At 43.7% G+C, this 70,427-nt stretch overlaps 3 protein-coding genes and 7 non-coding genes across 10 annotated transcripts; 3 read left to right on the top strand and 7 right to left on the bottom strand.

Annotated features, from left to right (window-relative positions):
* Positions 1-18,527: 18,527 nt before the first annotated feature.
* RNASE11 (ribonuclease A family member 11 (inactive)) lies at positions 18,528-19,154 on the bottom strand. The gene has a single exon (XM_028119413.2). It carries the CDS (start codon positions 19,125-19,127, stop codon positions 18,528-18,530), a length of 600 nt encoding a protein of 199 aa, XP_027975214.1. The 5' UTR covers positions 19,128-19,154.
* Positions 19,155-23,673: 4,519 nt separating this feature from the next.
* Positions 23,674-28,007, bottom strand: RNASE12 (ribonuclease A family member 12 (inactive)). The gene is made up of 2 exons (XM_028119565.2): positions 27,443-28,007; positions 23,674-24,292 (listed from the first exon to the last, which is right to left on the bottom strand). Exon 2 carries the CDS (start codon positions 24,252-24,254, stop codon positions 23,817-23,819), a length of 438 nt encoding a protein of 145 aa, XP_027975366.1. The 5' UTR covers positions 24,255-24,292; positions 27,443-28,007; the 3' UTR covers positions 23,674-23,816.
* Positions 28,008-41,124: 13,117 nt separating this feature from the next.
* Positions 41,125-41,196, bottom strand: TRNAP-AGG (transfer RNA proline (anticodon AGG)). The gene has a single exon. It is a non-coding gene; the product is annotated as a tRNA-Pro (tRNA).
* Positions 41,197-42,036: 840 nt separating this feature from the next.
* TRNAL-AAG (transfer RNA leucine (anticodon AAG)) lies at positions 42,037-42,118 on the top strand. The gene has a single exon. It is a non-coding gene; the product is annotated as a tRNA-Leu (tRNA).
* A 2,124-nt stretch (positions 42,119-44,242) lies between these two features.
* On the bottom strand, positions 44,243-44,314 carry TRNAP-AGG (transfer RNA proline (anticodon AGG)). Its single transcript has one exon. It is a non-coding gene; the product is annotated as a tRNA-Pro (tRNA).
* A 332-nt stretch (positions 44,315-44,646) lies between these two features.
* TRNAT-UGU (transfer RNA threonine (anticodon UGU)) lies at positions 44,647-44,719 on the bottom strand. Its single transcript has one exon. It is a non-coding gene; the product is annotated as a tRNA-Thr (tRNA).
* Positions 44,720-52,227: 7,508 nt separating this feature from the next.
* TRNAL-UAG (transfer RNA leucine (anticodon UAG)) lies at positions 52,228-52,309 on the top strand. The gene has a single exon. It is a non-coding gene; the product is annotated as a tRNA-Leu (tRNA).
* Positions 52,310-55,743: 3,434 nt separating this feature from the next.
* Positions 55,744-55,816, bottom strand: TRNAT-UGU (transfer RNA threonine (anticodon UGU)). The gene has a single exon. It is a non-coding gene; the product is annotated as a tRNA-Thr (tRNA).
* Positions 55,817-57,374: 1,558 nt separating this feature from the next.
* Positions 57,375-57,446, top strand: TRNAP-UGG (transfer RNA proline (anticodon UGG)). Its single transcript has one exon. It is a non-coding gene; the product is annotated as a tRNA-Pro (tRNA).
* Positions 57,447-62,441: 4,995 nt separating this feature from the next.
* On the bottom strand, positions 62,442-63,440 carry OR6S1 (olfactory receptor family 6 subfamily S member 1). The gene has a single exon (XM_028119414.2). The coding sequence runs from the start codon at positions 63,435-63,437 to the stop codon at positions 62,442-62,444; it is 996 nt and encodes a 331-aa protein (XP_027975215.1). The 5' UTR covers positions 63,438-63,440.
* Between the last annotated feature and the right edge of the window lie 6,987 nt (positions 63,441-70,427).

The following is a 70,427-nucleotide window of genomic DNA, read 5'->3' as shown; positions in this document are numbered from 1 at the left end:
CTGGTTTTGCTGTGACCAGGTTTCACAAAAAAAAAAAAAAGATTCTCTCTCCCCCTCTCCCCACCCCTCGTCCCACTCTCACACTTTCTCTCTCTCAAAAAGAATGCTCCTACTTTAAAAAGAAATGAAAATATTGAATTTGGTACATACTGACGAAGCATGTTATTACTAAGCTTCACGGTCATGATGTTAAATAATTTATTTTTTAAAAATGTTTTTAAAGATTTTATTTATTTGACAGAGAGAGACAGCGAGAAAGGGAACACAAGCAGGGGGAGTGGGAGAGGGAGAAGCAGGCTTCCCGCGGAGCAGGGAGCCCTACGCGGGGCTCGATCCCAGGACCCTGGGATCATGACCTGAGCCGAAGGCAGATGCTTAATGACTGAGCCACCCAGGCACCCCAATGTTAAATAATTTAAAACTTCCCTTGCAGGAGCCTGAGCAGCAGTAACACGTGTCGCAGGAATTATGCCCCATTGCTAGACATCAGGGCATATAGTCGGCCCTTTAGTGCAAAAGTGTCAGCTTTCACAGGGAACTCCTGGGCCTAGCTATCATTTTCCATTTCTTTTTCTTTTTTCTTTTTTTACAAACCTTCTTTTTTTTTTTTTAAAGATTTTATTTATTTATTTGACAGAGAGAGACACAGCGAGAGGGAACACAAGCAGGGGGCGTGGGAGAGGGAGAAGCAGGCTTCCCGCTGAGCAGGGAGCCCGATGCCGGGCTCGATCCCAGGACCCTGGGATCATGACCTGAGCCGAAGGCAGACGCTTAACGACTGAGCCACCCAGGCACCCCTCATTTTCCATTTTTATTTCAAATCTGGCTGTTAATCATGAACTCTCCAAGGAGGCTTTCCTCCCAGAGAAAGGCATGTACCTTAGGGACGCTGGAGAGGTTGCCAGGCCTACCTCTGCCTGTGGCCTCTTTACCTCGTTCAGTCTTTGTCTTGTCTGTGCTTCAGAGAATGGATGTTTCCAGGTCTGGGCTGGAGAGATCCTAATATGGGGGGTACTCGCTTCCCCTAAGAGCACAGGGGCTTGGAGTGGAAAGGGAGAAAAACAGGTCTGAGCAGCTGAAATACATACATTCTTGGGGTCACCCCAAAATAAAATAAAAATAATAAATAATAATGGCTGACGTAATGAGCAATGATGTGCCAAGCCCTATGCTAAGCACTACATATATATATATATATATATATATATATATATATATGAGCATCTTCATCATCCAAACAACCTTTGATAAACATGTTGTCTTTTAGTATTGTTTTTGTTTGCATTGTAATTAGCATCTCTTTGTGAAAGGAGGTTGCTTAAAATTTTACGCTGGCTCCGGCAGAACCCTGGTTCAAGCCCAGGTCACAAGTCTTTCTGAATGTCCACATCTCTGTTCTTCACTGCTATTCTATGGCCCTCATCAGTCTAGTTTCCCTTCCTGAGGCTACTGGGTACTTCCTTCTCCACGCTGTCTTTGTAACTATCATTAGAGACTAACAGAAACAGAGACATCACAAAAATGGCCAGAACTACAGCTGTCTTTGAACCACGAGGGTGCTGTGAGAAATTGGCCGCCATGCCACGAAGCCTATCTGTGCTGTTGCAGGAGCAGGGTCCTGGGTTGTCTTACTCCTCTGTGCCCTTGGCAGCCTGAGGGATTCTCTAATACTCATAACCCGCAGACCTGGACTGACATGCAGATGCAGACGGAGAGCCTCTGATTCCAGGTTGGATGCAACCCGTGTGTACGTGAGTAGAAAAAAAATCAGACAATGGAGGGGTTAAAGAAAGGCAGATGTTGGGGCCACACATGAGCAAGTGGAAAGAACAGGAAGAGTGAAGGCAGGATAGCAGAGAGTCGGACTGGGAGGAAAAACTGGCCTACGGCGGTGTTGTGAGAGTAGGCAGTCTTGGTGTGACCAGATTCAGAAGCCCTTCCTCCCGTCCCTGCTTGCACACTCCCATCAGACTCCCCCAGGGAGTCTCTTCAGGAGAGTGAGCCCGTTGTGACAGTGCAGGGAGCCCAGCACACAGTGCCATAAAGGAGAGCCTGGAGCCTCTGCGACGTCATGGGCTGGAGCGAACAGGACAGCAGGTGCACGGACAGCAGAGCTCAGGCTCCTGCTGAGGACACGCATCACGCCCTGCCCGGGACACCTCCTTGGTTCTTGTATCTTAAACTTCTTAATCCTTTATTTAGGAATTCAACTTGTAGTTTCATGCTTGTCAAAATCCTTTCTCAGCTCAAAGTATATGCATTTTCGCTTCTATTCTATTTTGTGACTTTTATGGATTTTTTAAAAACTTAAGTCTTTTACCCATCTGGAATTTATTTTGAAGTATAGTGAGAGGTGGCTTTTGTTTTCACGTGATTTGTTCATAATCCCAGTACCAGTTATTTGGGGAATGAAATGTATTCTCTCACCTCTTATGTATGTATGTATGTCTGTATGTATGTATGTATTTATTTATTTTTAAAGATTTTATTTATTTATTTGAGAGAGAGAATGAGAGAGAGAGAGAGCATGAGAGGGGGGAGGGTCAGAGGGAGAAGCAGACTCCCTGCCGAGCAGGGAGCCCGATGCGGGACTCGATCCGGGGACTCCAGGATCATGACCTGAGCCGAAGGCAGTTGCTTAACCAACTGAGCCACCCAGGCGCCCTGTATGTATGTATTTAAACAATTTTTTTAAAGAGTCGATGCTTAGCCTACTGCACCACCCAGGTGCCCCTCTCACCTCTAATTTAAAAGTTACCTTATATATTAAATAATTCTGTTTCTGAACTACCTATTGTGTTTTGATGATAGTTTTATCTATTCCTGGGCCAGTAATATGCTTTTACTTATTTTCTTTTTATAAAATATTTTAATATCTAATAAAACAACCCCCATGCATTCATCTGCTTGTTCAAAAGTTAGCAGAGAGAACAGAAAGTAGATGAGTGGTTGCTTGGGGCAGAGGGTACGAATGGAGATGAGCAGTAAATGGGCAAGACAGACAGAAACAGAAACAGAAAACACAGAACAGGGACATCTGGGTGGCTCAGGCGTTAAGCGTCTGCCTTCGGCTCAGGTCATGATCCCAGGGTCCTGGGATCGAGCCCCACGTCGGGCTCCCTGCTCCGCGGGAAGCCTGCTTCTCCCTCTCCCACTCCCCCTGCTTGTGTTCCCTCTCTCCCTGTGTCTCTCTCCGTCAAATAAATAAATAAAATCTTTAAAAAAAAAAAGAAGAAAACACAGAACAGATGGCATCGAAACGTGCTCATAGGATGTTTCTTAAGTTTTTGCCTGGAAGCCTCACAGCAGAACCACCTGGCCTCCCTATGGGTTACAGATTCCTTGGTTTTTCCTCAGACCTCATTAATCCAAATCTCTGTGAATGGGCCCATACATTTGCACTGTTAACAAACACACAAGGTGAGTCTTAGCCCAGGAAAGTTTGAGAAGCACTTCTTTAGTATACATAAAAATGTAATTTATGATATAAAAAACATCCCCAAATAGTGGGGAAAGTGTTAGGCCTTTTCAGTAAATGTTTTTGGGGAAAAAATGAGATGCATTGCTTTCACCTTTTGGCTATTGTGAATAATGCTGCTTTGAACATGGGTGTACTCTGAGTCCTGCTTTTCCTCAGTGCTTTGAAACTTGCTTGGGAGGGTTAGGGCAGCTTAGATTTATAGGCAGGGAAGAGCCTGTGAGAACTTGTGGGTCCTGAGCTGCTTCTGTGATGCAGGTCCTGAGTCCCTGATCAGGACTCTGTATTTAACCACCATTTTTACCAAAGTAAAAGATTAAGATGAGTCATAGGCCCCTTAGGTAGACAAATACATATTTCAGAGAGATTATTAAGTGGTCTTTTAAAAGTAGATCACTTTTAAGGGCGCCTGGGTGGCTCAGTTGGTTAAGCAACTGCCTTCGGCTCAGGTCATGATCCTGGAGTCCCGGGATTGAGTCCCACATCGGGCTCCCTGCTCAGCAGGGAGTCTGCTTCTCCCTCTGACCCTCTTCCCTCTCGTGCTCTCTATCTCTCATTCTCTCTCTCTCAAATAAATAAATAAAATCTTTAAAATAAATAAATAAAAGTAGATCATTTTTAAAATGCAAGACTTTTAACAGATCTTACAATAAGGCATCAGTGGATTCTGATCATATAATAGTTATATAGCCTCAGTCACAAAAGGAAAAAACTAAAAGTGTATCTTTCAAATTGCCAAAATTTATGGGCAATCATGCATTTGTGATTAGAATGAAAAAGTTGGCAAATATAATACAAAGCTTTAAAAAGCTGATAATTTCCCCCTAGTTTTAATAGGTAGAATTCTATTAATTTATATGGAAACATGGACAGCAAGCTTTATTTAATAGAGACAAAAATTTGAAATTTGAAAACATAAATATCCAAAAATTATAGGAAAAGTTAAATTGAGTCTGATATGTTCATAAATATGATAAAAACAATAATAAACATTGTGATAAGAGCTAATATTTGAGATAGTATTCTATAGTCATGGAATTATATATTCTTAGAATGGATTGTTTTCCAGAATTTACATGTATATTAATCAATGAAATTTTAAAGATATGAAATATTTTTAATATTATACTAGTAGGACTGTCTGGTTACAAGTTACAGAAGTACCAAACAAATTAACTTAAACATAAGAGGAACTGTATTAACTCACAGAAAACAAATCCAAGAGGCACAGTGGGATGAAGAAATGAAGTCCTTCACTACAGTCTTGTTTTCTCTCTTGCTCCACTGTTTTCTATGCTAACTCCATTCTCATGCAGGGTCTCACGATGTAATGGCAGAGAAAATCATTGTCACCTTTATAGCCTACATTAAGGGTCACAGTAGGAAGTGTCCTGCTCTCCCACTTCCATTCAATCTAGAAAATACTTTACTGATTGGCTTTGGTCCTGTCATATGCATAAATCCAGGAATGTGGGGTCCTCCGATTGGCCAACCTGAAACTCATGTCCTCCTTTGAGAAGGAAAAGCAAAATCACAGAATTAAAACTCCAGCAGAGGAGCGCCTGGGTGGCTCAGTCAAGTAACTGCCTGTCTCTGGCTCGGGTCATGATCTTGGGGTCCTGGGTTGGAGTCCCACATCAGCCTCCCTGCTCAATGGGGGAGTCTGCTTCTCCCTCTCTCTGCCACTTCCCCTGCTTGTGCTCTCTCTCTGACAAATAAATAAATAAAATCTTAAAAAAAAAAACTCTACCAGAGGGACACCAGGGTGGCTCAGTCAGTTAAGCATCTGGGATTGAGCCCCTCGTCAGGCTCCCTGCTCAGTGGGGAGTCTGCTTCTTCCTCTCTCTCTGGCTTTCCCCCACTCATGCTCTCTGTCACTCTCTCTCAAGTAAATAAATAAAATCTTAAAAAAAAAAAAAGGAAAAACTCCAGCAGAATTCCAATTGCTGACAGAAGGGTTATTCCCTGCAACACAAGAAAGGAATGGAAACCAAATACAAGAGTAGCAAACGTCCATTACAAATGGCTGGGAGAAAAATAAAACATTAAATTATATCTACAACATGGTCCAAATTAATGGAAATATAGATTACATGGTGGGGGGCGAAGGAACTAAAAACCTCAGTAAACTATTATTTCTGAATGGTTGATTTCTTATTGTTATCTCTAAAGCTGTCTATTTTTCGAATTTAAAATAAGTAATCCTAAAGAAATGTCACTCAAGAAATAGATTTTTTTAAGAGCTGGCTTGGGCACATTCTTAAATGTTAAGTGCCAATTTCTCAGATTGCTGCATTTTGATATCAGTGAACTTCCACTTTTTTCAGCATCAGGAAAGTCAGTTCCTTAGTTTGAGTGGTTAAGCAAAGATAAAAACTCAGTCCTTAGAATTAGACTTACCTTTATGAGTAAATCCCAGAGCATCTCCTCGTTGAATTCAGTAAGAAAAATCTAGCCAGCTTCACATTTATACTTTCCATAAACATTTCGAGGCAATATTTATGCTTCTGACCTTTACTTCGACAACCAAACTGAGAATGTCAGGTTGAGAAAATCTAGAGAAAAATGTGATTTTTGTGGGTCATAAAAAGATCAATGACTTTCTTTTCTAAATCCAACATATCTGCACCAAAACCCCAGCTCTTTTTTTTAATTTTTTTATTGTTATGTTAATCACCACATATTACATCATTAGTTTTTGATGTAGTGTTCCATGATTCATTGTTTGTTCATAACACCCAGTGCTCCATGCAGAATGTGCCCTCTTTAATACCCATCACCAGGCTAACCCATCCCCCTACCCTCCTCCCCTCTAGAACCCTCAGTTTGTTTTTCAGAGTCCATCATCTCTCATGGCTCGTCTCCCCCTCTGACTTACTCCCCTTCATTCTTCCTCTCCTGTTATCTTCTTCTTTTTTCTTAAAATATGTTGCATTATTTGTTTCAGAAGTACAGATCTGTGATTCAACAGTCTTACACGATTCACAGCGCTCACTGTAGCACATACCCTCCCCAATGTCTATCACCCAGCCACCCCATCCCTCCCACCCCCAACCACTCCAGTAACACTCAGTTTGTTTCCTGAGATTAAGAATTCCTCGTATCAGTGAGGTCATATGATACATGTCTTTCTCTGATTGACTTATTTCACTAAGCATAACACCCTCCAGTTCCATCCACGTCGTTGCAAATGGCAAGATCTCATTCCTTTTGATGGCTGCATAATATTCCATTGTGTATAGATACCACATCTTCTTTATCCATTCATCTGTCGATGGACATCTTGGCTCTTTCCACAGTTTGGCTATTGTGGACATTGCTGCTATAAACATTGGGGTGCACGTACCCCTTCGAAAACCCCAGCTCTTAAGGGTGGCAGTAAAACTTACCTTTCTTAGTATTTTAAGTGTCTTCTACCTTTCTTACTTAATTAGGAAAGTCAAAGTATCAGAATTTGTCCTGGTAAAACAGAAAGTTCAGTTTTGGTATGGGGGGGTTGAGTGGAAACATCACAGTTTTTCTTGCTGTTACAAATTGTCTTAATATGGAACATAGTGTTGTTGTTGCCTCACCTTCTAGATCACATTTTAAACTTAACACAAAAGCCATTAACATCCCTTGGAGCCATCAAGACCCCAAAGTATGACAATTTCTTGTGCTATGAAGAATTTCTCTTTCATCAGAGTACTGTTTATCATGTGTGTGGGAGAAAACCACCTGAGGCTGAGGAAATAACTATCTAAAAGGATTAGAAGATGGGTGCCTGGGTGGCTCAGTTGGTTAAGCGACTGCCCTTGGCTCAGGGTATGATCCTGGAGTCCCGGGATCGAGTCCCGCGTCGGGAATCCCTGCTCAGCGGGGAGTCTACTTCTGCCTCTGACCCTCCCCCCTCTCATGCACTTTTCTTTCTCTCTCTCTCAAATAAATAAATACATAAATAATAAAAATCTTAAAACTATCAGAAGAAATAGTGGCTAACCCCACTAGCCAGGCTGGATAAAGTAAAAATTCACGGGGCATTAGATAGAATACTCAGGAAGGTCTTGCCTCAGTAGTGGGGAATAATTAGCCTTAGACTGTGACTGCTCTGCACCCACCTAACAAATCAAATGGATCAGTGTGGTTCCAAATAGCTTATGTGTATCCCAGAAAAAAGTTCAAGATTTACAGGAATACAAAAATATTCTTACAAGGTAAACCAACAAGGTAAAATTCACAACATCTGGCATCCAATCAAAAATTACTAAGCATGAGGGGCACCTGGGTGGCTCAGTCGGTTAAGTGTCTGACTTTGGCTCTGGTCATGATCTCAGGGTCCTCCTGGGTTTGAGCCCTATATAGGGGCTCCCCACTCAGCAGGGAGTCTGCTTGTCTCTCTCACTCTGCCTCTCCCCCTGCTTGTGTCCTCTCTCTCAAATAAATAAATCAAAGCTTTAAAAAAATTACTAAGCATGAAAGGAAGCAGGCAAACACAAACCATAATGAGGACAAAAATCATTTAATTGAATTTGATCCCAAACAGGCACAGAATAAAGACATTAAGACTATCATTATAACTGTACTTCTTATGTGCAAAAAATTAAGTAGATTCACGGATGATAGGGAAAAAAACAAACAAACAAATCAAGCTTTAAAGATACAAACTAAAATGTGTGAGATGAAAAATACTCCAGATGGGATTAATGGCAGATTAGATATTGCAGAAGAAAGTTTAGTGAATTTGAAGATTCCAGAAATGATCCAAGTGAAACACAGAACAAGAAAACAAAACAAAGAGTGAAAAGAGCATCAGCAAGCTGTAGACTGAATTCAAGTGACCTCAGATGGATAATTTGAGTCCCTGAAAAAGAGAAGCAGGGGGAAAGAAAAAAAAAATTAGAAGAAGTAGTGGCCAAACACTTTCAAAAGTTGATGGAAAGTATAAGTTCACAAATCCAAAAAAGCTCAACAAACTCCAAGCACAAAAACAAAGGAAACCATACCGAGGCACATCATAACCAAACTGAAAAGAAAAAAAAAAAAACCCACCTAATAATGAAAAGAAAACCTTAGAAGCAGCCTCAGAAACAAAGACATGCTATGCCAGGAGAAGCAAAGATGAGGGTGATGTTAGATTTCTTATCTGAAACAATATAAGTAAGAATTGAGTAGGAAAACATTATTAAAGCATTCACAGTAAGAAAATTAGACATAGAAATTCTATACCTGGCAAAAATATCTTTAAAACACTAAGGCAAAATAAACACATTTTCAGGTTGCAGAGCTTAAAGAATGCATCACCAGCAAACTCTCACTACAAGACATTGTAAAGGAAAGGCAAAGAGGCAGAGAGAAAATTATACCAGTTGGAGATGTGAATCTACACAAAAGAATGAAGAACACTATAAATGGTAACTCCATGGGCAAATGAATATGATTTATTTTCTATTTTTTAAATTTATTTAAAATAAAACAGACTAGGGGTGCCTGGGTGGCTCAGTCAATTGAATGTCTGACTCTTGATTTTGGCTCAGGTCATGATCTCAGCGTCATAAGATCGAGCCCCAAGTCAGGCTCTGTGCTCAGCCCAGAGTCTGCTTGTCCCTCTCCCTCCTCCTCTGCCCCCCCTGCCCCTACCCCACCGGCGTGTGCTCTTTCTCGAATAAAGAAATAAAATCTTTAAAAAATTAAATAAAATAAAACAGACTAAACAAAACTTGTAGCAATGTATAATGGGGATTTATATGGTATTTCAAAGTAAAATGCATGGAGAACAATAGCAATAGGAATGTAAGTATATTATCGTAAGGTTTTTACTGTAAGTGAAGTAGTATAATTATCAATTGAAAGTAAGCTATGATAAGTCGTAGATATATACTATAAATCCTAATGCAACCACTGAATTAAAACAAAGAGCTATAGCTAAAAAGTCAACAAAGAGAAAAAACTGGAATCATAAAATTTGATAAATCAAGTGAAGGCCCCAAAATCAGAAAAAGGGAGCAAAGGATAGAAGGGACAAATAAAACAAATAGCAAGAGTTAGACTCCAACTAACCTATATCATTAATCTCATTAAATATAAATGGTCTTAGCATACCAATTCAAAGCTAGTGATAGACTGGGTTTAAAAAAATAAGTTTCAACATACACCGTCTACAAAAAATACACTTTATTTATTATTTTTTTAAAGATTTTATTATTTGACAGAGAGAGACACAGCCAGAGAGGGAACACAAGCAGGGGAAGTGGGAGAGGGAGAAGCAGGCTTCCCGTGGAGCAGGGAGCCTGATGCGGGGCTCGATCCCAGGACCCTGGGATCATGACCTGAGCCGAAGGCAGAGGCTTAACGACTGAGCCATCCAGGCGCCCCAAAAAATACATTTTATATGAAGACTCAAATAGATTAACAGTAAAGGATGTCAAAACATTTACCGTACTACTGCTTGTTGAAAGAAAGCTGGGGGGCGCCTGGGTGGCTCAGATGGTTGGGCGTCTGCCTTCGGCTCAGGTCGTGATCCCCGAGTACTGGGATCGAGCCCCGCATCAGGCTCCCTCCTCAGTGCAGAGCCTGCCTCTCCCTCCCCCACTGCCATTCCCCCTGCCCATGCTCCTCTATCTCTCTGTCAAATAAATAAATAAAATCTTAAAAAAAAAAAGAAAGAAAGCTGGAGTGCCAGAGCAATATCAAAGTAGATTTCAAAGCAAAGAATATTACCAAGGCTAAAGGGGGCCACTTCTGAATGATGAGGGTCAATTAAATAAGACATAATGGTCCTAAAATTTTATGGCCCTAAAAATAGGGCTTCAAATTACATAAAGCAAACATAGAAAGAACCACGAGGAGGGGTTCCTGGGTGGCTCAGTCATTAAGCATCTGCCTTTGGCTCAGGTCGTGATCCCAGGGTCCTGGGATCGAGTCCCGCATCGGGCTCCCCGCTCAGCGGGAAGCCCGCCTCTCCCTCTCCCACTCCCCCCGCTTGTGTTCCTGATTGTGCTTTCTCTGTCAAATAAATAAATAAAGTGTTTTCTTTAAAAAAAAGAACTCTACGGAGAAGTGAACAAATCCATAATTATAGTTTGAGCTTTCCATTATCCACTTCTCAATAACTGATAGATCAAGTAGGCAGGAAATCAGCAAGACTATTGAAGACTTGAATGACATTAACAACCAATTTACCCCAACTGACATTTATGAATACTCTGTACAACAAAAGCAGAATACACAGTTTTCAAGTGCCTGCAGAACATTTACCAGGATACACCAAATTTTCTGTCACAAAACAAGTCTTAATAAACTCAAAAGGATTCAAGTTAAACAAGATATATTCTCTGACATTGAAATGAAATTAGAAATGAATAAGAGAAAGACCTCTCAAAAATCTCAAAACATTTGGGAACTAAATAAACCAATTCTAAATAACCCATAGAGCAAACATGAAAACAAATGGAAATTAGAAAATATTTTTATCTGAATACTGTTGAAAACAAAAACACAGCATAGCAAAATTTATGGGATCCTGTTAAAGCAGTATTGAAGAGAAAACTGATAAACACTCTACATCCATATTAAATCCAATGCATCTATCTATCTATGATACACACAACACCGATGAACCTCAAAATAACTAAACTGAGTTAAAGAAGCCAAACAAAACATCGTACATAGTGTATGATTCCATTTCTATAAAACTCTAGAAAACGGAAATTAATCTATAATGAACAGAAAACAGATCAATGGTTGCTGGGGGTTGGAGGGTGGGGACAGGTGAGAGGAAGGAATAACTAAAGGACATGACATTTGGTAAATGTTGGATATGATTTAATGGATGTAGACCTATGTCAAAACTTAGGAAATTAGACGATTTAAATACATTCCGTTTATCATATGTCAATTACATCTCAATAAAGCTGTTATAAAAAATTAAAATATGAAGTCATATAATAAGCCTTAGTGGTGATTGGCTGATCGTTTGCCACACTTTTAGAATTTTGTTAACAGGGAATACAAATCAAAGACTTGGGCAGACTTTGGGATCACCATATAAAGACAAGAATTGTGGTGAGTTTGAGGAATTTGGGGGCTGATCAAAGAAAAAGATTTGGCTTTGTGTTAGATGATTTTGCCCAACCGTAAGCTAAGGTAAATGCTCTGCAATTATCCTGTTCCAGTCACATTGTCTTCTTCTGTTGTAGTCAAATGACCACACTCCTCTTACGGGAGCACTTATAGTTGCACTCAGGACCAACCCAGATAATCATCTCAAGCTCCTGAACTTAATCATATCTGCAAAGTCTCTTTTGCCACATAAAGTAACATCTGCCAGTTTTAGGGATTAGGACCTGGACATCTTTGGGAGCTGCTAGTCAGGCAACCACAATCCTGTAGGGAAAACAGCATACAAATTATTTATTCTAATACTCAAAGGATCCAGTACTCATGTGCTACAGCGATCTTCCCACCTACTCCTTATGTGTTTGTTCCCATTCCTAGGACCGTTTTCTTCTTCTGTTCAGATCTTAGCTATTTGAATGGATCATCCGTCAAGTTCCGGATTTTATTCTTTTACAGGTACCTACACTAATCACTCCAGACAAAAGAGATCTGTATGTCTCTCTCTCTTAAGATATTCTTCTATTGTCCTGTGTCCAATACCTTTCATAGTGAGGGTACATTTATTTATGCTTTTTCCTCACAGTAGCTGGTACAATGCCTTACATATGGAAGTTTCTCAATTGCTTGCCCATAAACATCTTCTGCTCATTAACCGCTCTAATTACTCTGCCCCCTCAACAGGCCACGTCACTGATCTCATGACATTTCTCTCCACTAGGTCCAAATGCTTATTCAACCATTCTGAACCTACACAAAGATGCCTTTCAACTTTTCTTTCCTAGATTTTATTTATTTATTTATTTATATTTATTTATTTAGAGAATGTGTGCAAACAGGTGGGGGACAGAGGAAGTGGGAGAGAGAAAATCCCAAGCAGACTCCACACTGAGCATGAAGCACTACTCGGGGCTTGATCTCATGACCCTGAGATCATGACCTGAGCCAAAATCAAGAGTTGGTCGCTTAACCGACTGAGCCACCCAGGTGCCCCACCTTTCAGCTTTTATAATTTGTGGACAGGTGACTCCCTGACACGAGAAAGAAAATGACAAAATAATAAAAAAAAAGATGAACATGATTTTTGAACTGTGACAAAAACAAATTTATGTCAATAAAATTTGCTACACATTGAGCGGTGTTCATAGCCACAGTCGTATTGCCTGGTAATGAAGCACAAAATGAAGCAGTTCATTAAAATAGTTACAATGAGTATGATTTTCATAAAGACACCTGAGCAGTTCCAGAGTTTTCTAGAGGAAGACAAGGGAGAGTTCAGCAGATCAGGGAGCAGACTAGCAGAGGCAACCACTAAAAGGGCTTGATGTGTACCTAGGGTGAGTCCAGCAATTCATGCTGTTCTTGTCCTTTTCCACGTGGGCAACTCAGAGCCGTGTGTTCCAGGAGCCCTGGATTAACAGGTGCTAAAACCATGACAGGTTGAATAGTGGCCTCTAAGGGAAAGTCTTCTGGGTGGCCTGACCCCGGAAACCTGTCCGACTTGTCACTCTACACCTGAGCAGTGAGTCTGAATGCAAAACTCACAGAGAAGAACACATAAAGTCAAGTGGTGCAAAGCCTGAAAGGAAAAGAGAAAGCAGAGGCCAAGATAGGGTGCAAAAGGGAGATGTGTGTTGGGGGCACAATCTGGGCAAGAGAAGAGAAGACGGACATTGGGTGAGAAAGGGATAGAAGGGAAAGGTGTCAGAAGGGGCATCTCTCAAGAATCCATCCTTCTGGCCTTGCTCCCACATCCCTATTCCTGCCGATTCTTCCTCTGAGGGGCCCTGCCTCCTGTGGCCAGGAGGGGTGTTCAGTGGGATGGGTCTGAGGGCTTAGCTCATGGAAAGGAGAACATGGAGTTCTTAGTACAGCCTGAACTGCGGAGAGCAAGGAGAGCAAACCAAGCGGCATAGCCTGGAGCTTTCATGCCTTGGGCTCTGCCAGCCAGGCCCTGTTCTTTGACCATATGCAGGACAAGCCCCAGGGCCTACCCAGGCCCCCAGTGAGATCCTAAACTCAAAGTCAAAAGGGCCAGAATTGACCGAGTTGAGTCTCTTACCTAAAGGATGTATGAGAGGAGGGCGGAGCATCATCAGTAAAGAAATCAAATGTGAAGAGAATCTGAAAACTAGAATGGGGCTTAGTTCACATTGTTTTCCAGAGAGACAGCAAATGTACTAATTTGTTGTCCCAGGAGGAGTGCATGAGAATTTCCCCTTTCCTGTACCTATATATACCACCACTATGTTATTATTTTAAATCTTATTTCTGCTGATTGGACAGGTAAAAATTGATATCACATTGTTTTTATTTATGTTACCTTTAGTAGAAAGGGGGAAAAATCTCCAAATGTTTAATGGCTATTTATTTCTTCTTTTGTTAATTTTCTGTCTGTGTTCCTGGCTTATTTTTCTGTAGGTGTATTCATCTTTATCTTATTAAACAGACAGCTCTCTTTATATATGAAAGACAGCAGCCCTTTGTCAGCCATATATACATTGCAAATGCTTTTCTTCAATTGTGTTTAACACAGAGCCCTGATCATAATCATAATGAAGATAGTAATGATAATTCTCAAAACAATCATGTGAGGAAGCGTTTTTATTCAGGAGCATTCCACCATTATCTTTCTGTATAGTTATGGGCAAGTTTGCTTTCTCCTAGGAAATAAAGATGAGTGGCAAAAAGTGGAATCAGAATGGAAGGAATGGAATCAGACCATCCTTGTTTGTTCCTGGGGGACCACTTACTGTGTGATAATGTACAAAGTGTGTGACTTTGTACATTATCTGAAGTCTTTTTTTTTTTTTAAGATTTTTCATTCATTTATTTGACAGAGAGAGACACAGCAAGAGAGAGAGCACAAGCAGGGGGAGTGGGAGAAGGAGAAGCAGGCCTCCCGCCAAGCAGGGAGCCCGATGCTGGGCTCGATCCCAGGACCCTGGGATCATGACCTGAGCTGAAGGCAGACGCTTAACGACTGAGCTACCCAGGCGCCCCTACATTATCTAAAGTCTTTGTGCTTCAGTTTCTTCTTCACTGAAGTGGGATGATAATAACCTACCTTGTGGAGGTTGTTCTGAGAATACAAAAGCATATACATTTTAGACCAGCGCCTGGCACTTTATAAGCACTCAGTGATTGTTATTAATTATTGTTATTACCTATGAATCATCCCTGTGGTAATTATCATATGTGATCTTGAAAAAGTTTAACATATTAATAAACAGGAAGGTTTAGGGATTTAAAACAGCCATCTTATCCACAACCTGCCAGTTCTCTGGTTGCTGGAGTGAAAAAGATACGTTTCATGTGTGTGACCCTTCTTCTAACGTGTGGGCTACTCTTGTGTTTTTGGAAACATGAGCTGCTGTTAGAGTGCAAATGTGTTTGCTCTCAGGTGTATCCCATGGCTAGGAAGTTTCAGGGCAGCAAAATACTGCCTTGCAAGTTCTGGGACACTGTGTATGAGGTGGATGCTCTTTGAGTTAAACTGACTTGTTTTGCCCCTAGTGCTGTCCTCAAAAGCTCTGAATACATAGGAAGCAAGATTTTTTTCTCTCCCTGGGAGTAGAATTAGAATGTTCTATAACGAGAAAGAAAGTTCATCTAATCTAGTGGGGTTCAAACTTCGAACCACATCAGCAAACCTCACACTTGAAAAATCCCACACGCTATAGTCCAATCTCTGAGCTATCGAACCCAAATCTCTTGCACTGGGACCCAGGGATTTGTATTAAATAATAGCTCCTAAAGCGAGTAAATTTTTAGGGTAGAGCTCAGCTAACAGAACAAAATCTCAAAATACAGTGCATTTAAAAATGTACATATTTATTTCTCTCTCATATAATAGCCCCAAATTAAGCAGTCCAGATTGGCAAGATAACTGCCTTGCACAGGTAATCAGGCACAGACCTTCCTTCCCTTTCGCTGTTCAGCCCATTCCTAGAACACTATTATCATCTGAGTGATTACAGTTGAGTCACACCCATGTCCATTTTGGGATCTAGCTGTTGGGAAGAAGAAAAAAATCACAGAGGAGGCCAGTCCAATGTCACAAGAGCGGGATGCCGAAGTGGCACGCATCACGTCAGCTCAGAGAGCCTGGGAAAAGACGTCTCGCTGGGAAGCCCCGTGCCTCACTGGACCCCTTCGACTTGAGACCAAGGAGGGTGTTTGGGGGTGGGCAACCTGAAATGATTCTGATGTATACCCAAGTCTAAGAACCCAGATCGAATCCGACCTCCACATTGTGTAGATAAGGAAATTGAATCCTAGTCATGTGGAACGACTCGGGGGCTGGGGGAGCATGATGAGTCAGTAAAGCATATGAGAACTTACCTGTGATGTCACAAAGGCTCTCCTTACTTCAGCACCATCCTGGGCCCTTGGAGCCAGGGACTTGTTTCGCCTTAAAATTGTTGGTTAAAGGAAATTTAGTGCACTTTTATGTTGGAAAAGCAGAGGGGATGGTTAGAAGCAAGAAGGGCACTTCTCTTATGCTAATAACGCCCTTAGTATCCATTTCTCAAACCTCTCTCTCACTACTTTCCCAATGTCCTCTCTTTATCGACTCTCACGCCCATGGGCCTCATGATTAGATCTGTCTCCTTTATCCCCTCATTTCATCCTCTCTAATGTTTCTTTGCCACTACAGGGAGATGACACATATCTACTCTCAGGTAACTTTCTAGCAAGTGCAAGAGACACTTGTTGGGCCTTTCTTAGTCAGGGGGCTTGTGTGATCGAGCAGAGTGAGGTGATAGAATGGGAAAGGGAAGACTTCTTAGTCTGTTGGGACCAGCCCACCAACAGAGTGAAGAGAAGGATGCAAGTTCTGTGGGCTGTGAAGACAGCAGCCTCAAAGCAACAGAGCCTGGGCAGTGCTGGGGTCAGGCTAGGTAAGAGAAGAATGGGGCATGAACGGCCTTGAAAGCCAGCCTGAGAAATTTAGGTATAAAGCTACAAGAAAAAAAAAAAAGCCCTCTAGCCCCCTATGGTTTGGGAGCAGAGAAGGGACGTTATGAAGACTTAATGCGTTAAAATCTGAAATCCCTTGCCTATTGTCATCATGAAGGACCTTAGGATTCACATTATGTCAAAGAGGTGACAGGCTTCGAGGGTGGGAAATGCTAGTACTCAGGAGCCCTGACTCTCGATGGCACCCCCATATTCGACATCTTTCAGACTTCATAGTATGATGATTCAATAGATCCTGGGAGCTCCTGATTCCTTTAGAGAAGTGGAAAGGTTTGGTCTTAATTAAGACTCTTTAGAGGATGTTCCTGGCCTAGAAAGAGGTATCTATTTTGGGTTTTTGCTCTTCTGTCCTGGTGAAGGAAGAAATCTGTACTAAATTCTGAATGAGGCTGGATTTGCTTTTTCTTACATATTACCAAAAAACTCTGCCAGAGTTTGAATAGTAATTGTCTCTGGGGCCAACATGCCCATCACCCAGAGTTGGACTCTATAGTAGGACTCTACTGTAGGAAAAAAGTTACTCAAATTTGAACCAAGTTTGAATCCAGAGGAGACCCACTGGACTGCTCTGCTAATGACAGAGCCTATTCCATGTTTGGTGAGTGGGTGGTAGCTCCAGTCTTACTACATAGAACTATCCCTAATGTGGAACCCAGTGACTGTATCTCTGTTCCAGGGCCCCAGGTTCTCCCCTTACAGAGAAGAAAACTTTGGGCCCCAGGCAGTTCCCTCTATTACCTTCTCTTCTGGCTGCCAAGAGAAAATGGAGTGCTAACTACACACCTATTTGGCCAAGCCCAGAGTGACGGTTAATTTAAGCAGCCACCATACAAGGAAAACCCAGCTAAAAGATACAAAAGTATCTGCCCTTAATGCCACATAACGGTTGATTGTCAGGGTTTTGAAGTTTTAATACAATGAGGATTCTGTACCAAATGTGAACAACATTAGGAAAATTGATGTCTAAAGAGTGATGCACAGTAAGAAAAGTGTTACAGTGATGTAACATTTGTTTACATGCCTTTATTTGAAGTCAGGACATTAAAAACGAGTGGTCTCAGGATGGAGGGAGGATGTAAGATGAGGGAGCAGGAAAATGTAGGCACACTTTAATGAACGAGATCATTGCCCATACTTTGTGTAGAGTGTTGAACTATAAAAACTTATAAATAAACAATTGGTAGTGAAAAAAATCCAATACAACATCATAAACAAGATTGAAGACTAAGCCTGCTCAGCACTTGGCATAGATGTCCCATTTGCCATCTTTCTACCTGTTCCATTCTTCTGTGGCTTGCCATCCCTCAGGAAATCAAGACTAGGTTGAGTAAAAATGGCAGTAAGAGCTTTATTACTCTGTCTGTAGCAACCTGGGATATAGCAGATGGAGGAATGGAGATTGCATAGGGCCGGAGCTGCTGACTGAGGGCAGCAGCTAAGCAAAAAGCATCTTTTTCCTCTGGCATCTTCTGGAGGACAGGCAGATACCTGGTTACATGGGTGGGTGCTCACATTTTGTGTGCATCAATGCACACACTTAATTTGAAAAGAAACAGTGATAATATCCCCGATGCTCATTCACTATTTCTCTGAATAGTCTCAGTGGCAGTACAATTAACTTTCAATTATCAATATTGGTTTTGGGCCTTTCCTCCTTAATTTTGTCAAGTTGGGTGGACTCTGCCTCTTGGCTTTATAGCTGAGCTAGGATGGAATTCAGTTTAGTTCAGAGAAAGTGTGTGTGTGTGTGGGTGTGTGTATGAGAGAGAGAGAGTATCTGTACTCCAGGATTAATTATAAATTTTAATTGAATTCTCCACAATTTGGGATTTTTTTATTCCTCCAGTTAGTATAGATAATCAAGAGTTTACTATAGTGCTGAAAATGTAGATACAGATAATAGAAGGACATAAACAAGAATGAGAATAAGTATGTCCTTCTTTAGATAGACTCTGGTCTCAAAGCCCCATGGGATTTACAACTTAGAGCCACTAACTAACCAGCTCATCAGAGAATGACCTGTCAGCACTGCCAATATTTTCTTCAATGAAGTATCACTGTGGTATTGGCACCTGGGGAATTGTTTGCCCGTAGTGAGCTGGCACATAGTGGTCTCCAGGGCTGGGCTCCTAGAGCAGCTTATGCTAAGATTCTGTCCACACTTGCAGCTGGAGGCTTCGGGGGCACCATGAATCACTTCCTTGGAACCATGGATGAAGTTATAGCTTAATTTGCATGACCCATTAGCTTCTGAAACTTTTCTCCAGACCACTATGTCATCGCAATACTCTTTGTCATTACCTGAACTGTTTCCTTTGGCGAAGCTATAATGTAATCTTCTGAATGTCAGTAATGAGGAAGACAGAATATCCTTGGACATACTGAGGCTGGTATTTTTATATAACAGAGTCAAGTTCATTAGTACCTCAATAGTTTGTCTTTCTTGGTCACTGTTTGCCATGTCATATGGCATCTCTCCCCCTGAAAATTCTTCTTTAATTATCTCCATTATGCTTTCTGAAGCTCCTGCAAGAACCAAACCCAGGCTGAGTAGCAGCAGAGAGAAGGTCTCCATCTCAGATCTAGGGTAATCTCTTCTGCAGTAGAAATAAAAAAAAAGTAAAAGATGAAAATAAAGAGAATATTAATGAGATCGCTCTCTCTTCCTTATGGCAGTTAGTCCAGGATTGACTCCGACGTGTAAACTTGGGCTCCTTCAATGGAAGGATGATGGCATGAAAAGATAATCAGCTGTGGAATCTGTAGACCCAGCTTCAAATCCCTGCCTACCCTCTCATAAACAATTTACTCCTTCAACCTCAGTTTGCCCCATGTGAAAAAAGGAAAGGTGAGACTTATATAAGGGAATGTGTTTAAAGTGCCCCAAACCAAGTAGTCATCTCTCTCCCTTTTCCCCTTGTCCATAATCTCACTGGAAGGGTCTGCAATCCACATCATGGTCCTAATAATCTCACCCAACACATTCTTTGCTGCTGCCGGGTCTCCTACAGCCTCACGCAGTACTGGGCACATGGCAGCCATTTAAAAGCATCTCTCATTTCTTTTCCCACCCATTCTCAGTCATGGAATTTCCTTTACCAGTTCTTCTGACAAGTAGATCCTGCTGAGAAAGAATCCAGCTTGTTATGGGGCAAGAAGTGAAACTGTATTTGTTTCCTGGAAGTTTCTGTTATTGGTCTAGCTGAGGGAAGGAGGGGCAAGAAAGGGGTAGGTAGCATTGCATGAGACAGAAGGAGAGGACAACGTGGAGTCGAGGATGCTCGGAGAAGTTCATAAAGTGTGCTTTTGGCTGCCAGAATCTCTGTGACGTGGGCAGCATCACTGTTTCTTCTTCTGTGGAATCTTCCCTGTTTATGCTTTAACCCAAAATGATTTGTTTTTAGCTTTTTTGAAACCCTACAGCACAGATTACATCGCACTACATTTTATATGTTCTTTTTTTTGTTTTTCAAGTTGGCTAGTATACATAATTCTTTTCTCCCTTTTTTTTTAAGTGTGAAAATTCCTTGAGGCTGGAACTTAGTTTAGGCTTCTTTTTATTCTGTACAGAATCAAACACCGAAGAGCATATATGCTTGTTTCTCAACATTTGTTAACAACATAACATGGCTTGACTAGTGTAGAAAACCCTTTACTTGAGATCAATGCTGGGAAATTCATAATGAAAATCTCAGAAAGAATGGTTATTTAGGGTGATAATTCTTTCCCTTGCTTTAGAAAGAATTCCTTTCAGGGTGCTTGGGTGGCTCAGATGGTTAAGCGTCTGCCTTTGGCTCAGGTCGTGATCCCAGGGTCCTGGGTTCGAGTCCTGCATCGGGCTCCCTGCTCTGCAGGAAGCCTGCTTCTCCCTCTGCCTCCCCCTCTCTCTCTCTGACTCTCATGAATAAATAAATAAAATGTTTAAAAAAATAAAAGAATTTCTTTCGCTCCCACCTCTAAGAGCCTCTTTCCCTTATATCTCCCACATTATCACTCTTACCTCCTAACCACTGCTCCTTGCCCCTCCAATTCCTTGGGTACACTACTTTTCTAAAAACAGCACTTGTAATGACACTATTTCAAAAACCTTGACGTATCCCCATTGCCCGCTGGAGGTAATCTAATCCCCTGAGGCCACTTCGTCAAAGGCTCTTCTTGATCTAATCTCCACCTGCTTCTCAAGCCTCTCTAGCATTATTTTAGTACACAAACCTGCTCTAGTCAAATCAGCGTGACCCACCCTTCTCTGAATACACCCTGTTCTGTCTCTCCATGTTTGGTCCTTTCTTGGAAGCCTACTTTTATTTCTGCCTCTTGAAATCCTTCAAAGCCCATTTCAGATCATATTCTTTCTTTAACACATTTTTCACTACTTAAGTCCACCAAATCCATTGTTCACTTCCCTGATCTTCTTATCACTCATTTCTTTTATTATTATTATTATGTAAGTATGATTGACAGGCAATGTTATGTTAGTTTCAGATGTGTGACATAGTGATTTGATAATTCTATATATTCACTTCTTATAACACTCATTTGACATGAACACATGTGGACTTGTATTTTTTTTTATTATATTTAATTTAAAAATGTTCTGTGTGTGAAAATAGAGCAAAGACCCAGGACTAAGAATATATAAGCCCTTAATAATTGGGTTGAAGGGGAGTAAGTTGGAGGGGGAGACGAACCATGAGAGACGATGGCCTCTGAAAAACAAACCGAGGGTTCTAGAAGGGAGGGGGGTGGGGGATGGGTTAGCCTGGTGATGGGTATTAAAGAGGGGCACGTTCTGCGTGGAGCACTGGGTGTTATGCACAAACAATGAATCATGGAACACTGCATCAAGAACTAATGATGTAATGTATGGTGATTAACATAACAATAAAAATTATTAAAAAATAATTGGGTTGATTGATTATTGATAGATGGCTAGGAATTAAGTGGATGTATTCACGTGTGTGGCTTGAGCATAGACTTGCTGCAAGTTGAAGGGAGTAGGGGAAAAGGATTTAGATTTTTTCCTAAATATCCTCTACTGTCAACATCAGTAGTGAGGTGAACTAGAAAAACAGAAAGACAATGCGGAGAAGAATGAAGAGGAAGAACAGTGCAGAGATTCTGCACTGAAACTATTTTTCTGAAACATCTTTTTTCAAGTGCACAGAATTCACAACTATCTGAATTTGATTTGGACTGCTAGGTGCCCATTTAAAAAAAAAATACCCTCTCGAACTACAAATGTCTAATACACCGCAATTCATTTGCATTGGCTCTTGATCCCTATTGAATGAACCTATTCCCAGAATAGATTCCACTGGAGAGTCTCAGTTATTCACATCTTAGTGTGAATGCATTTATCTGCAAGATTTTTGTTTCTACTTAGAAAGAGGGAAGAAAAAGCAGAAGCAGTGGGAAGGAAAAAAGAGCCAGTAAAGCCTAGAGGAGGGGCAGGAAAAAGAATCAGAATTCAGAACATAGAAACAGGGACCTTAAAGACACATTTCAGCTACTTTAAAATTTTGCCCAAGAAATGATGGGGCTACAGGTGATATGCTAGGGACCACTTGATCCTGCTCAGCATCTGAGGGCTCTGCTTTCTGGGTGACATCCAAATGTCCATGAAGATAACAGTGAAGTGGGACTCCCCTGGAGAAATGGGTCATGAGCAAGCCTTGCCTACTTACAAGGCTGCAAAGTGTACTTTACTCACAATTGTTAAGTGTCCTCCCTCTGTGAATTGAATCAGTCAGTTAGAATTTGATGCTTGCAAAAGACAGAGTTAACAGCTAGCATAGGTGTACCTCCTTTTTTTATCTGACCTTGAACTAAGTCCAAATAAATAATGCAATAGTTGAAGTCTCTCAACTGAAAAGATAAGAACAGAAAGGGCCCTCTAAAGCTTGTGCGTTGCCTGTGCCCGCGCTAGCTCACTGTGTTTCTGGCCCTCACAGGATGGAAATGTCATAGCTCAGAATTAGTGACCCCATAATCTGGCGCTCAGCTGCCAATTACCTCTTATTTCTCAATACTCTCCTGTACTAACCTTCCCCTCCAACAAGGAGAAATGGAATTGTGGAGTAACAGGCCTGGAAACCTCAAAGACTAGCTAGTCCAAGCCCCTCACTTCCCAGATGTGGGGACTAGTGCTCAGAGAAGAACAGACTTAATCAAATCGGCGGAATGAGGAGCCTCTCCTTCTTTTCGTTCTCCCCCCTCGCCTTCTAACTCTAAAGACGTCCTGCCCACAGTTGGATGTGGGAGAGCTAAACAACCAGCTCAGCTGTAAGATCTAAAAGGGGAAAGGAGTTAGGAGTCTGGATGCAAGTTCTCTGTTCCTTCCAGGGATGCAAGCGCAGGGACAATGAGCTCTGAGAGTATCAATCCCGCCCTAGAAATCCTGATTCATTTCTCTCCATGGTCTTTAAGGGACATGGTTTCTGACCAGTCAGGCAATCCTTCCGATCCCCCTTTTTCTTTCTTTCAAGGCACAGAGGCAGCTGCTGAACGGGAACAGATGCAGTTGGAATTATATGTGCCATCTTTAGAGAAGACCCTAATCGACTACTCCAAGTGCCTCGACACCTAGGATCAAGTCTGGGAGTACAGCGGGATGAGAGGACACACTTATTCCCGGTACAAAATTTAAGGGGGGTGCCAAAAAGCTCAGTAATCAAGATAAATACTTTAATGCAATAGTTAAAAATCTTAATTTAATGCAAAATAATCTCTGATCAAGAAATATCAAAATGTCATAGAAGAGGATCTGACCCTGTACTGGCACAATGCACCGATACCCTAAATCCAACCCTGTCAGACTGGGTTGTTTAGGTCTTGACTTAAAACTTAGATATTTTATTCATCAGAGATTTTTGCATTAATTTTGATTTTTTAAAAATTTATGTATCTAGATTACTGGAATTTTGGGTGCCCCTTAAATTTTGAACCTGAAGTGAGTGCCTTGCTCACTTTACCCTCATCCCAGTTCTGCCTCTGATTCACTTTTGGGTCTCAACAAATGACCCAAGGAAAAGGGACAAGAAATTAAAACACATGCAGAGTTTATGATTTAATTCAGTAGAGGTTTTTTTTTTTATTAAAGCAGAATAAAAAGATTCCAGCTCAGCAATATTAGAAGGATAAACGAATTACTAGTGGCCACCCAGTTCGCTCAAGGCATTATCCTAGGTCCACAGTTCAGGTGTGCCTCAGGGAGAGCGAGTACCCCTGAGAGAGGAAAGAGAGGATCTCAGACACTGGTCTCAACTTATTCAACATATTTCTGGAGACTAACTGGCCCCATATCATCACAAGTGACAACAATGAACCCCTTCATGGAGGACACTTGGTACCTGCAGGCAGGATATCTGGTGCCTCCAATGAGCTGACACACTGTCATTTTGAACTTGGTCATACTCTGGAAACATAAAATGGAAGAATGGTTCTGACAAATCCTCTTCTTGGAAGAGGTGCAGACCCTATTGATATTTCGAGGCCTCTCGTGGATGAAAACATGCTCCTTCTTGCAGGTGTTGTCAGGTCCCCTGATGACTCTTTGTAAGACCATATGGTTGCAATACCTTACGGGAATGTCACTCTGAGGGTAGTCCACATGCAATTGCTCCATGGTTAAGACCTCTCCTTCCTCATTCAGCTCGTTCTCCCAGAACAGAAGCAGCAGGAAAATGATCACCATTAGGATCATCAGGGGTAAGATTCCCTTCACATCTTCTGCTCTAACTCCTATAGGGTAAGAAGAGACGGGACATAGCCAAAGGTATTCAGATTCCTCCAGCCCCAGCCCCTGATTTGCTCCCCCACCCTTGGGATATTTTACATCTTTCTGCTAATTAAAATCTCATGTGAGGGGGCGCCTGGGTGGCTCAGTCGGTTAAGCGTCTGCCTTCGGCTCAGGTCATGATCCCAGGGTCCTGGGATCAGGCACCGAATCGCATCGGGCTCCCTGCTCAGTGGAGAGCCTACTTCTCTCTCTCTCGCTCCCCCTGCTTGTGCTCTCTCTGTGTATCAGATAAATAAATAAAATCTTTAAAAAATAAATAAGCAAAATCTCATGTGACTCTGCAAGCTCCATCTAGAGGTACAACTCCTCAAGAAAAGCCCTTTCGGACCATTTCAGCTCTCTCAGTTTGGCTTTGAACTGTTCTCTGTTCATTCCATTGTGTTGTATTTGTTTTGCTTCTGCAAGCTCCTTGAGAGCTCCTATTTCTCCTGAATTCATCAGAGTGCTTACCACAGAGCCGGACATGTAGAAGGATGCTCAAAAGTACCCATGCCTGATTGTTTTTTTCCTATTGCTGAATGACTTCCTTTCCCATAATTGTCTCAACACTAATTCCATCCAATTCCACATGTTTTCAGCACTGTCTTCTACTCTGTTCTTCCCAGTTCTTCCTGATCTCTCCTACTAGGCTAGCTCCTCTCACCTTTTGCTGTAGGTCTCAGAGGTAACATATCCTTGTGATCATGGATCTGAGAAAGTCCTTTGTGTCTAGCTCTTCCTTGACAATAACAGGTAGGGAGTCAGTTGAGTGTGGGGAGGGCCAAAGTGTAAAGAGCATAAAGGGAGGAGCCTGTGGGGAGTGTGCTTTGGTGCCATAGGGAAGGAGGGCAAGTTACCTCCTAAGTGAGAGTTGCATAAGGCAGGTCCCTAATGTGTCCTCATTAAACAAGCGTGGACTTTCCTAAACGTTTATTAAAGTCCTGATGTGTGTCAGACACAGTATCCTGTTTTTCAGATTTGCAGTCAGTCCTTACTACAAACCCGTGAAATAGCTATTACCCCCATTTCATTAAAGAAGAGATGAGTTGCAGAAAGCTTCAGGTGGAGAGAGGAGATGGTGAGAGTAACAAGAGTCTCACCCTCTCAACACTTCACACTTGAACGCCAAGTTCTAGCAGGTGTCATTCCCACAGGGTGTCCAGGACAGGACAGAAACAATTCCCTGACATTAACATTAGTCTTGATAAAGCCCTGGGCTGCTGGGGGAGTATGGCATGGTTCCCAAACCCTGCTGAACATTGGAATCCCCTGGGCATTTCTCAATGCCACCTTGAAACATTCCGCTTTAATTGGTGTTGGGTGTGACCCGAGTCTGAGATTAGTAAAAGCTCCTCCAGTGATTCTAAATGGAGGAAATTTTGGAACCACTGGCCTATGATATTCTTGGGAAACTGACATGGGGAACCAGCTGAAGAGGGTTTGGTGAAAGACAGTGGTACAAGGCATTGAGAAAATAGAAGACTTTTTGTTGCTATCATCTCCTGGTCCTTTGATATAGAAATGGGAAAATGGACTTAATTTTACTACTTCTTGCCCCGAAATCATTTCTCTTTTGGAGAGACAGCTACATAGTCTTCTCTCTACACATCGGTGTCTTTCTAACTGGTAAGAAGAAAACGATTTTGGGGTGGAAACTACTGGAAAAGTCTTCAAAGAACAGGTCTCTTTCTATATAACAACAAAAGCGTAATTCCAGAGCATGAAAATGAACAACCAGAAGGTTATTATTTACTTTCCCCAAATGTGCATAATTGGCATTCTTTCAGAATTCAAACTGTCCTGTTTGGGATACGTGTTGCCTCGTGCCACCAAGATATAAATGCATAATTAATTGTTCCTAGTGAACAAATTTTGATTTGCACACCATCTGCGGAAACATTTCCACTGTATAAAGAGAAATATATATACATATTGTAATATGTTCAATATATCCTGCTGAGACTTCCAAGTAGCTGAATTACAGATGGTATGTTAAATTTGCAAACCCGAAGGCAATGTTTGTTACAAAATTTATCTTCAACTGTAGCAGCTGGACCTGTCTGTACATTTCAGAGAATTACCCTGCAGAAATTGAGCTGAGACTGGGTTCAAATGTTCAATAGTGCTGGCAGCCTGGGAGAACTTGTAATACCTAAAACCAATTAAAAGTTAACATCTAGATATAAGGGACTCACTCCTGTCAGCAATAAAAAGGAAATTTGGGGGCACATGGGTGGCTTAGTCGGTTAAGCATCGGCCTTCAGCTCAGGTCATGATCTCAGGGTCTTGGGATCAAGCCCACATCAGGCTGCTTGCTCAGTGGGGAGCCTGCTTCTCCCTCTCCCTCTGTCTTCCTCTCCCTCTGTTCCCCCTGCTTGTATCTTCTCTCTCTCTGTCAAATAAATAAATAAAATCTTAATAAAAAAAAAAACTTCAGAAGAGAAAAAACTGTCAAAAACGATGAAAAGCCAATTTGAGTAGAGAAGCCAAAATGGGTGATGAATAATGCCCAACTTCATTAGTAATCAAATAAATGGAAATTAAGATAACCAACAGATATCAGTTTATAACCATCAGATTATCAAAAATTAGAAAATCTTACATCAAACGCTGGCAAAAATGTTAGTGGGCATGAAAATCGGTGTGGTGATACAGGAAAATAATCTGGAAGTATGTGGTGAAATTAAGAATGGATATACCTGGGGATGCCTGGGTGGCTCAGTCGGTTAAGCATCTGCCTTCGGCTCAGGTCATGATCCCATCGAGTCCCACATCAGGCTCCTTGCTGAGCAAGGAGGCTGCTTCTCCCTCTGCCTGCCTCTGTCTCTCTCTCTCTCTGATAAATAAATGAATAAAATCTTAAAAAAAAAAAAAAGAATGGATATACCTGGGGCGCCTGGGTGGCTCAGTCGTTAAATATCTGCCTTCGGCTCAGGTCAAGATCCCAGGGTCCTGGGATCGAGCCCGGCATCGGGCTCCCTGCTCGGTGGGAAGCCTGCTGCTCCCTCTCCCACTCCCGCTGCTTGTGTTCCCTCTGGCTCTCTCTCTGTGTCAATAAATAAATCAATCTTAAAAAAAAAACACACACACACTCTTAAAAAAAAGGGATATACCTTGAGCCCTTGTGAGTTCTTGCAGATGGAGCACATGAAGGGGTGTTCATCACGGCATGACTGGTGGCAGAACAGGGCTGGAGGAAACTTAAGTGTCCCCCGTGAAGGGAATGGATGAGTAAAGAAGCGCTGGAAGATAGTATAAAGCAGTTTTAAATAATGCACTAGATTTACAAATTAACAACATGGATAGAACTCGAAAACGTGGTGCTGTGTGAAAAACGGTACGAAACAGAATGAAAATTCTTTCCAGTTTATTTAAATTTAAAACATACATGCTCCAAGATAAGACAAAAAAATTTCCAAGGATACACAACATCTAAATAGGATGGAAGAACATGGATTAAACACTCTAGCATAGGTGCCTGGGAGGGTGAGAGAAATAGAAGCAGGCACAAGGAATAAAAGGGGAAATAATAAGACTGAATAAAACAAAAGAGAGGCCTAGCACGGGCTATAAAGGGACTAGGACATACTCAGTTCCGTGTGTCTGAAAAGGGAAATGAGGGAGGAAGGAAAGAAGGAAGGATGGAGGGAAGGTGGCAGGAGGAGGAAGAAGAGAAAAGGAAGGAGTTGGGGGGAAGGGAGGGAGGGAGATGAGGAGGGGGAGGAGGGGAGAAGGAAGAAGGGGCTGACGGGAGGAGGAGGAGGAGGAAGGGGCTGACGGGAGGAGGAGGAGGGGGAGGAAGAAGGGGCTGACGGGAGGAGGAGGGGGAGGAAGACGAAGAGGAAGGAGGAGAGGAAGGCAAGGGAGGGAGAAACTGGGTCTGTTTTCAGACGCCTGGCTTGTCCTGAAGCTCCTCCCCACACCCCGACCCCCCTTTGCCGAGCCTTAGGACAATGCGGCGGGGGACGGGGGGCTACAGGAGCCACATAGCTGCTGGAAACTAAAATTCATGTCAGGCTGTAAACCATCATTAGCAGTTCCCCTAATTACTCATTTTGTCAAATGAATAAGCTGCCCTGCAGGTTGGCTACCCAGCTCCAGCACCGGGTGATAGCAGAGGAAGGGAACACTTACTCTGGGGGCCTCCAGCCGGCACATATGGGGTTCTGCTATGTTGAGACCCCCACATGGAGAGGACGCATGGGTAGAGAGAAAGGCTCCCAGGGCTCCCCCGTTTCGGCTCTCCCACAGGAAACTGCGGAGGTTGTTCATGCCCTGTGGATGTGCTTGGCCACCCTTGGGAGGCTTCTGCAAATTGCCCGATGCCACGCTCAATTTAAGGCAATGTAGCAGATGGTATTTTCCAAAAATGGCCACAAAATATTTTCCATTCTACATTCTCTTCCAGAATCTCGACACTCCCCTATTAAGAGGTAGCGTCCATGTCCTTTCCTGAGAACCTGGGGGAGCCTCTGGGTCTGCTCCCACTAAGGTAGTATATAGTGCAAGGGATCCTATGTGAGTTCTGAGACTAGGTCACACACACAGCTTCTGCCCGGCCGTGGCTCTCTTGGGGTGTTTGGGTGCCTTCAGCCGCCGTGTGTGAAGTCTGGCAATATTGAGGCCACCACCTGGAGATGCCCCATGGATAGCAAGAGATGCCCAGATTGCCCCACCCATTCCAGTTCCCTGATGTTCGAGTCTTCTTAGCCCAGGAGCCAGACTGCTGAGTGGCAAAACCTATGCAACCAACCAGCTCCAGCCACCATGTGAATAAAAACAGGCAAGACCTAAGTAAGAACTGCCCAGCTGATCTCAGTCAGCCTCCAGATTAAGGATCCACATAATTGTTACTATTTTTGGTCACCATTTTAAGGTGATTGTAAAGCAGCAGTAGATAAGCAGAACACGGGCTTCACCACTTTGCTAAATCTCCTGAGGCAAATCCAATCCCACAAAGGTTAAGCAATAATAGATACCAGTGAAGTTTTCTTGGGTAAAGAGTTTAAGTTCTCACACAAACAATAATGCAAAATTAGTTTTATTTCTTTATTTTTTTAAAGATTTTATTTATTGGAGCGCCTGGGTGGCTCAGTCGTTAAGCGTCTGCCTTCGGCTCAGGTCATGATCCCAGGGTCCTGAGATTGAGCCCCACGTCAGGCTCCCTGCTCAGCGAGTGCTTCTCCCTCTCTTCCCCACCTGTGTTCTCTCTCGCTATCTCTCTCTCTCTCTCTCAAATAAATAAATAAAAGATTTTATTTTTTATTAAGGAGAAAGAGAGAGGGAGAGAGCACAAGCGGGGGTGGGGGGAGACAGGCAGAGGGAGAGGGAGAAGCAGATTCCCTGCTGCTGAGCAGGGAGCCTGATGCGGGGCTCGATCCCAAGACCCGACTGAGCCACCCAGGCACCCTGCAAAGCTAGTTTTAAAATCTCCACCTGATGTAAAACTCCCAAAAGTTCCTTTTTAACTCCCCAACTCTCTCCATCCCTGCCCGGAGAGCCTCCCCTGTGCTGTGGGTTAGCTCACAAGGTCTCCCGGATTCCACCGGCTCTCCCCATGCCCCCTACGTTCCCATCAATCACCTCGTGACCAAATGAAGACCCTTCCTCATCATCCAGTCGCTTAAAAAAAATCAGTGAAGTACTGTAAGTAAATATTTTGCTACCTAGTGGGTATGAATCTTACTCTACAAACATGGGCAAGAAATTTACATTTCTTAATTGCTTCTATGTCAAATTGAAATTAATTCTAAGTCTTCTATCCTACTAAGCTGGGGAGAAATTCAACTTATGCCATTATTAAGTTTCCTTTTCCTCCCTAGCTAGGGGTCCGGAGAATCTGGAAGGCATACTGTTCTTGCGGCTTCTCACTATGGGCCCTGACTGGCCAACAGCATCAACCAAGGGAAAAACATTCTTATTAGTTTCCCTTATATAGACTCTATGTACAGAAACTTTAGAAGAATACTTTCAAATGACCTAATTTATTATAATTAGCATATTTATTGTTAGAATATATCTTTTGATCCTAAAAGCTCTTAATAGGAAGAGACCTCACCTTCCTCCAAGTATCTTTCTTAATATCCTTTATTATTTTTGTTGGCTTTTGTACAAATTCCCAGGCTATCCATATATTCTAATACACAACTGGTTTTGAAAAACAAAAAAAAGCAAACCTAAAGAGGTTATTAGCTCCCCAGTGGCAGCTAATGACAGAAAACACGAAGCGACAGTAGTCTGAACGAGAAGGAAATTTATTTCTCATGCAAAAGAGAGCCCGGAGTAGTTAGTCCTGGATTGGCGAGGTGCTCCAAGGTGCTGGACTTCAGTCCCAGCGCCTGGCTTTTCTGTCCCAGGGCAGACGGCTGCGCTAGCTCTAGCTGTCATGTCGGCATCCCACCACCAGGGGGAAGCAAGGCACCAAAGGGGCATGGCACTGCCTTCTAGGGACACACCCCCCAGTTTCCCACACCATCTCCCATTACGTCTCATTGGCAATAACCTGGCCACCCGGTCACATCCAACCGCAAGGGGCAGTGGCAAACGATGGGTGTATTCTGGGTGAGCATGTGCCTGGCTCAAATTCTGGTGTTCTATGACTAAGGAGGAAGGGGAGAATAAACAGTGGGGGACAACTAGCGGCACTTTGCCTACTTGCCTTCAGGCAAACACGGTTCTGGAAAATGTTAATGAGTGCGCTTCAAGGAAAAAAAGTGTCCTGATCATAAGTTTCAGAAGCATTGTTTATTAAGATTCCTTCCCTTGGAGAATCACGAGATTCACAAAGCATGAGATTCTGAGAGGCTGGACTAATTTCATTTTATTCAGAATTTTACAAACTGATTTGAGCATGGAGCTTCATTTGACTATTAACTGGTTAACACTATTAACATCCAAAGGAACAGAGTTCCATGGAACATCAGTTTGTGAAATGATGCAAGGGACTAGGGGCCACAGATGGCATCTGAGTGGGAACCCAGGAAACAATAAACAAAGGGAACCTAACTTAAATAGTCCCAATTTGTTAGATTTGGGGGATTGTCCTTCCTTTAATATTCATATAAAAATAATCCAAGAGCACCTGGGTGGCTCAGTTGATTAAGCGTCCAACTCTTGATTTCTGCTCAGGTCATGATCTCGGGGTTGTGAGATCGAGTCCTGTGTTGGGCTCTGCGCTGGGCGTGGAGCATGCTTGAGGTTCTCTCTCTCTCTCACTCTGCCCCTCCCCCCTCTAAAAAAAAAAGAAAAATCCAACCGCATCCCTCACTGCTACTAGAATTTTAGTTCCCTTCCCAAAATGTTTTAGAAGCTCTCTGAGGAGTACTTTTTAAATTTCTTGTCCAAAACGGATCTTCCAGACTTCCTTGCTATTCATCCCTGGCTTCTCATAAGTGCTTCTCCCCGTGGGGCTTCAGCCTCTGGCCTGCTTCACCCTCCTCCCAAAGCCTGGATACAGGCCCGCCCTATGTTCTCTAACACAAGGATATAGGGTTGAGAGAAAAATCTTAACACTAACTCGCATGGACTACTTCCAGCAACCATCAGCAGACCTTCACTAGAACTCCCTTTGAATGTCCCTTTCCTAGGTCATTCCGATATGGGGTTTTCTTAGTCCCTTTATTACCCCTGGTTTATATCTCCTTTTCCTCAAGTCCTGGGGCTCACGCCCCCTATAGTGGTGACCACAGAATTTCCGTGGAGGATGCAGGAGACAGTGATCGTGCCACAAGGAGGCGCTAGCGGCACTCTTCTTGAAGATGCATTTTCTGAGTGCTTCTCCAAAAGCTGAGGAAGCATGACTTGCCCCTATCATAGAATGGGAAAGGACAGTCGTTGCAGAGTGTATTGGGGGAGGGTTAATGACCTCATCACCGGCCCTTAACCACTCCTTGGCCTGCCACTGCCTGGCTCTCACAGATTAAAAAAATACATATGTATATATGTAGTGGAGGGAGATGGCTTCTAAGTGAAATGCATCAGAGTTTCTTGGCTTCTAATTAAAAATACAGAAACCTGGGCCTTACCCCAGACCTACTGAATCAAAGTCTCTGGAGATGAGGCCCTGGAATCTGCATTTGTAATCAGTAGGCCGTCTCTGGTGATTATAATGCACGCGGATGTTTAAGGGTCACCACAATAGATGAGCTCCGAATTGGTAAACAGCATAATTTCTAAGGAGTTTCACCCATCCCACAATAAAACTGACTTTTACATTATAATATGGAATACTCAGTACCCAGACAAAGGGTATGCACTTGCCTCATGTCACATGACTAAAGCAGCTCCTTGGAGTATCTCCCTCCCTGGACAGTGGGAGGACCTGCCCCCAAACGAACCTTGGAGGAGGGAGGATTGGTCTGTATTCCTTAGTTGTGGTGCTCAATTACCTGTGCTCTTTCAGCAAGTCTGAAAGTCATTTCATAGGGGATCATTGAGGTGAACTGGGGTGGTGTGGGTCCACCAGGGAGGGAGGTTCCAGGGCCAGGCAGGAGCGAGGGAGAAGTGCCAATGTGCGTGTGGGTTGGCAGCAGGGCCAGGTGGGGGGGTGGGGGCTGGCAGTGAGGAGCCGGGAAGCTGGGAATGGCTTGCATTGAGGAAGGTCACTTAGGGCAGAAGGGGCTCTCCTCCCCCACCATTCGTGCCCAATTCTCTATCACCCAGCTGCCACCTTCTAGCCCCTCCCTGAAGGTTAAAAGGTTGGAAGTACTTCTAAATTGGGATCTGATTTCTTTCCTCCCTATTCATTTCCAATAAGGAGCCCTCCCAAACCATTTTCGCCTCCTGCCCTGGTGTGGAGAACAGTCAGAGGATAGCTTCCTTGCTTGTTTTTTGCTTTCTTTTTTTTTTTTTTTTTAAGATTTTATCCACTTATTTGAGAGAGAGAGAGAGGGTGCATGAGCGATGGGGAGGGGCAGAGGTAGAAAAAGAGAAGCAGACTCTTGCTTAGCAGGAAGCCTGATGCAAAGCTCGATCCCAGGACCCAGAGATCATGACCTTAGCTGAAGAACGCAGACCCCAAACGACTGAGCCACCCAGGTGCCCCGGTTTCTTTCTTCCTTTTCTTTCTTTCTTTCTTTCTTTCTCTCTTTTTCTTTCTTTCTTTCTTTCTTTCTTTCTTTCTTTCTTTCTTTCTTTCCTTCTTTCTTCTTTTCTTTTCTTTTCTTTTCTTTTCTTTTCTTTTCTTTTCTTTTCTCTTTCCTTTCCTTTTCTTTTCTTTTCTTTTCTTTTTCTTTCTTTCTTTCAAGATTTTATGTATTTATTAGGGGGGTGGGGAGGGGCAGAGGAAGAGGGAGAGAATCTCAAGCAGACTTTGCACCAATCCTGGAGCTGGACAAGGGGCTCAATCTCATGACCCTGAGATCATGACCTCAGCTGAAGCCAAGAGTCAGTGAATGAGTGAGTTAACCAATGCTTAACTAACTGAGCCACCCAGGCATTCCGATAGGTTTCTTTCTAATCTTGAAAGTGGGCCTCACCTGTGAGGAAATCTATGCTGGCTCCCACAAACTCTCAGGCAGCCAAAGTAAGCCCCTGTATCAGGAAATATCTCTAAGTGCAGTGCAAAGGGCATGGGACCTTACCAACTCCTCCAGGAATCTTTCTTTAAATTAACCCACCTCCATCTCCTCCTTGAGTCTCCTTGAGAAACCCTTCTGCAGGATTCCTGTACGAAATTTAGGCTTAGTGATTGCTGTGTGGGGCTGCAAAAGGTTTATTTGGACTTCTTTCCCACGTGCTGTGGGCTTCTGGAGATTCAGAACAATGAACCTGTTCTCTCTAGCACGCTGCCCGGTACTTCACAGGTGATCAAAAAGTGTTTGCAGAGTGGGTGTGTGAAAGAAAACTCCTAAGATGGAGTCAGACAGGTGAAGGGGCTGGAAAATGGAGCCCGGAACCATTGGGGAAGGAAGCCTGAAGTGTGTCTTCACTCAAGTGGAACCCGAACCTCAGGCCCTGTGCAAACAACATCCTGGAAAACAGCCACACGCCTTGGCCACAAGGCCACAAACACTCTTTTGCAACCATTGCCTGTGATTCTTGAGTCACATTCTAATAGCTCAGCATTTGCAGCTAGCTCCAATCACATTTCATGAAAAACAACTCCTGTAAATTCTCTCTTTCCTCTTTAAATACCCTAACCTCCGGGTGCCTGGATGGCTCAGTCGTTAAGCGTCTGCCTTCAGCTCAGGTCATGATCCCAGGGTCCTGGGATGGAGCCCCGCATCGGGCTCCCTGCTTGGCGGGAGGCCTGCTTCTCCCTCTCCCTCTCCCCCTGCTTGTGTTCCCTCTCTCACTGTGTCTCTGTCAAATAAATAAAAACTTTAAAAAAAAATAAATAAATACCCTAATCTCCTTTGTCTCTGCAGAGCACACTTTTGGTCCACTCGGTGCCTTCCAGATGGCCATCCCTAAGACCCTAAATAAACATACATTTATTCCGCAGCTTGCGGTTCTGTCTGGTGTTGATCAACAGATGAAAAAGTGAAAGACTTGGGGTCCTCTTCTTCCTCTGTCACAAACTAGCTGTGTGATCTTGGGAAAGTGTGTCACCTCTGAGTCTGAGTTCTCATTTCTCAAGTAGAGGTAGGAGAAAAGAATAAAGGAAGAATTTGACTCCATAAGGTTCCCTTTCTGCTGTCACAAAGTGAGTTTCTGAGCTAAATTTATTTATTTATTTTAAAGATTTTATTTATTTATTTGACAGAGAGAGACACAGTGAGAGAGGGAACACAGGCAGGGGGAGTGGGAGAGGGAGAAGCAGGCCTCCCGCGGAGCAGGGAGCCCGATCCCAGGACCCTGGGATCATGACCTGAGCCGAAGGCAGATGCTTAATGACTGAGCCACCCAGGCGCCCTGAGCTAAATTTAAATGACCCCGATGGCTATTCTCTTCAGTGACAGTTTTCTGGCTACAACTTCTATTCCCCCCCCCCCACACACAGAGGGAGTAGAGATGTGGTCTCCACCTCTCAGCCTGGAGTTAGGGTGAGCAGTGGGGAAATGGGGGGCTGGCTCCTGGCCACCAGGCCCAGAAGTGGGGAGGTGGAGCTCTGATTCAGGAATATGGTAGACATGGAGTAACCCTGTGAAATGGCTTAGGAAATTGACATTTTGCTCAAAGGGACACACACCTGCCCAAATCAAGAACACTTATTATTACCCAAAAGGGGGGGCATGAAGCATGAAGCAGCCCTATTCTTGAGGTTTTCATTGGCTACCTTTGGCAACTGCAGAGCAGTTCCCTAGACAAGCTGTTACCCACAGGATTCAGGAGATACCTTTCTAAGACCCTGGGCCACTTGCCAACTGCCCTCCCACTGGCCTTGTCCAGGTGAGAGCATCAGACTAGAGCTGGTGTGTGTCCAAGAACAAGCTGCTCCTGACTTGGGCAGGCCGTGTTCAGAATCAGATCAGAGGCTCTCAATCTGAGCCTCGCAGTGAAAAGCCCCAAGTTGTGAACAGGGGAGATCCTGTTCTCCCTTGGGGTCAAAGGAAGCCTTTTTTGTTGTGTTTTGTAACTTTATGTGTATCTCTGAAATGACTGCCACCTGGCCATGGCCCAGGAGAGGTCAGCCTGAAGGTGAGGTTGCCTAAGCCTGTCTTTCTTTCTTTTCTTTTTCTTTTTTAAATTTTATTTAATTTTATTATGTTAGTCACCATACATTACATCATCAGTTTTTGATATAGTGTTCCCTCTAAGCCTGTCTTTCCAACAGCTACTTGGTAGGCCCCCTGTCCATTCAGATTTCCACTTCTGAGAATGCTTTGATCTTAGCATATCTGGCTTCTCATGTGTGTCCCCAGGCCAAGCCCTCCAGCAGCTTCCTTTGAAGGCTCACTGAGGAAGGACCATTAACCCAGCCTTCCCCAGAGCACCTCCAAGGACAGTCAGATCTTTCATACACTCCCCGGCTCTGCTCTCCTCTCCAGGCCAGTTCCATCTCCCCTGAAAATCAGATAAGATTCCCTGAAAGAAGAGGAATGATTGTCCCCTGACCCCACATAATCATTGAGGCCCTAAAGAATCAGGTTCATTTAAAAACACAAACAAACCAGCTCCCTTCTCAATCTCAGCCTCACAGTGCAAAGCCCCAAGTTGTGAACAGGGCCTGGGAGCCCGAAAGCTAGGTTCCTGTCTTGACACTGGCTCCGCCACTAACTAGCTCTGTGGCCCTGAGCTTAATTCCATGGTTCTCACCGACCTCCTCTAATAGTGGCTGGGAACTGGAATGCGTGAGGTGAAAGCAGCTGATCATTTTAGAATTGGTAAAAGCCATCCAGCCATAACATTTCCTGATGCAGGACTCTGTGCTTTGTAGAAGCTGAAACGGGGCTCCCCCATGGCTTTTTGTCAACCTTATTATACCACAGTAATCTTTTTAAAACACACATCTAGTTCTGGGCCTGTGGTGTGCACCCCCATCCCCACCAAAAATGTGTCAATGGCTTTTCGTAAGTATTAAAATAATGACCACCGTCCTGACCTCTGCCTACCAGACCTTGTATAGAGAGTCTCACCTCAAACCACTCTCTCTATCCCTCCATACACTCCTCCTTCCAGTTCCCTAAACTCACCAAGCTTCCTTCCAACTCAGGGTTCTTTCTTATTGTTATTATTATTTTATTTTTTATTTATTTTTTCATTCGAGACACAGAGATACAGAGAGAGAGAGAGAATATGAGCAGGGGGAGAAGCAGAGGGAGGGGGAGAAGCAGGCCCCCCACTGAGCAGGGAGCCCCATGCGGGGCTAGATCCCAGGACCCTGGGATCATGACCTGAGCCAAAGGCGGACGCTTAACCATCTGAGCCACCCAGGCGACCCCTTATTTTTTTTTTTTTTTTAAGATTTCTAATTTATTTATTTGACACGGCGAGAGAGGGAACACAAGCAGGGGGAGTGGGAGAGGGAGAAGCAGGCTTCCCGCCGAGCGGGGTGCCTGATATGGGGCTCGATCCCAGGACCCTGGGATCATGACCTGAGCCGAAGGCAGATGCTTAACGACTGAGCCACCCAGGCGTCCCCCAGCTCAAGGTTCTTAACATCTAGTTCTCTCATTATAGAATATTCCTGACTCCCCTCCCTGTCCCCATTCTACCTGGTTAAATCCTGTGGGTCCCTCCTTTCCTCAGACAAGTCTTCCCAGAAACCGGAGAGTAAGTGAACAGCCTCTGTTTTGCTTGCATACTACTCTGTATCTTTTCGTTGTGGCCCTTATCACTGGCACAATAAATTTATTATATTTCCTGGTTTCTAAAATTATCTGGTTGTTTCATGAGGGTAGAAACCACATCTGTCTGGTTCCCCACAGTAATCTCTGTTCCAAGCACAGTACCTGGAATATAATAGATGTTTGACAATGTTCGCTCAATAAATGTTTAGTAAATATTGATTGAGTAGAAGAAGGCAAGAGTGAATGACCTAAAAGATTTTGCTCTTCTAATGCTAGCATCAGAAAGCTATTTGTAAAACTCAGTCATCTTTTCTGATACTTTGGGTAGGACCCTGTAGCACCACACAAACATAAGATCAGAAAGATCAATGAAAGGAAGGACAAACGTTGGTTCACCTCTAATTACTATTCAAGCCTCAAATCTAAGATTCTCTCTCTGAACAACTCACTTCAGCTGTTAAAGACCAACTCCAGAGTTTTGCTAGCAGTCCTGGCTCAATCTTCTGATTTCCCTCCAGATCCAAGAGATGCCATCCACCTTAATAAATAATTCAGCTTAGGGGCACCTGGGTGACTCAGTTGGTTAGGTCCAACTCTTGATCTCAGCTGAGGTCCTGATCTCAGGGTTGTGAATTCAAGTCCCACTTTGGCTGCACCCCGTGTGGAGCCTACTTAAAAAAAATAGTTCAGCTTAACTGCATGAGCACCATCTCCCGGGATGATAACACAGGTCTCTTCCCTATAAGTTCCGCCTTCATATCATGCACACAGAAGGATCAGCAAAAAGTACTGGGGTCCCCAGAAATTAGCTTTAATCTACTGTCTCTCCTTTAAGACCCCTACAAAGAAGACCCATGACAGTACCTGTTATGACCACAAGGGGACAGGCAGATTCCAGCTTGCATTCATAGCTCCAGAGAGCAGACACTGCCTGTCCGTGCATGTTTTGTGACCAGCAGAGGTTCTCACCCTCTGTTCCATAAATCCTCCTAGCATGCCAGCAATATTTCCTTAGGACTCATATTCATAGTGATCCCTCATCACAAATGATGGTCAAATGAGGTTGGTGAAGTCCCATTGGTTGTACAACTCCTTCCCTAACCTTAGTTTGCCTCTTCCTCTCTCGTGTTCCTATTGTGGACTTTTGTTCTTCATCTAATCAAATCAAGTATTTGATTTGACACCTTACAGTGTAACCCCCAAATACCATTTGGTTCAGAATTGGCTGAAAGTGATCAAAGCCTAAAGCAGCCCTGTATTTAAGCCGCTCTGCCTGGAGCAGGTTTGCACCAGGAAATCAATGGCACTGGTACCCACTTCACAGCTCCCCAGAGTCTATTTTGTGCCTTCCTGTATGTCCAGCTGGAAGAGCCTTTCAAGGCTTCTTTAAAACATTGATAGGGCATACTGTGGCCCAAAAGGAGAGCTGCCACAGAATATATTCCAGGCATGCCCCCACCCTCAGCCTTTCCCAAAGATGGAACATTCCCCCCACTGCAGGAGCCCTCTCTCCATTCAAGCCCCCAGTACCTCCCTGCTCCTACCTCCTCCGGTGCCACAGGATCAGGCGTTCCTTACCAGCCTGTATAACTTTGTGATTTAAAACAATTCACACAATGCATTAACCAAATATTTATCAAGTATCAGGTGCTAACAACCGTTTCAGCCTCTGAGACGTCAGCAGTAAAAAACCCTATTCTCATGGAGCTGCCGTTCTGGCGGTGGGAGAGGGAGAATTAAGAAAAGCAACAACAGCAGCAGCCAAAGTCAGGTGGCGGTATGTGAAAGGGAACTTAGGGAAAGGCAGACAGAGAGCAAAGAGGTGGGTGCTATCTCATGTGGGTGGTCAGAGAAGTCCTCTCTGGTAGGTAATAACATCTGTGCAGGGGTCTTAAAAGCAATGAACTGAGCCATGCAGGCAGGAGGGAGATAAGGCTCAAGACAGAGAGAAGGGCATGTGCAAAGGCCCTGAGGTGGGAATTTCTGAGGCACACTAGGGGCTAATGTCGTTGGAATGCTGCCACCTGGAAGGAGTAAGCTGTAGGAGATGAGGTCAGTGAAGTGAGGGGAGTCCAAGAAGCGGCAAAATCACGTAGAGATTTTTTAAGCCATGACAAGGAGCTTTGATTTTATGCTGAATGAAATGAAGATGCACAGAGGGTTTTAGGCAGAGCAGTGACCAGCTCTGACCTAGGTTTCAACGAGATTGTTCTGTTGAGAATGGCCTGAAGGGGCACAAGGGCCAGCCAGAGACCTGAAAGGGGCCACTGCAATAGCACAGGTGACAGTTGGTGACAGCTTAAGCTACGGCGGGGGTGGCGCAGGTGATAAGTGTTTAGATTCTGGAAAGATTCTAACTGTACAGCCAACATCGTATGGTAAAGGATTGAATGTGGGTTGTGAGAGAGGGCTAATGGATGATTCCAAGATTATTTTGCAGTTCCTCCAAATATTGAAGAGGTACCAGAAGTTAAATACTCAACAGCATAGCTAAGAGTGAGGTGAAAAATACCTGTGGTTTCTAGCTCTCATTTGTCAGGTGAGTCAGGGCACATCTAACTGAAATAGGAGGATGTGAGCACTGAATACCCGGCAGTTAGGGAGTGGGGGGAAGGCGTGATGCTAGGGTCTAGTCCTTTCTAGAAGGACTGAAAGCCAGGCACATTTCCACTGGTCCCCCCTCAAACCAAGCATGCTGACCCACTGGGCCGCCTCTTTTCTTTTGGAGTTTCCTGCTCTTAGCACTCTGTTTCTGTGGCCTGGAAAAGAAAGGAGGGTCACAGAGAAACTAAGTTTGGCACATGGTTACACCCAGAACTAAACTTATCCAGATGAAGTCCCAGCTGGAAGGGGGTGATTCTGAGGAGGGTGGATGGGATGCAGGATACCTAGAGTTACTGGGGTCCTGGGCACAGTGTCCAGCTGTGGCCTGGAGAGCAACTGTGTGGCAGCTGTAGCTCCCAGACCAACCCTAATTATAGCTGGGGAGCTTTTAATAAATAACCATGCCAAGGGCCTATCCTCACAAAATCCAATTTAATTGGTTTGGGGTTGGATCCCAAACCAGTGAATGATTAAAAAGCTCCACAGGTGAGTCTAATAGGGTGGCAGGCCTGAGCATCCTGGTTAGAAGTTCATCCCGCGGTGCTACAGCACCTGAGACTCCCCGACGCCCACAGGCACAAGGTCCTCGGAATGTTAGGCCTGAAGGAGTGAGGGAGCCCAGGTTTTATGTGACAAGACATCTTGCCGCATTTGCTGACCCTCGGAGGTCCTAGCACCCAAAGAAGGGCCCCCATGATTGCAGTGGAGGAAAACTGAGGGTTATGCAAAATTATTGATATAAAACACCCCTCACCCAGTCCCGAATGAATGATTTTTGGATAACAAAAAAAGCTGAAGAGAAATGATGGTCGATTTTAGAAATAGTGATTTTGTAAAAGAAATGCTATATAAGTTATATGTAAAAGCATCTGGTATTCATCCTGATTTAGTAATACCAAGAGCACTTGTCTGAAGATTAAGTATATAAATCTGAACTAGTGGAGCATACGCTGGTGTCCATTCAGTAACATTACACAAGGTACTCCCTGAAGTCTGATGGTGACAAGAGGAGAAAAACAGGGCTCGTCCGGGATTTGAACCCGGGACCTCTCGCACCCTAAGCGAGAATCATACCCCTAGACCAACGAGCCGCACGTGAGTATTTCTACATTTCCAAAGTTTAGTAAGGAAAATTTTAGCCACGTCCACAGTTGGCTGGAAAGTCTCCTTTTTGCAACTGTGGGCATAGAGTGACGTCTAGTGGATGAACCAATCACTGCAGGCTCCCTCGCCCCAATTCCGGAAGGCGGTGCCCCTAGACTACAGATCTGTTTCAGGAAACACCCCGCATCAACGAGAATAATTCCCGCACGTTTTCGCTTGGGAGGGAGCCAGAGATGCTGCGGGAGTGGTGGGAGGCCCTCGCCTCAGGGATGGTCACGGGCTGCGGGGCGGCCCCGGGGGCGTGCGGAGGGGAGCACGCGCCTCGCCGGGGGGGGGGCGCGTGGAGCCTCCCGCTCCTCCCGGCCTCGGCACCCTGCTGACGGCTCCCGGGCTCGGCCAGCCTCGGGCGTCTCTGGCCCGGCCTTAGGCTCCACGGGACGCGCCTTCCGGGCGTCTCCGGCCGGCCCCGGACTCGGCATCGGTGGCGGAGCGACAGCTCCCGCCGCGTGACGCCCTCCGTGGGGGGGCCCGCGAGACCGGAGAGGGCCCCGACTCTCCCGGGGGACCCGCCTGTGCCCGGCCTCGGGCAGGCGCTCCGAACACCTAGACCTCGCGGAGGTTATCCTGTCTCGGGACGGGCCGAGCGGTACGGCTCTTTCCACCAATCTCAAATACTGCGCCGTGAAAGAAGAAAGCCAAACAAACCAGGAAGGAATGCAAAAAAAGAAGAACCCGGGCAAACTGCAAACAGGTGAACCATGGAGTGGAGGGCGGGAGCGGGGAAGAGGTAAAGGGTAGAGAATGTGTCTCGGCGTTTACGGTCGTCAGGTAGCGTGGCCGAGCGGTCTAAGGCGCTGGATTAAGGCTCCAGTCTCTTCGGGGGCGTGGGTTCGAATCCCACCGCTGCCAACTGGTGTTTTTTTTTGAAACAGTTTGTGACAGCGATGATTGCCTTGGTGTAGCCACGTTAGAGCAGTGAATCTCTTCGCTTCCTTTCGCGCGCCCAACCGCTTTCTCTAGTTGGTGGGATTCTGGGTGTGCACTGTTTTGCAACTTCTCATATTTTTTAGCCTTTCAAATCTCAGAGTTCTTATTAAAGACCATAATACCATCGCAAGGTTATAATGATGCCTTTGAACCCATGGTTTCCCAGAGGTAAAGTACTAGTCCTTTAATATCATCAACCTATAACCTTTGCTTTGCCTTTCTTCACTCAACCGAAGAGCAAAGTTGGATCTCTTGTTTTGTTATTGACACTCTTCAACCGTTGAGGAGTACAGAAAAGATGAATAAAACATAATGCCTGCGCACAAGGGAAGCCCACTGACCAAACTGGAAGAGTAAGCCATACCATCGCAAAAGACATCATCAAGCAGAAGAGAAATGCCCTCTAAGGAAGGCAATGCAGTGATGTGGGGAGGATGCTGAGGGGCCAGCTCTGCACTTAGAAAACCAGAGCTGCAGTTCTCACATTACTAGCTGTGTGGCCTTAGGCAGGTGGCTTATGTTCTCTGTGCCTCAGCTTCCTGACATGTAAAGTGGAGATTATTACACTGTGTACCTCATGGAAAGTTCATGAAAATTAGTTCATACACGTAAGGTGCTTAGCGCAGAGTCTGGTGGTCAAAAAATGTTAAGTGTTTCCATTGCTTAAATACATATTTTGCCACATTTAAGACTACAGGACCTACCCTTTCTTTTCTCCCATCTGGGTTGAAACTCCACTACAGATTAGATGAGAAAAGATCAAACATTGTCTCCAGAAAGCCTCAGGGAGCAAAGAAGTCTATATGAAAGTCTTATTATTTATCAATACAGACATTTGTAATTCTCATGTCTGCAGATAAGCAATTTGGTAGTTTCTGAAAAGAAACCTGGGCCCAAGTGGAGAGATGATCAAGTTAGGCTTTCCATTTTTAATTTAAGCCCATAGCCATTGTTCCTATCCTTTGGGAAGATTTTAATATGAGTCTACAGAAGCCAGAAATAAGTGTTGTTTAATTGTGGCTTCTGGAGGCCAGCAGGTATGTCCAGGAATATGGCAACATTCATTCATTCATTCATTCATTCATTCATTCATTCACACATTAATCACCCACTACATACCATATACAGTGCTAAGTGCTTAGGACACAGCCGCAAACATAATAAAATCTTTGGCCTTCTGGAGCTTAAATCGTAATAGGGGGAAAAGAGAAGAAAAAAAAAGAAACAAACGTAAGTGCTGTAAAGAAAATAATGTAGGGAATAGTGACAATTGGGGGCTATTCTGGAAAGGGTGATCAAGGAAGTTGTCTCTAAAGAGGTGACATTTGAGCATAGGAGGAATTAAAGAGGAAGTTAAACAAATATCTGAGGAAATTATATTCCAAGAAGAGGAAACAGCAAGTGAAAGGTCCAGAACAGGAAACAAGGGCCGTGTATTTGAGAAAGAGTCAGAAGGTCAGTGTAGCCAGAACAGAATGAGTGAGAAGAAGGGAGGGAGGGAGGAAGGAGAAAGGGAGGGAGGGAGGAAGGAGAAAGGGAGGGAGGGAGGGAGGAAGGAAAAGAAAAAAAGAAAGACACTGCTATGTGACCACACCTAAAAATTCTTTTAAAGGCTAACGCATCATGCATTTGTAGAACGGTGACAATGTCAGCATGCATCAGCCCCAGTTCCTTCGCAGGAAAGAAAACAGCTCCGTATATTTGGTACTATATAAAGTTTCCAAGAAATTTCCCATACACTATTTTATGTGACTGACCGAGATCCCTGGAGTCAGGCAGGGGAAGGCAAAGCGCTACCATTCCCATTTCGCGACGGAGGCACTCAGAGGCAGTAGAATGATCTGCTCTCCGACCCGCCCGCCCGTCGGGCCAGGAGAGTGAGGAAGCACTTGGTCAGGCAGAAATCGAAGGCCAGCTCGCGGCTGTGTCTACTTTGCTATTTCACAACAGTCAGGAAGCCTTCCGTTGCAACTTTCTAAAGCAGAGTAGAGAGAACAAAATGCAATGACGGAAATACTGTGAACAAGTGAATCGAGGCAAAAACGTGGGCTCGTCCGGGATTTGAACCCGGGACCTCTCGCACCCTAAGCGAGAATCATACCCCTAGACCAACGAGCCATCCTACAAGCAATTTTTAACTCTGCCTCAAGGCTCGTTCCCGTCGCTAGGCGTTTCCAGAAAAACTGTATTCGAGTGCCTTCTGTCGGAAGGAATGCGTGCTTGTTTACCCAGAAAGCCTAAGCCTCACGCTACAGAAATCCTTTATCAGCTGCCATGGTGGACCCAGAACCCGAGAACAGCAGGGGAAGTAGATCGGGCACTGCCTGAACGTTTCCGCAGGCGCTGCGGAAGACCTGGGATGTTCTGTGGCCTTGGAACCCTCCCTCTGACCGTCCTGCCGGCCTATCCCCTCAGGCGTCTGAAACGAGATTCGGAGAAAAAAGGACTACAGGCCCCAGCGAGATTTGAACTCGCGACCCCTGGTTTACAAGACCAGTGCTCTAACCCCTGAGCTATGGAGCCCTTTCCTTCCGAGTACTTCTCTACCTCTGATCTTATACAAGCATATAGTAAAGCCAGCATCTGGGAAGCATTAAATAGAACTTGTTTGACCCGAGCAAAAATCCAAGATATTCTCCCACAAAATTAGATTTTCTTCATGTTTTGTCAACGCTTCTAAAAGACTCCGTTTTGAGTACAGCCACTACCAGGCTGTCTTGTCGTCTCTCATCTTGATGCTCTCCTGGGACATTGCCTCCTGTGCCTCTGGTGCCCAGAAAGGATGCAGATACAGGAATTCCAGACATTTGGGCACACGGGAGACCCACCTGAGAAATAAGAGGCGCATAGAGAGGGTGTCTGATGGACAGATTACGAACTCCGTTCACTTGCTATTGTGGTAAAATCTGGGGAAGGTGAAAAGAGATTTACCACGGTTTTGTCCTTTCTGAATCCAGAGCCCCAAACCTGAACTTTGTATTTTGGAATTAATGCCTCCCTCACAAAGGTTGAGGGGTAGGATCAAGTAGGGAAAAAGGGTAATGGGGAGAAAGAGTTTAATCCTTCTTTAAAGACATATACAGATTTATATACATCTTTGGTATGAAAATAATATAGTTTTTAAAAAAGGATTTTCACTTTTTGAAAACCTTGTTTATGTAACTAGTAAACAGGAACTAAAAATTGATTAAGAAAGATCTTGTACTTTTTTCTTACTGCAAATACAATCATAGATGAGAACACTGGGGAAAAAAGCGCTCCTTCATGCAACCCCAAGGAGTGAACCAATTCTGTTTAGTAAGATTTAGACTCTCTGCCCACCTGCTCTTGTACCCACTATTTTTTAACGTTTTCATTTGTCCACGATCTTAAAGTTTATAAGAAATCTGTAAGCCTGTGATTCATTGTGTTAGAGTAGGTGGTTAGTTAGGTTCTAACAGAATGCCTGGGAGGTCGGCAAAGATGAAATCATGGCCAGCTGTCAGTCAGAGGCCTGTCCCTGCAGGGGGGCCACCAAACCTCTGGGGCCCAAGATGGTGGAGGCCAAGACAGGAAACCCCTAAGCCAGTTAGAAAGAAAAAGTGGGAAACCCTGCTCCTCACCCCAACTAATGAATATTCCTCCCCCTGGTTTACAACTGCAGGCAGAACACAGAAACCCAAACCCCAGGGACGCAGTGCTCTTCTTGATCTCACTCTTGAGCTCGCCTGCGCACGTATTTCGAGCGCGTGTTTTGCCTGAATAAACTTTCTTGCTTGTGCTGCCCTCTCGCCTGCTGTGTTGCGTGTTTGTCCTTGAATTATTTCCCATAACAAGACCAAGAACCTTCCACAGCTTCTTTGGTTCTGGCTGGGTTGAGGCCCCAGGGCCCTGGGTCTCCACAGTGTAGAGGCTGCTTTCGGGCAGCAGGCTTGAGCAATGGAAATTTGATCGAGGTAAAAGGGTCCCTGATAACCCCTGGCTGAATACAGACAAGCCCATGAGGTGACCCACATCAGAATACCCATAAGCCCTACTGACCAAAGGGCTACTTACAACCAGGCACAGTTATCAAAAAAGGGGAAAGTCCATACATTCCGCATACCTCCTCACCTTCCCCCTTTAAACACAGCTGCCCACTACTCCCTCCTTGCTGTCTGTGTCCTTTGCTCTCCTACCTGCAGCTGTCTTAAGGTGTATTCGAGAAACTTCTATCTCCTTTGTTCTGCTTCAAGTGAATTCTCTCATCTCAGGCACCATTGACTTCCACCATATCATCATCACCCCACATGTGGGGGCCCCCATCCGATAGGGAGAGATACCGCATGCAGTTCACCTGGCAACCACTGTGTCCTTTAATTTTCACTGTCAATATTAAACATGATGCTGCCGAACTTACAAATTTTTAAGGAAGAGAAATCTCTAGATAGGCAAAATCAGGCATTTATGGCAGGGATTTTTGGTTCAGGGATGAGTCATGGAGAGGCCTCACAATGTTGCCCTAAGATAAGATGAACATATCCAACTGTTCAGGGCCAAGATGGTGATAGGATCTTCTGTGGCCTGACAAGGGCTGTTCCTCCCAATGCTCCCATGGTGCTCAAACCTCAGTCTTTCTCTACCCAACAATATCCTCATCTGTAAGAGAACTGCAAGGCTTTGCTCCCACCCCCCCGCCCCCGACAAATAAATAAAATCTTAAAAAAAAAAAAAGGGCTTTGAACTGACTGCTCAGCTCTGGAGAATCCAGAATCGGTTGCTGTAACCCATTTGCCTACACAAAGCATTTTACTACTGGAAAGTTCCAAGGTAATCAGCATGGTCATCCCTTTGGACCTAAAGACAGGTGTCATAATTCTTAAGGAACTGGCAGGGTGCTTGACTTTTTCTCTGGGGCAGGAAAATCAAACCAAAACAAATGTTGACTCATAGGTGGAGTGTTGTGTTGGTGTGTGTAGACACTGAGTGTGTAGTGTAGTGGTTAGAAAACACCTGGGTCAGTTATTTAACCTTGCAGAGAAGAAGGATCCTTGTTTTGGAAATGAGGGCTCATTACTCTCATCACTGTTATTACCATCTTTATTATTGTCCTTTTATTCAGAGACACTGGCCTTACACAAAATTGCTAACCCATCAAAACTGTCCCCCCCAGCAGCTTTCTCCTCCCCTCCCTGCTCGCTGTTTCTCCTCCTCTCTTATTCTCCTGTTGCATTCTTGGCTCCTCTTACCCTTTCCTAGACTCTGTTTCCTCATTCTCATCCTGCCACAACTCAGCAAGCTCACTTCTCTTCCCTGTATGGACTGATTTCTTCCATATAACCATAGACTGCTAGTCACACATCTAAAAGGAATTTAAAATGCTCAAAGGAGCATTCCAGGAGGAGAAGCCAGGGCAATACCCATGGGCATGATGTGTTTTTTTTTGTTTTGTTTTGTCTCTCCTTCACAGAGATCATCTTCAGGGTCAGGTCCTCACTCTTCTCACAGGATAAATAAACTTTTGCGCAATAGACCCTATCTACATAAGGTCTATTTCCTACCCCTGAAGTTTGTCTCAGGACCTTACATCAATCTTTCTCATTCTTCCAGCCATGCAGCTGCCCTCAGCTCACTAGGGTTGGCCTGACTCAGGAGGTTCCAAGAGTACATTCCACTAGCCTGTTCCAGAGAACAACATCCAAAAGGCAAGGTTCAGAGTGCTCTGGCCAGTTAGAAGTTCTTGACTTCTAACTTGACCCCTACTAGTGATCTTAGGATTGTTTTTAATTACTTTTTTCTTTATTTGTCTGTATTTCTTCTATTTTTCCCTCAACTTTTTATTTTGCAAAATTTAAACTCTAGAGTGGAAATAAATGAAGACCAACGAAATGTCAAGCAAAGGCTATTTGTTCAGAGCTTGCTATCCCAAGGAAGTCAGCTGTAGTCACTTGAGTTTTGGCAGAGACTCAAAGGCAGACGGAAAAGTGAGAAAGCTTTACAGTGGAAAAAAAGGAAGGCTTCAGGTGTGCCTTGATTGTAGGCTGTTGGCATGGGGAAGCTGTAGACAGTCTGTCTACAAGCAAGGTGTCCTTTGTGATCGGTTAGGGGTGCATATTTGGCTTTCCCAGGTTGGTCCTAAGTTGGAAGCAAGGAAAGTTTTAGGAAAGCTGTCAGTTACTAATCAAATCTTGGCCACTTGGGACTGATTATTACAGGATTATTGCTTGGCTTCCTGGATTGTTACTAGAGATAGTGGTCTGAGTTCCTATAGGTCTGACTTAAAGATAATAGGCTGGTTTCCTGAGCTGATGAACATTGTAAGGGAAAAATACAAATTAAAAATAAGAGGCTTGATTCTTCCTGTTGAAAATGAGGGAAGTGATTACCCTCCTCTCCTTTTCCTTTGAACATTTACTTTAGAAAACTTGCAAGTATAAACATATCACAGTACTTTGCATTACTGTAATGAATGATGTAATTAACATGTGAGACCATAAAGGAACTAAATATTTAAGTAAGGTCTCAATAAATGCCGAGAGGACTATCTGCTACATTCATTGAAAGGAACATATTATTTGCTAGTATTTAATTTAATTCATTTTATTTAAAGATTTTTATTTATTTATTTGACAGAGAGAGAGGGAACACAAGCAGGGGGTAGTGGAGAGAGAGGCAGGCCTCTCGCTGAGCAGGGAGCCCCACGTGGGGCTCGATCCCAGGACTCTGGGATCATGATCTGAGCTGAAGGCAGACACTTAACGACTGAGCCACCCAGGTGCCCCTAGTATTTAATTTTAGCAAGATATTTACAGCACATGCAAAAGGGGGCCACAGGCCAATACCTGGATGGCTCTCTATTGGAGCTAGGGAAAGAACTTTACATTGCAGTGTAATGCAAGTCTTCTACTGATCCAGAAGGATTCTGGTGGGAATTTTCAAATGCCCTAAAACTGAGAATACAGCATTTGATACACAGATTGGAACATAAAGTACTTCTCAAAATTTTCTAACCTTTGATGAACTGGTTAAGACTCCAATTCAAGAGGCCTGAGGTCCTGCATTTCTAATAAGTTACCAGGAGATGTTGATGCTGCTGGTGCCTGTGGACCACACTATGAGTATCAGGGTCTTGAATTTCCTGCTTGTATATAAATTTCCATCAGCTGGACTATTAGCAAGGTAAAGATAGCAGAAAATTCAAGGTTAAACTCTCCAGCAGTATTGCAGAATGCTAGGGCCTAGAATACTAACATTCTATGCTGAAGAGGGAAGGGATAACCATGTGCCAGACAAACATCGCATTTATCTGTATCAGGCATCTTTCCAAAAGGGTGCTTATCTACTTGCTTCAGATACAGGACAATAAAGTGGGTGGCAAAGTTGGTACCCCACTGGGAAAGCTGAGACACCTGGCTTGTGAGTCTCTGAGCATTTCTTATTTGAACTGTACAGTCCAACATAGGATCCATTTCTTGAGGGGAACAGACCAAGGCTCCTGCCTCCACTGAAGGATCCAGTGAGTTCAAGATAAGCACGAGTCCTCAAGCACTATGCAGTGATTGAATCGGGGAAGCCATGCACACTGGGTAGTAAAGGAACTTTAGTCAGGTACAGGAGAGTGCAGTACTTTCTCTCCTGATTAGAAAGTGCTTTCAGACTTGTCCGTTGGGATGCCAAACATGCAGTGTCCCAGGATCAAAGGGAGCTCTGCTGTAATGACCAGGTTCTTTCCTGTTGACTGGTTCTTTTTATGGCCCTATCAAGAAGGTGACTTCCATCTTATGAGAATCTCTGTTGTTGTTGTTTTAGGTTAAAACATAGTCACCGTGGTTTATTCAAATGTGTATGTGCCCTAACATACACAGACACAAGTATGCCTGTGCAATCACAACTGGAGATCTCATCAAAAGTGTCAATAAAACCTTCCCAAGACCTATCCATAGACTCTGAGTTTCACATCTGGCTGAGTAGGAGGCATAATAGCTCAACTGATATTTTAATTAAAAAATTTTTTTATTATTAGTTTAAGTAGGTTCCATGCCCAGCCTGGGACTTGAACTCACCACCCTGAGATCAAGGGTCTCATGCTGCACCCGCTAAGCCAGCCAGGCCCCCTCCACTGATATTTTAAATATTTGTTCTCTCCCTTCCCATTTCCTCCCCACTTCTTTCAAGAAATAAAAAGCCCCAGGTTTTTTTCTCCCTTTCGGACTGATGCTTCCTTATCTTACTGCGGTAGTTACACATAACTTCTAGGTTCTCTCCAACTTGAGATTAACGCCAGTCTTCCCACATTGGTCTTTCCAAAGTGGCAAAGACTTCTGTATACTGCTGAAGGCAGTTAGCTCACACTCGCTTTTTTCTGTGGATTCTGAAACACAAAGTGAAATTTCTTAGAAGTCGTACCCTTCAGCCAAAAGGGCTGTCTACAGTTATTTGAATCCCTCCGCCTCCAGAGTGTAAGGCGCAGAAGCCACACCTTTGACCATTCCAATAGACTGGATGGTGCCCACTGGCCTTCCTTGCTGACAGCCTCCAAGCCTGCGCTTGGCTCCTGACTCTGGAAGCTTCTGGAAAGAAGAACTTCGTTGGAGCCTAAGGGTGGACACCTATGTCTGCCCAGGTTGCTCAGAGTGCCCATGAACTAGAACTAGAGAGAGGAAAGCAGAAGGCAAAAAGGCGGCACTTAATATGTTGTCTGCAAGGAGGGATCAGGTGCGGTAGGGGTGGAGGTGGCAAGGTGCAGGGAGTTTGGCCCAGCAGGCAGCGGGCCTGACGGGGATGGGGTGCTGATGCGGCGCCCAAGAAGACCCCGCCTCCGACCCGGGTCGGTCCAGGCCCTTTCCTTCGCTGGGCCTTATCCTGGCTCCACTTCCGCGCCTCGGTCTACAGCCACCAGATGCTCCCTGAGCCCTATTTCCAAGCAGCTTTTCTAGACCTTCTTTTCTGTTCGTCACCCCCTCCCGTGGCAGCGAGGACGGGAGCTAGCAGGACCTTCGCCCCGTGAAGAGCCAGTGAAGAACAACTTTTTCTTTCTCCGCGCACCCCCAGCCCCCGACCCTCAGGCCAACAGAACTTGAGGAAAGACCTCAGAGAGCCCTCAGGCAAGGAGAGGCAGGAGACGGGAGACGGGGAGGAGGGGCCTGAAGGGTTTGGAAACTTCAAGAGTTTGGAAACTAGACTCCTGGGAGAATTTCTGGTTCCAGAGACCCAGAAATGGCCAACCAGAAACAGCAAAAAAAGAATATCGATAAGGGAGAATCCAGGGCTTTGAGCCGAGTAGAGTTCATGGACAGGTAGAGATCCCACTTTGGGTTCAGGAGACCGCAGGTATCACTCATGAAACTTTTTCCTAGCTTTCCCTCTGCTCCTTCCAAAAGAAATCGCATGGAGCTAGTGGCGTCTGGACCCAAGGGAAGCCCGGAACCCATACCTTTCTGGGCTGGGGACGCTCCTGGAATGCAACATCCCTTGCAGGGGCGGGGGGGGGGGGCTCACTTTGGTCCCTGTCTAAGGGAAATGGTTCGGGAACTACAGCAGTGCGATGGTTACTGACCAAGAAGGCCGCAACTAGACCCAGTCTCTCCATTCTGACTGAACCTGCAGGACGAGGGGACCAAGGAGTTCCCCTGGAACGCGGTGGCAGGCTGGCCAGATCTGTGAGCGAAAGGGCCCCTCCTGCTGGATCTGAACTCCGACCTCATTCACACTAAGACTCAGCCAGGACCAAGGACTCCAGAGCAAGGAGCTCCTTATTCAGTCTTCTCTAATGACCTGTAATAAGTCGCCCGCAGGATTTTTTTTTTTCTGCGTCTTATTGCCTAGGTTAAAGAAAAGGTAGAAATCTTCCAAGGACATTCACACTGATATTCGGTGACTACCTTGTGGCTCACTTCCCAGGCGTGTGAGAATACGATGATTCCTCCTTTCCTGTGTTTGCTCAGATCCCTAGGGATGAATGAAAACGCTGCGGGGGACCCTACTAACCAAGAAGAAAAAAATTCAAATTTTGAGCACCCACGCTGGGATGGGTAAATAACTTAGAGATGGAAAAAAAGCTTTCTACGGCAAGTGGTAGTGTGGCCGAGCGGTCTAAGGCGCTGGATTTAGGCTCCAGTCTCTTCGGAGGCGTGGGTTCGAATCCCACCGCTGCCATTACTGCCTTTTAATCTACCTGCAAATCCCAAATACTGTTCTTTGTTAGAAGGGAGTTTGAAGAAGACTATGTACCAACGATTTGAAGTTCCTCTTCCCCATTGGAAAGTTTCTAGTGGACACTGATTTCTCTATTAATGCATGTCAAACCCCCTCGGTTTACTGCTTGAGATCCCCCCGCTCTTCTGATACGCCCTCCCAGGCTTAGTATTTGCACTGGACCTTCCTCTTGTCTAGGCTTTTGCACTGCTTTTGGGGTCCCTCAGTCGGGAACGTTTTTGGTCTTCCTCTTCTAAAATCCACACTCACACAGATTCATTCTCATGAGGTGGCTTAGGCATCATCTGGTCAGGAAGACTTCCCAGAAATTGCCCGCCCCCCCCGCCCCCCATCATCCCGCCGCTGACACTCATTTAGGAGCTGCAGCTCTATACTCTGAGAAATAACCTGCACAGACCTGATTTTGGTTTTAATTTCAATTACATTACTTTTGTAATTGAATATGATGAATGAAGGAGAAAGCCAATACTTCCCAGGCTTCAAGCTCTCACTTGAAGAGCTTGATTCAGTGTGCAAAAGAGGAGGGGATACACTCAGGGACTGCTTGGTGGTGTCCTCCTAGAAGGGCTCTTCCACTGCCACTTTTCAGCCATTTACAGCCCCTGTTACTTACAGTCCTACTCCTGGATTTGAGCAGGCAGCTCCCCTGGAGAAAGTAGAGAATTTCCCAGGAGTGTCAAGAGCAATGAGTGAAATAAATGGAGGAGGGAACTAGGACTCTGCAAGAACCAAGGTCCATTTTCCAGAACCACTTTTTATGATTTTCCCCCTCCTCATTCAAAATCCTCTTCCGTGTTCTCCTAGGCCCCCTTCATTTCACTTCGATGACTCCTCTTTGATGTTGCCTTCCTTTTCACCCACCTCTCACCAAGAAAATCTTTGGCACCCGAGGTTTTCACAAAAGAGACCATATTTTTCTCAGAAATGGAGAGATTTCTCTCTTAGCCATGTGAGTATACAGCGACAAGGCAGCTGTCTACAAGCCAAGAAGTGGGGCTTTGGCAGACACCAAATCTGTCGGCACCCGGATCTTGGATTTCCCAGTCTCCAGAACTGTGAGCAATACATTTTTGGTGTAAGCTACAATGATATTTTTGTTTTAGCCGCTGAACTGACCAAGACTAGCAGTTTTAGGTTTACAGCAAAATTGAGTAAGAAAATACAGAGTTCCTACATATCTTCTCTCCTCCCTACCCACCGCACAGCCTCCTTCCCATCAACCTCCTGCACTAGTGAGATACATTTGTTACAGTGAATGAACCAACAATTATATATCATTATCAATTCAAGTCCATAGTTTACATTAGGATCTACCCTTCGTATTAGGCACTCTATGGGCTTTGACAACTGTATAATGACATATATCCACCATTACACTCTAGTATCATACAGAATAGTTTCACTGCCCTAAAAATTGTGCTCTGCCAATGCATCCCTCCCTCCCTTTAACCATTGGCAACCACTGATCTTTTTACTGTCTCCATAATTTTGCATTTTCCAGAATGTCATATATTTGGAATCATACAGTATGTAGCCTTTTCAGATTGGCTTCTTGCACTTAGTAATATGCATTTAAAGTTTCTCCATATCATTTCCTGGTTTGATGTCTCATTTCTTCCTAGTGCTGAATAAATATTCCATTTATATCAATGTACTACAGTTTATTGTGGTTTTTGTGTGGACATACTTTCAACTCATTGAGGTAGTTACCTAGGAACGTGATTCCTGGATTGCATGATAAGAGTGTGTTTAGTTTTGTAGGAAACTGCCAAAATGTCTTCCACTGTGGCAAAGAGTATGTTTAAACTTCATTTTGTAAAGTTAAAGCACTGTTTTTCCTAATTAATGTGATGTATACATGTGATATATTTTGGAAAAAAACCCAAAACTATGAAGAATACAAATCACCCACAAATAACTATATTTTGCCATATCTCCTTTTTTCATGTATAAATGATAAACTTATAGAAGCAGAATAGAATACTTGACCAAACACTGTCCTTTTTAAGGTTCCTGATTTATAATGCTCAGTGCCCTCCAGAAGCTAGTGACATTCTACAAGAATGTCATTCTCACTACACCCTGGTCAGTATTAAATATTAACCAACATTTTCTAATTTGGTGATGAAACAATATCCTCTCGTTTAAATTAGTATTTCTTTCTTAGTAAAGGAGGAACAGCTCCATATGCATATTTAGGCTTTTGCATTGCTTTTTCTCTATTGTGTATTTATCCTTTCCAAGGGCAGACTTTCCAATGTGTTTCTCCTTAACCTCTGATTTCTCTAGTATACATTATTAGCAATTATGAAAAAGTGTAGGTATCTGGAGAGGTTGAGGGATGTCACCCCAATATTTAATCAACGTAAACTGGTCCCAAAGATTAGGAGGTAACAGATTCAAATCTAATACGAAAGCCATTGGTTCACATTTCCCAGTAAACCGAGTAAACCGAAGCACATCTACTGCATGATCACAAAGACGATTAAGTGAAGTTAAGTTTCTTGGTCGATGGAAAGTGCTCTCTTGTTGCCTGAAAATAGAATCATAGTAAATGTTTCAGGTGATCCGGTTGGGAGGATAAAACTTTCCGGAAATTGAGGAGACATCGTCAAGGTACGACGCACAGCCCTTCGCGCCGTAACCGAACCAGCGACTTAAGGACGACGGCAGCGGCTTCCCTCTACAGCTCTCCGCTCTACCAGCTGAGCTATCGACGGGTGCGACACCGCTCCCTTAGTGTAGATTTTTGTGGATGTAGTAACAGCTAGTGAGACGTTTGGCCTCTTTGTATTTGAGGTTCAGACTAAGATTGAAGTCCACCAAGTCCCCGGAGAGTCTTACCTATAACAAATCGAATCCCAGGGAATAGCCTGCGGCGTCGGACGCGGTCTCTGAGTCCGAGAAAGTGAGCATGGAAGCAGAGCGGAAGCCGGATGGCGGCGCATCTGCCTAGCGTCTGCCCTGCGCTGCCCGATTAACCCGAGAACCGGTCGCTCCAGAGGCGCAGGAGAAACCCGGCGCCCGGCTGGCTGCACTTGGGAGGTGCGCAGGACTCCACGCCGCCGGGGTCATGGCTATCAATGGGCCTAAGTTGCCCTGTTTCGCAAATACGGAGGTGTCGACTCCTGCCAACCCATTGTGTCTTCTAGCAGAGACTTGAGTAATCTGGTTCCTCTCCCGCTTACTGAAAGGTACAGACACCTCACTTTTTCCTCGGGATCACAGGAGCCCAGATTCTCTGATCTTTTGTCCTGGATCTCCAGGATCCGACTTTCCCAGAAAGATTACACAGTGCTTTTTTTCTCCAAGTCCGTTTCAGTAAGTGGACAAAAACGGAGAATGACGTTGTGGGAAAACAAGCCACCCACTTAAGGCTCCAGCGAGATTTGAACTCGCGACCCCTGGTTTACAAGACCAGTGCTCTAACCCCTGAGCTATGGAGCCGACATAAGGACCGTTTTTACGGTTGAATCCCTTGTTTAAAAAAAAAAAAAACAAAAACAGGGATTTTTTTTTTTTTAAATCCAACCAACTGGCTTTGTTACATCTGAAGTTTAACAGACGATTCAAATAATTCAAACTTGAAAGGAATTTGTTTTGAAGGAAGTACCTTCAAACAAGCGAGTGAGGAAGAAACATGTTCTTGACTAGGCCTAAACTAGGATGTAAGGCTTCTCCAAGAGCACTGGGTGCTCGTCAGCCTCAGTCCTGACAAGTCCCTGAGCTCAGGCCACAGCAGGGCGTCGGGGGGAGGGAGGCCTGGGGTCAAATGGGGTAGGGTGAGGGTGCCTTACAGAAGAGAAGGAATGGAAGACATGGCAGCAGCCTCACTGTCTCCAATCTGCTCGGATTCCTAAAACGAACTGCTCCAGCTCTTATAGATAACGTTTGGGGTTGATTTGGCCGCAGGAGCAGTGAGGACGCGAAGGCATCCAGACCTCCCTCCTCTGCTCCCCAAGCCTTTCCCCGGAATCAGGCTCGGCCACAGTGGCGCCGGGCCTGAGATCCCTCCAGGTTTCCTGAAGCAGACGCTGGCTAAAAGAGAGCGAACCCTTTCCTCGGTCCTTTAACGCTCTCTGCTAACAACTTGGAGTGCGAGAGGCAGCTTCTTCTCTGGTTGTAAATGCCCAGCCTGAAGTCCAAAAAAGATAGAACGTGGCCACTCGTGGGAAGATTAGAAAGGGAGCGCTCCTCTTCTTTCTCTCCTCTGGTAGCCCGCCCAGGAGTCTAGTGCCTGGTTCAGGAGATTCAGTAACTATTTACCGAGTTTGCACCCTGTGCCAGGAACGTGTTAGGCACAGGGTAGACAATGTGATCAAGGCAGACAAGCCAGAGCCCAAGAACTTCGTTCCCCAAGCAGAAAGCCCTGCAGAGCAAGGACAACGTCCTCCCTTCCCTTTCCACTCGCCACCTTCTGGGTGATAGAGAAGCGGCAGGTCCAGCCTTCTTTGAAGGAGGGTATGGGAAGCCGGCAACTCTTCCCCGAGGTCATCTTCTGCCCGCCCATAAAGGGTACCTTAAATCTAGACCTAAAGCACAAAGTTTATTATGTAAGGCTGAAAGGAAACAGCCAAAGCATACATGCAAGGGTTGAGAGAGAGACAGCCGAGCGGACTAAGGCAGTGCTTCTAGGATTTGACCTCCATGGGAGCCATCGTGTCGAGTTCTTCCGCTCATCCTGGAGGTAACCTCTGCCTCTTCGTGACGTCACTGGTTCTTATTGTTCCTATATCCTTACGTCTCGGGACGCCTGCGGTGGTTCTGGTCCCAACCCTGTAAAGCAGCCAGACCCCACCTGGGGAGGGTCCACCGGCAGACTCGCAGCTCAGCCTGAGCTTCTTCATGAACATTCCTACCTCCGGAACGGTTCTTCCGAATGCGTACATTGATGTTCTCGAGGTCTGGAGGAAACCGCTGGGCTTATGAGCAGCATCAAAAACAGTATGATGCAGCTAATTGGATGAATGAACATTCCAAAAGAGGAAAACGAGCCCTCAGGGCCGGCTCGTTGGTCTAGTGGTATGATTCTCGCTTTGGGTGCGAGAGGTCCCGGGTTCAAATCCCGGACGAGCCCAGTTTTCTTGATTTTTGGTTTTTGTTTTTTTGTTTTTCTCTCCACCTCCCCTTTAGAGCCAAATAAAGCCAACATCATCCAAGCCTAAATCCACCTAGGTTGAGGCCCGTCCCAGCCGGGACCTGTTTCGAGATCAGCTTCCGGGCAAGTTGGACCTTCTGTGGACCAGTACAAGGACAACGAAGATGCTACCGCGAGCCAAGGGCTTCATGATATCGGGGGGCCCCAGTTTGGCTTTGACAGGATCTTTTGTCGGGAATAGCTTGCTCCGGCGATTCTTACCCAGGTACTTCGCGGGGGGAAAAGCTAGTGCACTTCTCGCTAGGGCATTTCACACAGAACAGAGTGGTACCTGGAGGTGTGTTAGGATCACAATGCCGGGCCAGAATCCTCTTCCTGAGGCCGGGGTCCACGGCAGAGATCAATTCGCGGTGCGGAATCTAGCCCCGGCCTGGGAGCCCCCGCCGGGTGAGGAGCGCCGCTGCGCTCTTGGCTCCGGACACCGTCTAGCCCACAGTCACAAGTGCCCCGGCACTCTTCCGAATAATGCAAAGTTGCAGCCTGGGGACCCTTGCGCTCCAAAGGCGCAGACATCCATTCCATGCAAAGAGAGCCCGGTTGAGTATTCTCCAAGACTCAATATAACGTGGTGATATCAAGTCGCCTTGCCATTTCTAGCAAGAATCCACCAGACCCCTTAGTGCTCTTTGATTGCTTACCTGGAAAACCAGCCGGCTGCAGTGTGAGGTGTCTACCTGAAACCTTACAGTGTGGTTGCTTCCGGTTTGTAGAAGTAGCCCAAACCTGTGAACTGCTCAAATGATAGGCCTTCAAGTTTGCTTATCTTCCAAAACTGCTTGTACAAGGGGAATCTTTGACTGGATTTCTGACACGATCATATTTGTCCTTTCCGAGGTTCCTATCTTGGAAAGGTTATGTGGTCAGGCAAGAATCAAGGGTTTGGTGATTGATGATTGGAAGGAGGGAAAAGAGAGGGTAGAACCTGCCAGGATGCCCTGCCTATCAGTTAGCTATCCTGCCAGAAATGTGATATATCTAGCCTGGGCTTTGATGCGTGGATGTCTTTGCTCCTGGGAGATGCACAGTAGGAAGTTGGATATAAAGTCCTCAGGTTCAGGAGAAAGATTCAAACTAAAGAAAGGAATTTTAAGAATTAAAACCACAGTAATTGTATGCATGGTGGCAGGTGGGAGCTACACTTGTGGTGAGCACAACATAATGTATAGACTTATTGAATCACTATGTTGTACACCTGAAACTAATGGAACATTGTGTGTCAACTACAGTTAAAAAAAAACAACCCACAAGGTGGTAGTTAACATTGGCTTGGAGAAGAATGCACAGGAAAGAGCATTCCCAGAGAAAGAACTTAAGGACAGGCTCTGGTGATCACCAGTGTGTAAAAGGTTGAGAATGGAATCCAGTGAGTGGAAGAACTGCAAAAGAAAGCATCATGGCAGTCACTTGCTCTGACCCCTGATTTGATTCCTCAGGGGCTGTTGACAGCCTTTACCAGCATTTAAAGCAGAAAGTGTAGGGAAGATGTTGTATTCATTCTGCCCATGGGTGTTCTTAACTGAGAATAATGCTTATATTAATGTATTAGCTTGCAGTTTCCCAGGTGAGACAAATATTTGTAAAGTTTTTTCATAATACTTATTTTTTATTGTTTTTATTTTAATTCTAATATAGTTAACCTACAGTGTTATATTAGTTTCAGATGTACAATACAGTGATTCAACAATTCCATACATCACCCAGTGCTCATCACAAATGCCCTCCTTAATCCCCATCACCTATTTCACCCACCCCCCAGCCCACCTCCCCTCTGGTGACCCCAGATGACACAAATTTTGTGTATGAAGGCAGAGCTTCAGTTAAGAATTCTCAAAGATGACTTTTTCCTAGAAGCAGACAAATGTGTTGATTGCTGCATGGGAAATTTTTTTCTCATCTGCTGTTTCACTGATAATAACCCTCTAAGTGTTCTAGCTGTATGTGAGAGGTTCAGCTTCGAATAGTCACTGGAATAAGCTTAATGTGGGAATGAGTACTAACACTCAAACTGCTGGTTACTTGAGTTTAGCATCTCTCTCAGGGCAGTGACTATCATTTGCTCATGAGTCTTTAATTCATTCAACAAATATTTCCTGGGCACATCCTATGGACCAGGCTCTGTTCTAGGTGTTTGAAATGCATTCTTATTTTCAGCTTCCTCTTGATTTGTGAATTCTAGGAATAACTTTACAATTAGCTAATATTTAACAGCTTTATTGAAGAGGATACACCTGCAAAACAAAACAAAGTGGCTGGAAATGTGGTGAGAAAACCAGGCAAATGCAGTCCCAGGGAACCAAAGAACAAAGCTATTTTAAATAAGAGTCCGAGATTAGTTGTGTGAAGTGCTGCTGACATTCAGATGAAGGGTAAACAATTCCTTATGGAACAGGAACTTGTAAAATAAGATTGAAAAAATAAAATTGCAAAAAAAAGGAAAGGAAAAAGAAAAAAGAAAATTGCAGATTGCTTCCTAGTACAATTTTTATTGTGATATTTCCATTCCTAATCACATTCAATTACCTAATATTTGCTCTTATGCTCTGTTAGTAAAAATGTCATTTTGTCAGACCCACTTTTAAATTTTACAATGGTCTTATTATATTTTGACCTACAGTCATATATATATATACACATATATAATCTTTACTTTATATATTAATATAACTATATATTATATATTAATAGAATTAATATAATTTTATTATATATTATAACATCTATATCTGTATAATCTGTGAGTTCCTTGGCAGCAGGGACCATGCATATGTATCTCTCCTTACCAACTTCTTTCTCAGAACATGGTACTCGATAAACTTTTATTGAATTGAGTCCCAAGTAATTTCCCACAAATAAATAATTTTGAAAATAGATAGTTTAATGTGCTTTATTGCCAAAATATGGCGGTGGTTCTTTCCAAAAACATTATAAACTGTTATATGAATTCTTCTCCTTGGCCACTCTCTGGGATTGGCTTCAGATTTTTAGGCTCTGTGAAAGTAGGGAGTTTTTAACTTTCTGGGCAGCACTCCTAGGTCACCCCAGAAGAATTCTTTTTCCCTTTCAAACCGCTGGTCATTCCTTCCATTCCTTGAGTTTTCACTCAGAAATACTTTGGGGATTGAAATATTTAGTGTGTGTGTGTGTGTGTGTGTGTGTGTGTATTATTAATAGAATTTGATGAAATCATTACTATTTCCAGTGCCTGCTGAAGCTTTATGGCCGTCTTTTTGCATGCTAATACTCAGCTTGCCAATTTTGCAGCAGTATGTTGAGGTTGATGTGCTTTCCATACTTGTATATATATAAGCATTGTCTCTATGTATACAAACAGACTCTAACATGGGATCGATCCCCATTTAATGGGTGATAGCCTCTGAAAACTTCTCTAACAAGAAAATACTAGAGAGGGTAAATCAATTTTCATGTGATTTCCAATGTTGTTTTGTAAACCCCCTTGTCATCCCTATTCCTTTGAATTATTATTTATCTCTCAGTCTTCCTCTCTAAAATCAAGGCTGCTTGAGGTGAGGAACCATTTCTTGCTCATCTTAGCATATATCAGAGTATTCAACAAAGATGCTTCGCAGACCTTTGCTGAACAAATGAATAAATAAATGGGAAAAAAGTGAATGAATAAATAAATGAATTTTTGTCCAAGATGTCCAAAGGCACCACAAATAGGAATCCTCACTCCCTTTCAAATTCAGTGAGGAACATAAAACGTACCACAAAGTCTGGTTCCTGGTTGGTACAATAACAGTTGGCATTCGTAATTCTTTGATATTAAAGGTCCTTGTCCCAATTCCAATTTTACTAAAAACAAAACAAAATTGAACACAACAGATAAAAGAATGTAAAAAGTCGACAAATGAAAGGGACGTAATCCAGTGAAAAAATGATTGATGTCTTTAATTCATCTTTGTAATACAGTACAAATTAGAAAACCACATTAAATGCTCTTATTTGTGAACTTTCTCTTGGATCTGCTTTTGCAAAGACACCTGGGATTATTGTGGAGAAGTGAATAAGTCCCTTATTCAATTTGCTTTACCTCATTTCCACCTGACAGTAAATGCAATGTTTTTCATAAAGTGTATATAAAAATACACAGATAATCCATTTTTAAATTTTTATTTATTTTTAAGATTATAAGGAAATTTTCCTTAAGATTCTTGATTTTCATAAACAACTGAAAGACTCTACTGAGAACTTTAATCAGTTTTTAACTTTTGGCAAAGGTCACAAATAGATCTCTCAAAGAATTGGATTAAAACCGTGGATCTTCGGGGCACTTGGGTGGCTCAGTTGTTAAGTGTCTGCCTTTGTCTCAGGTCATGATCTCAGGGTCCTGGGATTGAGCCCTACAATGGGGCTCCCTGCTTGGTGGGAAGCCTGCTACTTCCTCTCCCACTCCCCCTGCTTGTGTTCCCTCTCTTGCTGTGTCTCTTTCTGTCAAGTAAATAAATAAAATCTTAAAAAAAAAAATCTGTGAATCCTTTTCCCAGACAAATGCATATAAGGTCAAACACATAAAATTTACATACAAATGGGGCTTATAAAATTTTTTTTTTAACCTTCAAATTTTATTTAAATTCTAGTTAGGCAATAAGTTTCTGAAGCCCGTCCTTAGACTCTTTGGTGACTATGGACTCTTAGGTTAAGATCTCACAGATTGGAGGATCTTATGATGTAATGATGGTATTGATTATGATATATCAACAATAATAATATGGATTTATAGATGATATAGATTCAAGGAATTTTGCTTGAAAGAGAAGGGCAGCCTTGATGACTTTGAAGTTCTTCTGTGGTTCCAAAATTTGGCCATTTGGTGATGTCCATGATGACCATAGGAAAGAGAGAGACAACGGAGAAGACTTGGACTCAAGACTGGTTATTACACTCCCTTCACTTTCACTTCACTGTCTTCCTATTGAAACTCTTAACAGGTAGAAGATCCCCCAAAAAGCCTGCTCCCACCTTCCTAAACATATCTTTCAAAGCTTCCTTGACGCACTCATTGCGTAAGGCATAAATGAATGGATTCAGCAGTGGTGTCACAAATGTTGTCACCACGGTCACTGCCCAGTTAGTATCCACAAAGCCACACTGTGATGGTCGCACATAGAGAAAAATGGCACTTCCATAAAAGAGAGTCACCACTATCAAGTGGGAGGTACAGGTAGAGAAGGCCTTCTGACGGCCTGAAACAGAGGGGATGCGCAGGACAGCCAGAACTATGTGGCCATAGGACACAGCAGTAATCATTAGTGAGGATACAATGACAAGAGAGGCCAGTACAAAGTCAGTTTCCTCCAACTTCTTGGTGTCGGTGCACGCCACGCGGAGCAGTGGGCCACTGTCACAGAAGAAGTGCTGTACCACAGCATCCTGTTCACAGAAAGGAAGTAAGGCCACAGCGACTGTGGGGCCAAGCACAGGGAAAAGTCCCCCCATCCAGCAGGCCAAGACCACCTGAGAACACACAGCACCATTCATGAGCAAGGGGTAGTGCAGAGGGTGACAGATGGCCAGGTAGCGATCCACAGACATGACAGCCAACAGCAGGAACTCAGACGCCCCAAGAAAGAAGTAGAAATAGAACTGAATAATACAAGCAGCAAAGGAAATTGTGCGTTGCCTTGAGAGGAAATTGCTCAGCATCTTGGGAATGATGACGGAAGTGAGCAAGATCTCTAGGCAGGACAGGTTACCCAGAAAGAAATACATGGGAGTCTGCAGGCGAGTATCAGCTCCTACCACCCCAACAATCAACATGTTGCCTGTTAGAATCAGCAGATAGACAAGAAGGAAGACAAAAAACAGTTCTGTTTTTGTGCTGTTCAGATTCGGGAAACCTGCCAAGATGAACTCGGTCGCACCGCTGCTCTGGTTCTCGCCCAGAGCCATTATCTTTCCCGCCTGTGGGACAACAGGAACATGATCCTGGTGAGGACACGTCTTCACCAGAACAATCCTGAAACTTATTTTATCGTGATATGGCACACATATCCCCACTTTCTCCAACTCCTGTTAAGATTTGAAGAACCTGAGGTCCTCATCTAATTACTTTTAAAGCTGGAGAAGATTTTCCAGACAAGGTAGCTAACACTTAGGTATGAAAATGCCAGGAGCCTCCATTCTCAGATCCTAAATGGCGTTGCCTCATTTTTATAGTAATGAGATCATTGACCATCTGAGTTGGACAAAAATATCAAAAAAAATGATTTCATGAAGAATACGATTCCCATTCCACCAGGATCAGGACTTAAGCAGACTGCATAGCTTTGAATCCCATCATCTCCATTTTCTAGCCAAGTAGCTTTGGAAGAGTTATTTAATCACCCCTGTGCTCCTTGATCATGAAATGCTGTAAAACGCAAGTGAAATAAGAGTGCAAAGCATTCAAAAGAGTTTCTAGCACTTAGCTACAAATGATGTGGTAGAGAAAGCTCTATAAGTTAGGGCACCAGACTCTAGATTTGGCTTGCCATTTCCCTTGGAAGGTGATCAACGCATCCAGCTCATTTGTCCTTCAACTGCTCAGCTATGGAATGGGTCATAGGACTCTAGGTCATTAGTACATCTATTTTATAAAATAGATGTACTTTTTCATGAAGAATTTCCCCCAGCAACCTAAGGGCCTAACTGAACTCAGCTTGTCATAAAATGCTTGCCTATCTAAAGCAAGTTATGGCATATTTAAAAGGGAGAATAGGGCTAAACTACACTGAATCATTCGATCAGGTATCCACATCTATTTATTTAATGTCAACGTTAAGCTAAGTATTCTGGGGAATATTAGGATGAGTTTCCTTTTTTTTTAAGATTTATTTATTTATTTGTTTATTTATTTATTTATTTAGAGAAAGAGTATGCCCCTGGGCAGGGGGAGGGGCAGAGGGAGAGGGAGAGAAGCAGACTCCCTGCTAAGTGCAGAGCCAGACTTGGGGCTTGATCTCAAGACCTGAGATCATGACCCTGAGATTATGACCTGAGCCGAAGTCAAGAGTCAGGCACTTAACTGACTGAGCCACCCAGGCACCCCTAGGATGAGTTTCTTATGTTCCTTCAGTCCATGATACCAATCCAACACTCTTTCACAAACCTGGGCTCTATTAGATGACTTGCCAGAGATAGAATCAGGAATTCCTGGTAATTACTCACGAAATCAGAAATGAAGTCCTTAATATTTGATTCAAATCCTTCCAGTTTTGAAGACCACCACCAGTTATAAGAATCAAATCAATGATATCCTGAAACTTGGTTCAAAAAAATGCCTCAGTTACTAGAATACTGGTCACCTTTACCCAGGCAAAACATGAGAATTGACCTTAAGACCTTGGTTCTCAGCCCTATTTTTCTCTGGCACACTCCAGAAGTCTTTGTTCCCAGCAGACAGCAACCTCTTTGCTTACAATGTCTCAACTGTGGGCCCCACCTGAGTAGGAACATTTTTGTACCTTTTTCTAGGATAAAGCAATTCTGTGGTCTTTCGCCCTAGGGATTCCATTCAGGGACTTATCTTCCTCCAGCTTCTATAGAAATTGCCTTCCTCTCAATAAAATCATTCAACTCTTCTTCTGTATTGATTATATATTAGGTGCTAGCTATACTTGGTGATTTAGAAATAAAGGAGACATTGTCACTATCTCATGTAGCTCACTGCCTAATGAGAATGACAGAGAAGGTGATATGTATCACAGATGGAATGTCACAGGTAAGAATAGGGCCTAAGGGGGCACGTGGGGAAAGAACCAGATTAAGATTTAGAGAGACAGGAAGTGTTCTGAAGAAAGATGATGCCTAAAATAAATGCTAAAAAATGAGTATGGATTTGATAGGAGAGAAAAGAGGTTTTTAATGGAAAAGAGCAGCATGTGAACATAGTACATTCGGGCTGAAACACAGAATATAAGATGTGGAGTAGAATGAGATAGAACTAGTCACCTCAAAGGGGACTCTTTCTGGCTCTCTGTGAAAATATTTCCACTGAACTGAACCTAACTATATCTTAAGTGGGAGGAAGATGAGTCCCAACCCTAAATATGGAAGGAATCCCTCCTACCTACCCCTGAATCTCCTTGATGTGTCCATGAGGGTGGGGATCACCTTGTAAGAATTCTCTTTCCCTTTTTATGACTCAATGGTCTCCTCCACCCTGGTCCTTTTCATGCCCTGTCATGTGAGGCTAACAATAATAGCCTGGAGTTCCTAAGGATGGGCAAAGCACTTGGGAAAACAGGCAGCAATTGGATAATCTGCTTCTTCTCTTGTGCTTTTCTCTTGGATATAATTCTTCAGATGCTGTACTTCTGCCTTGCAAACAAAGGGGCTTTCTGATCCTGAGGCGACTGCTTCACACGGCCCCTTCTTATGGCCATGTGCAGGTTAGCCAGCAGCCCCACATTTCCCTCCCTGTAGAAACAGTGTCTTCTGCAACGTGATCACTAGATAGGCTTGAACAGGCACACTTCAAGTGAAGGACAATGTCTCACCATGCTCCAAGTATGGAACTCTAAGAATCAATGGGGTTGGAATACAAAAGGTGAATATGGAGGGGTTAAACCATTCATATATGAAAAGACTTACTGCACTTACCTACAGTTCCTTTCATTTCTAATAGTTGAAAAATATTCCATTTAAAGCCAGGTCTTCACTTTTTTGCTGATGAGTTTATGTACAAACTGCCAGTTTTCCTCCCTGAATCCTGGCATTAGCCTAAGGGCAGAGAAGGAAAAGGCTGAAGAAGTCATTGGTTTCTAACCAATCCCTCCATTGTAGGATAGGATCCTTTATGCATAACTTCAGTTTTCAATGGAGATTTCTCCAAATGAGGATGGATTAATCTAGACATCAGGAGCCTGGCTAGCAGCAGTGCCTCCTAGAGAAGAGAGCCCCAAGTACTGAGGTAAAACCACGAGAGAGAAAGAGAAAATAATTCTTAAAAGACCCTAGGGAGATTTGCAATTCAATGGAAATTTCCCAGACTTCATCCGTGATAAATCTGAAAGAGGCTGACCCTTCATTCAGCAAGGGATGACTAGGAATGTTTCTGCCTCTATCTGCCAACACCCTCAAGCCCAGCAGCCCCAAAAGTCCTGGGGGGCAATACAGTGGGAATGAGAGAAAGGATGGAGTTTGACCAACTGCGGAAGGCCATAGTCATCACCCAACTTTCTTCTTCAAGGCACTCATGGGAAATGTTTATTCCCCAGATAACACAGATATTGTGTCTTCTCCCTGAGGACTTAAAATGATATTGGAAATCCCTACCCTGGCTTCTGGGTTGGCAAGTGATAGGAGCCCCCAGGGTATGATAAGATAGGGAAAGATTCCCTGAGCCATCTCTAGCTTCTTCGGCTTCTCCCAGCCTTATACTTTATCCTCGAATAGTAGCATATACCGTACCACAAACCCAAACACTGTGTAGAATTCTGGACCATTGTTTACATTTTTCCATTTATGTCTACTCTATCCCCCTGACCAAAGGCTGGACTAATTCCTATTCATACTCAGGGTATTCTGGTGCATATCAGTTCTTCTGAGAATCTTCTCCTACCTACCCTCCTCAATCCCACCACTCTGCCCATTCTCCAACCTGACCTGGGGCACATTCTGCTCACCTCAATCTCGATACTTAACCTATTTTATTGTAACTCTGCTTTCTCATCTGTGTCCCCTCCAGACTCTGAACTCCTAGGGTGAGAGTTATGTTTTGTTTTGTTTTTTAAAGATTTTATTTATTTATTTGAGAGAGAGAGAGCACATGAGAGGGGGGAGGGTCAGAGGGGAAAGCAGACTCCCCGCCGAGCAGGGAGCCCGATGCGGGACTCCATCCAGGGACTCCAGGATCATGACCTGAGCTGAAGGCAGTCACCCAACCAACTGAGCCACCCAGGTACCTGAGAATTATGTTTAGATCTCTGTATTTCCTGCACCAAACACAGTGCCTGGAACACATTAGGTGCTTAATAAATGGTATGTGAAATAAACTGCTCTGAACCTCAGACTTGAGGAGCAGCTGCTTTTGTGAGGTGAATACCAGTTAAATGATGGGAGGAAGAGTACACAGATCCCCCTGGGACTAAGTATGGCTGGATTTCACCCTTCTGGACATACTCCTTTTTAGAGAAAACAAAATACCTAAATGGAAGCATGGATGAGGCATAAGAAGTGTCATCACTTTATATTTTGAGGAAAGAGTAGGAGCAGGGACTAGTAGAATTAGCTGAGCTAAACCAAACAAAACTAAACTAGAAACTGAAGCTCTTGTTTCTTGAGCTATAGGAGGGAGAGGCCTCAGCAAGAAGAGAGACCCATGAAGTCTGAGAGCTAGTAAAGCACACTTCAACTATATACGTTTTTAAATTCTGATTGGCGGTGCCTGGGTAACTCCATCAGTTAAGCATCCCACTCTTGATTTCGGCTGAGGTCATGATCTCAGAGTCGTGAGATCGAGCCCTGTGTGGGGCTCCGCACTGGACATGCAGCCTGCTTAGCATTCTCTCCCTTTCTCTGCCCCTCCCCACCTTAAATAAATAAATACATAAATAAATAAATAAATAAATAAATACATTTGGATTGAACTGTAACAATTAAAAGTACAGCAGAAAGAGATGAGATCAAAGTCAGGTAATTTTTAAATGTTGCATAGCTATTGGTCCAACTGACAACAGTTTTGGTATTCAGCTTACAATACTTTCAAATTGACTTGATCATAGGAATAACCTAGTTTTTGCATGAAATAGAGCATTTCAGAAGAAAACATTTTATTTTTAAAACATAAAACATGCTTGTATGACTCAAAAATAAAAATATAAAAATGTATGGATTAAAAAGTCCTGGTCATCCCCCTCCCCATCTACCTTATATCCATTCTCTTATTAATTATTTCCATTATTTTATTGTGCATCCTTTCAGTGTTTTTGTGTATCTAAGCAAATATCAGAATGCTTATTTACCTGTGACCTTCTTATACTGTTCTGTACCCTGTTTCTTGTTTTAAGATACCCTGGAGAACTTTCCCTGTCTGTACATAGAGAGCAGAAAGAAAATACTTAAATAAGGAGACTCCTAGCTTGACAAATGTGTTCAATGAATGGATTGTAACATTCCTGAATTATACTTCTGCTTTAATCATTGTCTGATATCTCTTGACCAATTTTCCTCATCAGTAGTAGAAGTCTTACTGTGGTAGAAATTGTATCAAAAAATTTAATTATCCTTTTGCAAGAAAAAATAAGTTATAACAAACTTCTGGTTATAAAATAATTAAGACATGGGGATGCGATGTAAGCAAGGTGACTATAGTTAATAATATTGTATTGCATATTTGAAAGTTGCTAAAATAATAGATCATGAGGGAGTCTGGGTGGCTCAGTCAGTTAAGCATCTGCCTTTGGCTCAGGTCAGGGATCGAGCCCCACACGGGGCTCCCTGCTCAGCATGGAGTATGCTGGTCCCTCTGCGTCTGTCCCTTCCCCCACTTGTGCACTCTCTCTTGCTCTCTCAAATAAATAAAATCTTTAAAAAAAGAAGAAGAGGGGCGCCTGGGTGGCTCAGTTGGTTGGGCGACTGCCTTCGGCTTGGGTCATGATCCTGGAGTCCCGGGATCGAGTCCCGCATCGGGCTCCCTGCTCGGTGGGGAGTCTGCTTCTCCCTCTGACCCTCTCCCCTCTCATGCTCGCTCTTTCTCTCTCTCAAATAAATAAATAAATCTTTAAAAAAAAAAAAGAAAGGTGTAAAGCATTTAAAAATAAATAAATAAAAATAAATAAAAATAAAAAAAGAAGAAGAAGGGCGCCTGGGTGGCTCACTCTGTTAAGCGTCTGCCTTTGGCTCGGGTCATGATCCCAGGGTCTTGGGATGGAGTCCCACATCGGGCTCCTTACTCAGCGGGGAGCCTGCTTCTCCCTCTCCCTCTGCCTGCCACTCCCCCTGCTTGTCCTCTCTCTCTCTGTCAAATAAATAAATAAAATATTAAAAAATAAAAAAGAAGAATAGATCTTGAAATCTGCATCAAAAGAAAAAAATTTTGTAACTGTGTGGTGACAGATGTTAACCCTAGATTTAGTGTAGTGATCTTTTAGCAATATATACAGATATCAAATCATTATGTTGTACATCTGAACTAATATGTTATATGTCAAAAATAATAAGTTATAGCAAAATAATATGTATGGGATTTGCCTCAAGACAAAGTGATTGGTAATTCATGGAACTGTGCACTGTGATTCATTATATTATTCTATTTTTAGTATGCTTGAAATGTTTTATAATAAAAAAGCCTCAGAACTATGACAATCAAGCCTCTATTTAAAGAAAATTCTAAGTTTTTAGAAATTAGCTAAAATTTAATGAACGTCAGAAATACTTTCCTAAAGATAGCAACTCTAATTTCACAGAATTAGCCAACTAGCCACTAGGGAATGTCAAATATCATGTGGGCTACTCAGAGCCAGAAAATGTAAAACTATAATGAACTACCAACTCCAAGAGGAATTCAACTCTCTCCTCTCTCAGCAACACCCTGTTTTCTGATCCGAAGTAATGGAGGCAAGGTAGAAACACACACATACACACAGAATCATAGTTCAGAATGGGGAGATTGGATTGGAATAATACACTGAGCACAGAAATCTATCTTTTTTGCTATGACAAATTCCTTAAAATGAAATAAAAATTATATTTTCTCTTTCTCCTTTTCTTGCCTTTTCATTTTTTAAAAGGGTAACTGCATGACAACACAGAAAAACAAGGCAGGGTGCCATCACCAAATCTTCATACAAAAGGAACTTCCAGGAGGAAAGAAAAAAGTCAGATAATTGAATTTAAAAGAACAGAGAAATACAATGGAAATCTAAAAGACAAACAAGAGATATCTATCCCATAGTCCTT

Source organism: Eumetopias jubatus, unplaced genomic scaffold, assembly GCF_037043125.1.
Source record: "Eumetopias jubatus isolate StellerSeaLion01/CBP00866 unplaced genomic scaffold, mEumJub1_p1.0 scaffold_7, whole genome shotgun sequence".
Lineage (NCBI taxonomy): Eukaryota > Metazoa > Chordata > Mammalia > Carnivora > Otariidae > Eumetopias > Eumetopias jubatus.
The sequence above is the reverse complement of the archived record's forward strand: the minus strand, read 5'-3'. Positions and strand labels throughout refer to the sequence as shown.

Bases quoted from the DNA above. Each gene is read 5' to 3' on its own strand.
- RNASE12 (XM_028119565.2), bottom strand. From the start codon at position 24,254: ATGATCCTAATGGTGATCATTTTCCTGCTGCTTCTGTTCTGGGAGAAC.
- OR6S1 (XM_028119414.2), bottom strand. From the start codon at position 63,437: ATGGCTCTGGGCGAGAACCAGAGCAGCGGTGCGACCGAGTTCATCTTG.
- RNASE11 (XM_028119413.2), bottom strand. From the start codon at position 19,127: ATGGAGACCTTCTCTCTGCTGCTACTCAGCCTGGGTTTGGTTCTTGCA.